The sequence below is a fragment of the Rhinoderma darwinii genome, chromosome 11 (assembly GCF_050947455.1).
Source record: "Rhinoderma darwinii isolate aRhiDar2 chromosome 11, aRhiDar2.hap1, whole genome shotgun sequence".
In the NCBI taxonomy this organism is placed as follows: Eukaryota; Metazoa; Chordata; class Amphibia; order Anura; family Rhinodermatidae; genus Rhinoderma; species Rhinoderma darwinii.
This window is the reverse complement of record NC_134697.1, coordinates 90,589,768-90,661,856: the sequence shown is the minus strand read 5'-3', so window position 1 is coordinate 90,661,856 and position 72,089 is coordinate 90,589,768. Positions and strand designations below refer to the sequence as shown.

The 72,089-nt window shown below is 46.1% G+C and overlaps 3 protein-coding genes and 1 long non-coding RNA gene across 4 annotated transcripts in view; 3 read left to right on the top strand and 1 right to left on the bottom strand.

Annotated features, from left to right (window-relative positions):
* LOC142663339 (uncharacterized) overlaps positions 1-2,168 on the top strand; it is a 9,787-nt gene extending 7,619 nt beyond the window's left edge. The window contains exon 3 of the long non-coding RNA XR_012851083.1: positions 1,972-2,168. This is a non-coding gene — a long non-coding RNA (uncharacterized LOC142663339). The remainder of the gene's footprint in view (positions 1-1,971) is intronic.
* Positions 2,169-45,410: 43,242 nt separating this feature from the next.
* Positions 45,411-46,434, top strand: LOC142663321 (uncharacterized). The gene has a single exon (XM_075841929.1). It carries the CDS (start codon positions 45,468-45,470, stop codon positions 46,311-46,313), a length of 846 nt encoding a protein of 281 aa, XP_075698044.1. The 5' UTR covers positions 45,411-45,467; the 3' UTR covers positions 46,314-46,434.
* An 851-nt stretch (positions 46,435-47,285) lies between these two features.
* Positions 47,286-53,157, bottom strand: LOC142663021 (uncharacterized). Its single transcript, XM_075841315.1, has 5 exons — positions 53,013-53,157; positions 52,512-52,931; positions 52,343-52,408; positions 52,135-52,240; positions 47,286-51,634 (listed from the first exon to the last, which is right to left on the bottom strand). The coding sequence occupies exons 1-5, from the start codon at positions 53,124-53,126 to the stop codon at positions 50,922-50,924; spliced, it is 1,419 nt and encodes a 472-aa protein (XP_075697430.1). The 5' UTR covers positions 53,127-53,157; the 3' UTR covers positions 47,286-50,921.
* Positions 53,158-66,943: 13,786 nt separating this feature from the next.
* On the top strand, positions 66,944-67,336 carry LOC142663330 (histone H2A type 1-like). The gene has a single exon (XM_075841940.1). It carries the CDS (start codon positions 66,944-66,946, stop codon positions 67,334-67,336), a length of 393 nt encoding a protein of 130 aa, XP_075698055.1.
* Positions 67,337-72,089: the final 4,753 nt, after the last annotated feature.

Genomic DNA, 72,089 nt, shown 5'->3' with positions numbered 1-72,089 from the left:
TAATGAGGACAAGGCAGCTGATAGAATTATAAGAGTGGACTGGTTGCTTTAAAATGGAAAGGTGCTTGAAATCAGTCTTCTTCTGTTAGCCATGGTTACCTCCATGGAAACGCGTACAGTCATCATTGCTTTGCATCAAAAGGGCTTTACAGGTAAGGACATTGCTGCGTGTAAGATTGCCCCTAAATCAACCATTTATCGGATCAAGAAGAACTTCAAGGAGAGAGGTTCGATTGCTGTGAAGAAGGCTTAAGGGCACTCAAGAAAGTCCAGCAAGTGCCAGGACCGTCTCCTAAAGAGGATTCAGCTATGGGATCAGTTTTAACAACAGTGCAGAGCTTGCTCATGAATGGCGGCAGGCAGGCGTCAGTGCATCTGCACGCACAGGCAGGTGAAGGATTTTGGAGATTGGCCTGGTGTCAAGAAGGGCAGCAAAGAAGCCACTTATATGGGAAGTTGTCCGTGGTCAATAGAAGTGAATAGGTCTGTAATTGCGGACCGTAATTACTGTCCGCAAGTACGGATGATTTTTACGGTTGTGTGCATGGGGCCTAAACGATCGATAAACACTAAAGCAGCAAACTTTGGGAAAACCAAAATTTGTGTCAGTCTCGAAACTGTGTCATTTATAGTGACCCGGCTCCAACAAGTGTTACAGGAAGTTGGTGTAGAAGTTTTCCATTAATGAATTACTCGGCTTCTCTAGATGTTACTGACACCATTTTCTTGGATAATATTTGTGAAATATCTTTAGTAAGAATAGGAAATATAAACGACTGTACAGTGTGTGAAGAAGAACAATTAATAAGTGATGGGGGAGGGGAACTATAGGCACTTTATATGAGCTTTACTGCTTGGAGTTGTGCCTAAAATTATTATCTTGCCTCCAGTTTTTTGGCTTTCTTTCCATGTCAAAATAATAAAAATGTTCTTGTTTGATAATCGCTGCGTCAAAATTGTCTTTAAAAAGAAAAATAATATCACATCTTTGTAATTTAATGGTCTCATTTATTTTTCTACTTGATTTATATTGACTCCTGCACCCTATAAAGAAGCAGTTAAGTGCTGAGTTCAGGAACACTACAGTGCCAGCCCATGCACCTGGGTTTGAAGCTTGCTGCGTGCCGCTGGTGTTGTAGATGGCATTCTCCTTACTTATACAAGTTTCCTGGGGATAGAACCTGCATGTTCCTGACTCTTCTGTTAGCAGAGAACTTTACCAGTGCGCTACCTCTACTGTCGAGAGCCAGCTGCAAATTATTCCAAAGATGACATGTTCTTATTCCTGCTGGAAGTAATGTTTACATTTGGTCTTATGAGGACAATAAGAAAGTCCAATTATCAACCTGAGCTGGTGGCATGGTGCATGATCAGTGTCTAGCCAGTGAGTGTCTTCTGTGTGGTCTCTGGTTCAAATCCTGATGTGTGGTCTTGTCCAAAAGATACCTTGCTGGGTGGTGTTTATAGTGGTGTGGAGGCAGCACAGTGAGTATGTTGCTGCATAAGAAAGTCACTTACATGAATAATGTTACTTATACAGCTGTATTTATATAGAAGATTATAACAATATACAAATCACTCAAACAGGTATTATAATCCATCACTCCATGGGTGGCACTTTGCCCAAGGAGGCCAATGTGGGGATTAGAACCCACGTTGACACAAGCGATCCCTGCACTTAACTCAGATCACGCAAGCTGCGCTGCAGCTTCTCAACAACACGTTTATTCACTTCTTAAAAAACAGGGGTAATCGGACTTTCAACATTAGAAACTTTAGATCACATAGGGTGCATGATAGCATGGTGGCTTTGGGATTAAGTGCCTAGACCAGTTATGGAGTTAGCCCATGTGCCTGGGTTCATATCTTGTTGCATGCAGCTTGTGTGGTAGGTGGCATTCTCCTGACTTATACACGCTTGCTGCCTGTGCTTAACGGTGACAATGTTTTTCCAACAATTTTGTCAAGAAGCTTACGCTCAACAGGCAAAGAATTTCTCCTTTAAAAGAATCCCTCGCCTTGTGAACCTAAACTGGTGAAAAGCTGGAGACACAAGAAGGAGATCCTGGGGATAGAACCCATATGTGCCTGATTCTTCTAATTTATCAGCAGAGAACTTTACCAGCATGCTACATCTGCTATCAGGAGCTGTCTGCAAATTCTTCCAAAGATGACATGTTCTTATTTCTGCTCGAAGTAAAAAATGTACATTTGGTTTTATGGGAGACAATGAAAAAGCCCAGAGATCAACCTGAGCTAGTGGTGGTATGGTGTTTAAGCAGTGTCTAAGCAGAGATTGTCTTCTGTGCAGGCCCTGGTTCAATTTCTGATGTGTGGCCTAATCCAAAAAATATACTTTGCTGGGTGGTGTTTATAGTGGTGTGGAGGCAGTGCAATAAATATGTTGCTGCATAAGAAAGTTACTTATATGACGAAAGTTACTTGTGCAGCTGTTTCTTTTTCTAGAGAGCTGTATTCATATAGTAGATTATTGCAGATTTCAGCAATATACTCATCACTCAAACAGGCATCATAATCCATAGGTGACACTTTGGGGAAGGGGGAAGGTGACCAGGAGAACAACATGGGGATTAGAACCCACGTTGTATAGAAGTGATCCCTGCACTTAACTCTGACTTTATGTAGCTGCAGTGCAGCTGGCGTGGTCTATTTATCACCTCTTTAAAAATAGGGGTAATCAGATTTTCAACAAAAGAACCATTAGATCACATTGGGGTACAACAGCACAGCAGCATTAAGTGCTTTCAAGACTGGAGACACAACGAGTAGAACCAGGGTATAGAACTTGTATGTTCCTAAGTTATCAGCAGAGAACTTTACCTGTGCGCTACCTCTGCTGCCAAGAGACAGCTCCAAAGATGACATGTTCTTATTCCTGCTGGAAGTGACAAGTACATTTGGTTTTAAGGGGACAAAAAGAAAGCACCGAGATCACCCTGAGCTGGTGGTCTGGTGCGTAAGCAGTTTCTAAACAGCAAATGTCTTCTATGCAGACCCTGGTTCAAATCCTGATGTGTGGTCTTGTCCAAAAAAAGGTAAGTTGCTTAGTGGTGTGGGGGCAGTGCAACAAGTTTTTTTGTAGGATAAGAAAGTTACTTATACAGCTGTCTTCTTTTTTCTAGACAGCTGTATTTATAGAGTAGATTATTGCAGATTTCAGCAATATACTCATCACTCAAACAGGTATCATAATTCATCACTCCACATGTGGTACTTTGGGAAAGGGGGGAGCTGCCCAATGTCACCAGGAGACAATGTGGGGATTAGAACCCATGCTGTACAGAAGTGATCCCTGCACTCAACTCAGATCACCGCAGCTGCACCGCAACACATGTATCACCCCTTTAAAAAATGGGTAATCATACAAGAAAAACTCTACATCTCATTAGTGCTTTTAAGGCTGAGGACACAAGGTGGAGATCCTGGGGATAGAACCCATATGTGCCTGATTCCTCTAATTTATCAGCAGAAAACTTTACCAGTGCGCTACCTCTGATGTCAAGAGACAGTTCCAAAGATGACATGTTCTTATTCCTGCTGGAAGAGACAATTACATTTGGTCTTATGGGGACAATAAGAAAACACAGCGATCAACCTGAGCTGGTGGTCTGGTACTTAAGTAGTGTCTAACCAGTGAGTGTTTTATGTGCAGGCCCTGGTTCAAATCCTGATGTGTGTGTGACCTTGTTAGAAAGAATACCGTGGAGTTGGTATAATGAGAAGGTTCCTGCATTAGGAAGTTACTTACTTCTACAGTATATTATTGCAGATTTCAGCTATATACTCATCACTCAAACAAGTGTCACAATTCGTTACCCTGTCACCACATAAAAAGCGAGGTAATGGGGCAGATCTTGGCTCCTGAGTGGGGTGGCTGCCCAATCACCTTAATCCTGTGTACTTGCAGCTCAAAGCAGCCCTTAAAATCTAAAACCTGCCTTAAAAGAGTCTGAAAGTAGGCAGTTGGGTGAGTCAGTTTAGAAAGTGCTTATCCTGAGGCGGGATTACACTTTCATGAAGATAAACTTTAGACCACATTGGGGCATGACAGCACAGTGGCTTGGGGCTTAAGTGCTTTCAAGGCTGGATACACAAGGAGAAGATTCTGGGGATAGAACCCACATGTTCCCGACTCCTAATTTATCAGAAAATAACTTTACCAGTGCGCTACCTCTGCTGCTGAGAGCTGGCTGCAAATTCTTCCAATTATGACATGTTCTTATTCCTGCTGGAAGTGACAATTACATTTGGTCTAATGGGGACAATAAGAAAGTCCAGAGATCAATCAGAGCTGGTGGCATGGTGCATGAGCAGTGTCTAACCAGTGAGTGTCTTCTGTGTGATCTCTGGTTCAATCCTGGGGTGTGTGGCCTAGTCCAAAAAGATGCCTTCCTGGGTGGTGTTTATCGTGGTCTGGATGCCGCACAACGTGATTGTCAGTGCTTAAGAAAGTTACTTATATGAAGAATGTTACCGACACAGCAGTCTCTTCTTCGAGACGGCTGTACTTAGCGAAACTTTTCAACAATCTACTCATCACTCAAACCAGTATCATAACCCTTACTCCATAGGCAGCAACTTGGGAAGGGGGAAGCACCCCAAGGCCACCAGGAGGACAACATGGGGATTAGAACCCACATTGTTTAGCAGTGATCCCTGCACTCAACTCAGATCACACAAGCTGTAAGCCAGCTGGACTGCAGATACACAATACCACATTTATCAACTCTTTAAAAATCATGGGTAATCAGACTTTCAACAAGAGAAACTCTACACCTCATTAGCGCTTTTAAGGCTGGAGACACAAGGCAGAGATCCTGGGGATAGAACCCACACACTCCTGACTCCTCTAATTCATCGGCAGGGAACTTTACCAGTGCGCTTCCTCTGCTGTCAAGAGCCAGTCACATATTCTTCCAAAGGTGACGTTCTTATTCCTGCTGGACGTGATGATTACATTTGGTCTAATGGGAACAATAAGAAGCTCTAGAGAATAACCTGAGCTGGTGGTGTGGTACTTAAACAGTGAGAGTCTTCTATGCAGATTCCTGGTTCAATTCCTGATGTGTAGCCTTGTCTGAAAGGATACCTTACTGTGTGGAGGCAGAATAATGAGTAGGTTACTGCATAAGAAAGGTACTTATGCTGCTGAACCATCTTACTTTTCTACTACATTATTGCAGATTTCAGCAATATCCTCATCACTGAAACAAGTGTCACATTTCATCACCCCATAGATGGTGCTCTATGGGAAAGGGGGAAAGTTGAATTATGAGCACAAAAGCTGTGAGCTCGCTGCTCAGTGGCTCCACCAGAACATATTATTCATCTCATAGAAAAGCGCAGTAACCTGACATTCAACAGAACTCACTTTAGATTGATTCTATTTTTATGAAAACGTTTTTTTATTACAGATAAATAGACAAACAAATCGAGCACAAAGTCATTTGCTGACCCCGCAGGGCGGCTTAAAAAACACATGATATCTCAAAAGCCTGTGTAGCTAAGAAATCTTATGTACATATATTATAGACATATATTTTATATAGTACGGAGTACAAAATGTGCACGAGACCAGACCGCTTAATAAAACATAATGAAAAGAAATGGAAACAAAACAAAAAGACAGAGGGTGACCTCCAATCAAGGTGTCGTCTGTTATGGAAGATTATTAGAAGTAGCAGGAAGGTAAATATGTAGCAGCAATAACCATAGAATTAGAATACCCAAGCCTTTAGGCCAAAGAGATATCATTATATGTCGCTATATGAGTAGGTGGGAAGGACAGCACACAGGTTATAAAACAATCAGTCTAGATAGCGAGAGAAGGAGTATGAGAAGTCCCATCCTGTACATTTTATACTTAATCTACCTGTCCAATGTGCGGAAGATCTTTAGTCTATTACCAGATTCCCCCCAAAAAAGTTCTTGGACCTTTTCCCGCCAATGTTGGATGGAAGGAGGTTCTATTAGTTATATAGTTTCTATGTGCCCCCAGATTAGGGAAGTAAGCAGTTTAGCTGCTTGTACCAGCCAGGTGACCAAACAATGCTTGGACAGTTTGTAGTCCGGGGAGGGGACCCAGCAGAGGATCGTTTTAGGACTAAGGCTATGTTCACAAGGCAAACTAAAAACGGCTGTAAAATACGAAGCTGTTTTCAAGGGAAGACAGCCCCTGGTTTTCATCCGTCTTTAAAGCATCAAGTGTTTTTTACGGACGTTTTTGGAGCCGTTTTTCTACTTAGAACTATGAAAAACGTCTCACACACTTCTTTTAACGGGGCTTTTTTTTTTTTTTACACACATTCAGGAAAACAGCAGCACAGCCATAAAAACAAATTCAGTGGGAAAGGACAACTCTGGAGGGATATCTCTAACTTGCAAAGGATTGACAGTGACAAAGCAGGCTGGGTCTATGATATATTGAGAGGGCGCCACAGTGTCCCCCGTTTCAAACGACATGGATAGGGCATCGGCCCTCACATTATTGTCAGCGTGACGTAGTGCAACACAAATTGGAAACAGGTGAAGAACAGAGACCACCTGGCTTGACAGGGGTTTAGCTATTGAGCCGACTGGAGACAGGTGAGATTCTTGTGGTCGGTGTATATCAGGATGGGGTGAGCTGTGCTCTCCAGCAGATGTCTCCACTCCTCCAGAGCCAATTTGATGGCCAGTAACTCCCGATCCCCATTAGAGTAATTGTGCTCTGCGGAGGAGAAAAGTCTCGAGTAATAGCCACATACTACTGCCATTCCTTTGAGGCTTCTCTGGAACAGAAGTGCACCTGCACCAACAGAAGAAGCGTCCACCTCCAACGAGAACTGCCGAGTCACGTCAGGATGATGGAGGATCGAGGCTGAAGTGAAGGCATTTTTGAGGCTATTGAATGCTAATTCTGCATCTGGAGTACATACCTTGGCGTTCATACCTTTCTTGGTAAGGGTAGAGATGGGGGCCGTCAGTGAAGAGAAGTTTGGGATGAATTGCTAGTAGAAGTTTTGTATGGTGTATGGACCGCATGCCCTGAGGACGTGGCCACCCCAGAATGGACTTTACTTTCTCAGGATCCATCTTGAGACCCTGATCCGAGATGATGTAGCCCAGGAAGGGCAGAAAATTATTTTCAAAAGTGCATTTCTCCAACTTGGCATTCAGGCAATTCCCCCTTAAATCGCAGCATAGCTTGACGGACATGCCTCTGATCTGTCATCTGATTTGGGGAGAAAATCAAAATGTCATCGAGATAGACCACAACACAAACATAGAGGAGATCTCAGAAGATACAATTCACAAATTCTTGGAAGACCGCTGGAGCATTACACAGGCCAAAGGGCATAACCAGGTATTTGTAGTGCCCGTCCCGGGTGTTAAATTCCATCTTCCACTCATCACCTTGACGGATTCAGATTAAGTTGTAGGCCCCACGCAAGTCTAGTTTAGAGAAGATCTTGGCTCATATGCGATAAAATTGTTCCTAAAACAGTGGCAAAGGGTATCGGTTTCTTACCGTGATCTGGTTGAGACTACGGTAGTCAATGCAGGGTTAAAGAGATCCGTATCTTCTTATGGACACCCCTGACTTACCTACCCCCGATTAGCTTTCTAAATGGGAGTCTGACCTGGGTATCTCCTTTTCTATCACACAAAGTAAACGTATCCTAACTATGGCTCACAAGACATCGATCGGTTCACGCTATCAAGAAGCCAGCTTCAAACTTCTATCTCGCTGGTATAGGACTCCGGTCCGTATACACCGCATCTTCCCTACAGCGTCCCCCATGTGCTGGAGATGTGGACGTGAGAATGGCACCCTCATTCACATCTTTTGGTCGTGTTCTCTTCTTACCTCGTTCTGGGAGGGCGTTAAAAGGGTGATAGGTGAGGTCACAGACACCGGTATAACCATGGATGCGGCCTTTTTCCTTCTCCATCACTGCGACATTCCAGTGGATATCTACAAGCGTTCCTTGCTTCACTTTTTAGTGATGCAGCACGTCACTGCATCCCATTGAGATGGAAGGATTCCTCGCCCCCTGCTTTGTCCCTCTGGGTTTCCAGGATCAACAACCTTATGCACATGGAGGATTTGACCTCCATTATTCACATCTCACATGTCAAGTTTAGCCAAGTATGGGCTCCTTGGATTGCTTTTCAGGATTCTGACTCTTACAAAGACATTATAAGGGAGTTGAGTGTTGCTCAGCAACCTGAGTAGAGCTTTTGCTGAACTGCGGGATGTGGTGGTGGGAATCTCCGTACACTTTACCCCACTTTTCTCCCTCCTCTGCTCCTTTTCCCTTGTAACTTTTTTCTCCCTCTGTATTATTTTGCTGCCTCCTGAATCGGGCCTTCACGTAGGGGGGCATGGAATCACTTAGATTATTCTCCTGCGTGGGAATAGGTGTTTTCATAACAATGTTTTATGTTTATGTATATTCTACATTTATATTTTCTGTGCTTTTGTGTACTTCTGTACCCCACATGCTTGATAAAATGGACCTTTCTGTCATGAAAATAAAGAATTTAAAAAGAAAAAAAAGAGATCCGTATTTCTTCTTTACAAAGAAGAACCCGGCACCGGCCGGGGAGGAGGATTTCCATATAAAACCCCTCTCCAGATTCTCCTTGATAAAGGCTGACATGGACTGAGTTTCTGGCAAGGAGAGGGGTTAAACCCGTCCACAGGGCGGTGAAGCATTAGGAACCAGTTCAATCGGGCAGTTGTACGCCCGTTGATGGGGAAGCATCTCAGCCTCCTTCCTGCAAAAGACGGCCGCAAACTGTTCAAAATGAGTGGGTAATCCTGTCAATGACTCAGACATAGGAGGCAGGACCGGCTGAATCTGTGACAGGCAGTGGTGGAGACATTTGAAGCCCCATTGGAGAACTTCCCCCGGAATTCCAGTCCAGAACCGGGGCATGAAGCCAGAGCCAAGGCAGGCCCAGCAACACCGGATTGATGGCTTTGGGCAAGATGAGGAAAGTAATCTGCTCAGTATGAAGAGCTCCCACTTGGAGCTTCAGTGGCTTGGTCTCAGACATGATGGGGTCGGGCAGTGGAAGTCCATTCACCGAGGCAACCGCCAGAGTTGTCTCCAAGGGAACAGTCGGCAACTGGAGCTGATCCACTAGGTCATGTTGGATGAAGTTTGCCACGGACCCGGAGTCCAGGTAGGCAGAGACCTGGTGCGTCTGCTCACCAGACGCTCATCATTGATATCAGAGGATAAACCCTGCCAGAAGGTAGCCACAAAGGCAGCGTTGTTCCAGGATAGCTCTGGCGCCTGGGTATGGAACTGAATGGCGTACTCGCCCACAGAGGTGTCTCCTTGGTGAAGGGTCAGCAGGGATGCAGCTGCTGAAGTGACTTACCCAGGTTCCTCAAATACAGTGCGGAAAGTCTGTAGAAAACACTGTTCCCAGATGGGGTTGTCCCATGCCAGGGCCTTGCCAGTAAGAAGAGAGACTATGAATGCGATCTTTGTGCCAAGGAAATGCTCTGGCATGTGGATCTGACTCTGGTTCAGAAATCCCCTGCAGATCCTCGCGTCTCTGTCGTAGCGAGGAGGCAGTGGCAGAGAGAATCGGGAATCGGTGCTGCCAGGAGTTGTAATTGGAGGAACAGCAGTAGCAATAGGAGCAGGTGCCGTGGCTGCAGCTTGCATTTCCAGCCGATGTGCAATTATGTTCACTCCCTGGAGGAGTTGGTCCTGTCGTGACCGGAGGTCTAGCATATCCGCCCGCATTACTTCTGATGTCATGGTCTTGGTTTGACCAGCGGAGTCCATGGCCTGAGCGTACTGTCACGATCTGTGGACCCACTAGGCTGCATCGCCGTTAAAGGGTAGCAGTTGGCCAAACAACAGAGTACCAAGTCAATATAAGGTCCGAGCACAAGGGTACCTGTAATAGTCCAGACAGTAGCAACGGCACAGATGGGACCTAGGCGACAGGAGATGAAAAACGTAGCAACTGACACCAGATGTGGTGTAAGTCAGCAGTCACAAGACGACTACAACACTACAGATGGCAGAGGAACAAACACAGTTACAGTTGTTAACGTTATTTTGTGGGACAATATAATTACGGTGAAACCAAATTTATGTATATTTTTTTTAATGTATTACTACTTTTGCACAAAAAAAAGAGGTAGCAGGGCACGGGAACAGGATACGGCTAAGGGACTATTTGCAAGACGAACAGAGAAATACAAACAACGCTCAGGCAAGGAGTGAAAGGGCAGGACATTTTTTATAGTCCAGGGTGATTTTGGAGTAATTAGTTAATTATTAACGTGCACACGCTGGCCCTTTAAGGCCGGGAATGAGCGTGCGCACACACCCTTGTGGTCACTGCAGAACAGGACGGCCGCATGTGCTGGCATCTCCGGGGATGAAGACGTCGGCAGGATGAAAGGGGTCTGCGGTTAGCGCCCACCATTACACACTTAACGCGGTCCATTGAATGGCTATGTGAATGACCCCACTGAAATACATGCGTCCGTGTGACGGCCGTAGTTTTAACGGCCGTCACATGGACTTATTCTACGTTAGTCTGAATAAGGCAGGATGATTTTAAGTTCAAACTATGTGAATAGCTCATTCTCCCATTCTCTTACATCGCCCGGTTTTGGGCCAGAGTTCTGTAAAAGAAATAGCGAGTAAATATGGGACATAGAAATTTGAATTGGTTGGAGAAACTCCTTGATGATACTGCACCTCAAGCCAAATCTAAGTGGAGAAGGTATAAAATGCAGTTTGTCTACAAGATAAACCATGCAAAAACGTTAGTTCCATATTGTCACTTCCAGGTAACAAAGAAGAGATGTCTATAAGAGAACCTCGGAAACAAATGTCTTTAATATGGGACCTGAGAAGTTCAGACCAGGGAGCCGTGATGTCCACGAATTCATCCGATTATTCCAATCTGCATCAAAGGGACATATCACTCGTGCTTAAAGATTTTGTCAGGTCTAAGTTGACCTTAATCGGGCCCCAGTAATAGCACAGAGTACATCCCGTTTCTGGTGAATTAATTTGGACTTCCACAGACAGGGGATGGCTCGCGATCCTAAGAGCTCTCTATATTCCCAAGTATGGGAACAGGAGATGGAGAGACCAAATCCAGCCAACGGGAAGTAAGATTGGCCTTATAATACATATAAATATCAGGGATTGTGTCCCTTTTTCTATGTTGGGAGGGAGTAAGCTGGTCTGGGACGTCTGCTGTTCCATAGGAAGGAGGAAAATAAACGTTGAAGATGGGTAAAGAGGGATTTAGGAAGTTCAGTCGCTACAGTTTGCAGTATGTAGAGAATTTTGGGCAGGATAAAGGTTTTCAATATATTCTACTGACCCATCTAGGAAGTATAAGAAAGTATGAAATTTGTGATTTAAAATTAGATAGCAACGAAATATAGTCAAGAGGATATAAAAGGTCGGGCTTAGCTGGAATCTGTACACCCAAAACCTTAATAGACTTATGAGGCCACATGAAGGGAGTGATGGGTGTCAATGATCTAGTAGCAGAGGAGGGAGCTGACACATTTTACATTTCACATTTACCCAAGTTGACTTTAATTGTTAGTGACCGCCAATACACCTTTTCACGTCGCGGCATCGGAATAAGTAAACAGAGCAGGGAGCCGTTAAATCTCCCTGCTCTCAGCTGCCAGAGGTAGCTGAGGGCTGGGGGCGTCCCTGCTCGAACGGGTGAGATCGATATCAACATCGATCTCAGCCGTTTAACTCCTAAGATGCGGCGCTCATTAGCGAGCGCCGCATCTGAGTGGTTTTGGAGAGAGGGAGGGAGGGAGGGAGCTCCCTCTCATCCCACCGGCACCCGGCGATAAGATCACCGAGTGAATGTGTCGTGTATGGCAGCCAGGGGCCTAATAAAGGCCCCAGGTCTGCCTGTAGTGTATGCCTGCTGGGTCATGTCAGAAGCATGTCCTAGCAGATGCCTGTCTGTTTTAAACGGACAGGCAGTAATACACTGCAATACAGAAGTATTGCAGTGTATTATAAAAGCGATCAAGGGATCGCATATTAAAGTCCCCTAGTGGAACTAGTAAAAAGGTAAAAAAAAACTTTAATAAAGTTAACAAAAAAAAGTGAAAAAAAATAAATTAAAAACCCACTTTTTCCCCTTACAAAATGCTTTATTATTAAAAAAAACTAAATAAAGTAAAAAAGTTACACATATTTGGTATTGCCGCGTCCTTAACGACCCCAACTATAAAGCTATTACATTATTTAACTCGCACGGTGAACGCCGTATAAAATAAAATAAAAAACAATGGAAAAATTGCTGTTTTCTGTGAATCTTGCCGTAAAAATAATGTGATAGAAAGTGATCAAAAAGTCGCATCTACTCCAAAATGGTACCAATAAAAACTATACCTAAATGGAGGACACCAAAAGGGCTCCCTAGAAGATGCGTGGAGTATAACCTTTAAATAAGGAATGTGTGGACTCTCCAGGGAGCCGGGCCACAGGCCCGTGGAAGGACATGGTTATAACGTGCACCCGCTGAATGAACAATACAACCTATAAATTGGAGTCTAGCACAAGAACATTGAGTAAAACAATGAAAGTTTAATGGATCAATTAAAATGAACAGACATAAATGACAACATAGAGATGATTACCACATGAAAAAAAGGGACAACCAGAAATAAATGAGTAGAAAGCGGCACTGTGTACATAGGCTAAGGCACAGCTATGATACTATGTATTGATAATGATCAATGTACAAACAGCCAAATATCAAACACTGAAAAACCGCTGGGTAATGTATACAGTAGTGAGGAGTATGCTGAGAAATGTCTCAATGTAAGTAGCTGGGGAAAAAAACCAGAAGTAATGCAATTCCGAGACTACAGCTCCATACAGTATCATAATAAGACAATAAATGCATATCTCTTACCCATAATAGCGTGACTGGTGTCCTCCCCGACGCGCGTTTCGGCCCGGAAGCCTTCGTCTGGGGGTGGTGTCATGATGTGACCTACGGCCTTATAAATAACCCCCCACCAATCACCAAAGGGGAAAGACATACAATTGCCAAGCGACTGTGCACTCAATCTCACGGACCGGCACAAAAGCATCCGGGTCACAGACCCGGAAGCCGACAGCACGGAAGCCACGTGTCAGGCGTCCGGGTCAGGAACAGGAGGCCCGGGGCCGAAAGTCGGAGTGCGACATCGCGCATGCGCACAGAAGGGCTAGTTGTAAGCCAGAAGATACTGACACCAACATAAAGCGCCCACTAGGTGGCGCACAATGAGGGCCGAACCCGAGATTTAAGGCATAAGACACACAGATGATAATTAAAAAGGAGAATAGCTGTCCCTATCCTTTCCCTAACTAGTAGAATCCAAGAGGGGAAGGTCATGAAAGAATTCATCCACCTGTACCGAGGATAGTATTAAGGAGTCAAAAAATATATATATATATATATATATGAACAAATAAATAAAATAAAGAAGAGAATATGCATAGTGTAGAGATAAGTCATAATGCAATTAAATACTATATAGGAAGGCTAAAAAGCCATGATATTGAGTATTACGCATCACTACTGTATGCATGACCCATGCCAACGACCAAATTACACACGCTGCGGTGCCAGATGCGTTCCAGCATCCGCTGCCAGATGGCACATATTTTATATAAATATATCAATGTGCCCATAATGCAGCATACTGTAATGGCCGTATGGTAAAGATATACACGTGTTGTTGATAAACAATTATACAAAGTGTATTTATCTATATGTTTAAAATATACAGTCAAATACATAAGTAAAATGAGTATAAAACATGTGAAAAAACCGCATCGATATCAATATTGAGCCAATATATATATATATATAAATCACCTTAGTGCTAATGCATATACGTGTGTATGTGTTACATAGCTTGCCATATCATGGCTAGTAATTGATGACAGCACTATAGACGGGCTGCAAAAGCAGCCCGTATGTTGTAATAAACTAATGAATGTGAGGCATGTGCGTGTGCGAGAAACAAACAACGGCCAGGGGATTTAACAAACTAAGACCATGATCACTAAACACTGAACAAGTGACATACCAGACTAGGTGACTAAAATAATGCAAATATGGGTGTGAACTATTAAGAGTGAAATATAAGTACATATTAGTGAGTAATGCGATACAAATATCAGGACCAATGATAATAAGTGATAAGTACCCATGAATATAAAACAATAATAATACTGTGCAGTGACCAATGCTTTAATAGAAAACATGACAAAATGTGACAAAAAAAGTGAAATATATAATATTCCATAGATGTACAAAACATCATCAAGGATGAAGTTGCCATCGATGCAACAAACGTAGGTGATATAATTAGTGCAAATTTTATCTATCACAGATTATTACATCCATACAAAAACTAGCACTTGATGGATTAACATCACTAAATATAACAAAAATTGTGGAACATGTTAAAATACCAATTAATAAAGTTGGTGAGGTTAATATATCATAGAATGTCTGTCAGACAAAAGAAGATCACAATAACAACTGTATAATGTATACCCACGTAGGGGGAAATAGCATAATGTTATCTACTTAAACCAAAAAATGAGAAGCTAAGTAAAATGAAAAAGCATACAGGCTGGAACAGATACAGAGTGGGTATATTCCAAGTGTTGGGCCAGAATGAACATCCATGCTGCCAGGATGCATCGTCCACAGAGCATACATCGGCCTGTTACACACCCATTGGATGGAGGAGGAAGAGAGGTCGTCAAAGGCGCAGAAGGTCAGTAGAATGTCATATCGCAACACGTGCACCATATACAAATGGCAATCTAGGACAACTAAAAGCAATCCTATGTTAAAAAATGGCTATTAATGTACACATAACACATTAGTTAAAAACAAAACGACACCGTGAGAGATCCCCACACCCCTATAGGAAAGCTGCAAACCCAAGGGTTTCATTCAAACCCTTTGGTTGTAGTGTTTTGAGTTTCCAAATCCACTTGGATTCTACTCGCAATAATTTTTGCATTAACGAACCACCTCTCAAGTTAAGCTCCACATGGTCAATGCCTTTGATTTTCAGGTCCTTGGATGCACAGTTGTGATACAGGAAGAAATGTTGTGGCAACGTTTTCAGAAGGTCAATATTGTCAGGAGATGTCCCCCTGGCTGCCTCAATGCTATTGACATGTTCCCTCGTTCTTAATTTGAGTTCTCTTGTTGTGAGGCCTATATAAATTTTTGGACAGGGGCAGCATGCATAATAAATTACTCCCTTTGTGTTGCAGTTGATGGGCCAGGTGATCTTATATGTTTTATCACCCAAAGAGTCCACAAAATCATCTCCACTAACAATGTTTGGACACGCTATGCATCGACCACATGGGCGACAACCCCATCTTGGTTTTGATGCCCCAAAAATTGGTTTGGGCAATTGTGGTTGATGGTGACTGTGAACTAGTGTGTCCCGGAGATTTCTTGCTCTCCTTGCTGCTACTGCAGGTCTCGGGGGCAAAATTTCTGATAGGATGCCGTCCGTTTGTAGGACAGACCAGTGTTTGGACAAACACTTACGCATCTCCCCCCATCTATCGTGGTATGTAGTTACATACCTGATTTGAAGATCATCTGATTTCTTAGTAGCAGGGTACCAATAAAAACGACAAGTCGTCCTGCGAAAAAAAGCCCTCATACAGCTGCATCAGCGGAAAAATAAAAAAGTTATTGCTCCTCAAATATAGAGACACAAAAACAAATAATTTTGAAAAAAAAAGTGCTTTCACTGTGTAAAAGTAGTAAAACATACAAAATCTATACAAATTGGTATTGTTGCAATCGTAACAACCCGCTGAATAAAGTTATTGTGTTATTTATACCACACGGTAAACGGCGTAGATTTAGAATGAAAAAACAGTGGCAAAATTTGTTTATTTCCTATTCCCAACGAAAAAAACGTTAATAAAAGTTAATCAATAAATTATATGTACCCAAAAATAGTGCTATTAAAAAATACAACTTGTCCCGCAAAAAGACCTTATACAGCGATGTCGACAGAAAAATAAAAAAGTTATAGCTCGTGGAATGCGGCGATGGAAAAACGTAAACAATAGCTTGGTCATTTAGGTTTAAAATAGGCTGGTCACTAAGGGGTTAAAGTTAGAAACTTTGCAAATAGAACAAACCATTGTAGGATGGAGGTAAACCAATGTGACAGGGTCAGTAATGAAAACAACGGGATCATTCATGGAGGCTGCAGTGGTATATGGGTGTAATTACCGGCTGTCAGACCCTGTATATCAGGGGTTTTACCTAATCTTCTGGAGGAGCGTTTAAAAAATCAGGATGAAAAGTGCTGGGGAGAGGGGGCATCCCTGCCGAGTAACATTTTTAATATGAAATCGATCAGAAAGTGTACCATTAACCCTAAACTGTTGCTGGCGCAGAGTATGAGCAAAACACGGTTGAGATTAAACTAGATGGGAAACGAAACTTCGTAAGGGTAGCGCGCATAAAATCACAGTTGACACGGTCAACAAGTCTTTTCGGCGAGAAGAATGAATGGGACCCACTGGAATAAAACCCATGTGTTCAGGACCGATCAGCTCTTTCAAGAACTCTGATGTCCCGGCTGCCAAAAGCTTAGACCACCTTTTTACATCAGTATTAAGAGAAATCTCAGTAGGCCAGAAAGCACCGACCATGAGGGAGTTACAAATCTTTATAGATCTGGGAACCAGGATGTCAGAGGATCTTTTGTAATAAGCGGTCAGAAACCCATCTGGACCCAGTGGGATAGTAAAAAATAGGTTATGCCGTCCTGTCCAGACAGGGATCCCGGCCATCAGGAGTCGTGTTGATATTATCAAGGTATTGGTAGTAGAAATTGAATTCTTTAGCAATACTGTCCGTGTGCCAATCAGCGTCATACACTTCTCTCCATTCATTTACACAGCACATAGCGATATACCTATATCGCTATATGCAGCCACATAAACACACTATAACATTACTGCAGTGTCCTGACAGTGAATAAACATTACCTCCAGGCAGGACGTGATGTCTTTTTTTTTTTTTTTTTTTTTTAATCAGTTCAATTTTATTCAAAAAAACTCCACATTATTACAGGTCATTGTACGTTCTCATACAGTGTATAAGCAAATTTCAGCAGACCCAATTATTTACATCCAACCAAACATTCCCTTCCCCCCAACTCCCCCTTGTATCCCCCCAGCCGGTCTTCTCAGTACCACTTTTCCAATCCTCTCTCCTTCTCTTCCCCTTTTCCCTTCCCCATCTTACTCCTGCTCTCCGTATGTACCCCCCCGTCAGTGTCCCTATACCTGAACTTGTTGCCTTAGTGTCATTAGCTCCGCAGAAGCATACCCAGATTGATCAATCCACCTAGCCCATTGTTTTTCAAACTTGACCTTGGACCCCCTCTTGGAGTATATCCTATATTCCATCAGAACCTGTGAGTTAAGTGCCCCTATGATTTCTTGTTTTGAGGGTGGCTCCGCATCCAGCCAGTGCTTTGCTATTCCTTTCCTCACTTGATACAGTATTTTAGCAATTGCCAACCCTGACATCCTATCCCCCCCCAAATCTCCAACATACCCTAGCAGCATTACCACAGGATCCCATGGAATCTGTACCTCAAACACTCTCCCCACTAGCTCCGATATTTCCGTCCACAGACTCCCCAACCTCCCGCATGTCCAGAACATATGAAGGATGTCTGCTTTTTCCTCCGGGCACCTAGGGCACTTGGCATCCGCTCTTAATCCCATTTGTTTCAGCACCCACGGGGTCCTATACACCCTATGTATCAGAAACAACTGCGATCTTCGTTGTGCTACATTAATGGACAAGGTACATGTTGCTGCCAATACCGCCTCCCAGTGGTCTGTTGTAATAGGACCCACATCCCTCTCCCATACAGCTTTCACTGGTGCCATAGGGTCCCCCAGATGTTCCACCAATAACCTGCGATAAACCAATGATATTAATCCTTTTGATGTACCTGCTTTTGCAATATGCTCCAACACCCCCGCGGCGTGCATCGTCAGGTCCACGCTGACCGCTTGTGTCTGCACAGCGTGCCGAATCTGCAGGTACTGATAGAACATGCGGGAGTCCAGTTGAAACTCCTCCCTCATTTGCTGAAAAGATTTAAGTATGTCTCCCTCGTACAACTGACTCAATCGTATTATGCCTCGCTGCTCCCACCCCTGCATCCCTTCCAATTTACCCAATTCCCCCAGATAAGCATTCCTCCAGAGTGGTGTATATTTAGTGCACTCTCCTATCCCCAGCAATTGCTTGCACTGCCACCACACCTTGTGTATGAGCAGCAGAGTGGGTCTGGTACTCGCCATCTGTTTATAGCTGTGCGCTTCCAGTCCTGCCAACGGGTTCTCCCCCCCCCCTGATAGGATAGGATGCGCGCACTGGACCCCCATGTCTCTTCCTGCTCCCACCCCCAAAAATGTTGACATTGGGCAGCTAAATAATACACCCAAGCATTGGGCACAGCCAGGCCCCCCTCCTCCTTTGGCAGCTGTAATTTCTCCAGTTTAATCCTAGGTACCCCCTTCTTCCATACTAGGTCCCTAAAAAGGTTATGCAATCTCCTGAACCAATATTTGGGAATCCATACCGGGGAGTTATGTAGGACATACAGCACCTGGGGCATAAGGATCATTTTAATCAGATTCGTCCTACCCAGAGCCGATAGCGGTAACTTATTCCACGCCTCTACTTTGGCTTTTATCTTTGTTAACAGTGGCATTACATTAAGGGACATATAATCCTGTGCTTTCGCCGTCACCCTAACCCCCAAATACTTAAACTCCGTGACCACAGGTACCTCCACCTCCTCTTCCCCATTCTGGATAACCCCCGGGTCCATGAGCATTAAAGCCGATTTTGACCAATTAATGAGTAGTCCTGAATATTTCCCAAACCGCTTAATTAGGGCCATCACTAACGGTAGTGTGCGCTCGGTGTCCGCCATGAATAACAGCATATCATCTGCGTATAGTGCAATTCTTTCCTCCACCCCCCCATATCTCAACCCCTGAATATGTTCATGTTGTCTCACTGCACACGCCAAGGGTTCCACCGCCAACGCGAACAACAATGGAGATAATGGACATCCCTGACGCGTTCCCCGCTCCAGCGCAAACCGATCCGATAGCACCCCATTCACCCTTATCTTTGCTGTCGGGGCTACATACAACAACTTTACCCATTTTATATAATTAGGGCCAAATCCCATTTTCTCCAGAACTGACCACAAATATTTCCACTCCACGCAATCGAATGCTTTAGCCGCATCTAAAGACAGAATGGCTCTCCCCCCACGATTATCCGGCAGAACTTGTAAATTTAAGAACAGCCGTCTCAGATTCACCGCCGTCGATTTGGATGGCATAAAGCCGGCCTGATCTCCATGTACCACCCCAGCCACTACTTTAGCTAGTCTAAGCGCCAATACTTTCGCCATGATTTTAATATCCGCCGTTAGCAGGGAAACTGGTCTATAAGAGCCCGGGAGCTGGGGATCCTTCCCCTCTTTAGGCAGAACTACTATGGTCGCTTCATACATTGTTTCCGGAAGCCTCCCCCTATCAAAGCTATCTAAAAGAGTGGCCAATAACTGCGGTGCGAGCTCCTCCCCATATTCCTTAAAAACTTCCACCGGAAGACCATCCGGCCCCGGCGCCTTTTCACTGGCCAGTATCCCTATAGCCGCCTGGAGTTCCTCCAGAGATATGGGCTCCTCCAATTTCCCTCTCTCCTCCCCTCCCAACCTAGGAAGTTCTGTCTCCCCTATATACTCTTCCAGCTGCTGAGGTGTGTGCTCTGCCCTAGAGGCATACAAATTCGAGTAAAACTGCTGAAACACTTTCAAAATCTGTCCTGTATCCGTCTCCAACTTCCCCCCCTCCCCCTTAATAGTGTGTATGTAGTTATTCTCCCTCTGAGCCTGCGCCATCCTTGCCAACAACCGTCCAGTAGTTTCCCCCTCCTCATAATATTGGCGTTTTAAAAACATCCTTTTGTTATCTGCCCTCTCCAACTGATGCTGTTTTAACAACCGCTGCGCCTCCACCCAATGCTTCAGTGTGTCTGGTGTGTTATCTACTATATGTAGCCTTTCTGTCTCTGTTACCCTTTCCAACAGCGCTTCTCCTAATTGTCTAGACCGTGTTTTCACTGCTGAAATGTGCTGGATGAACACCCCTCTCAGCCACGCCTTCATCGCGTCCCACAGTATCGCTTGCGGTACCGTTCCCGAGTTGAACTGAAAGTATTCCTTTATGAGGTCTAAAATTTGTTCATTATCTATCAGCTTCAGCCAAAAGGCATTGAGTTTCCAGCACCCTTGCCCCCGCCCTGTCCTCCCCTCCGCCTCTACCTTCATTAACAAAGGAGAATGATCTGATAACGCTCTTTGCAAGTATTCTATCTGGGCTACAAATGGCACCGCTGCCGGAGAGCACAAGATTAGGTCTATCCTGGATAAAGACTGATATGTGGAAGACGCACAAGAATACTGGTAGCTATTTGGATGTTTATCCCTCCATATGTCCCGCCAACCCATTTCAGCAACAAGATGGCCAAACGCTGTTAAACCTCCCCCTGTCATGCCAAATTTATCCATATTGGTATTCAATACTGCGTTAAAATCCCCCATCACTAGTAACGGCACCTCCGGGTATCTAGCCAGTTCCTCCACCACTTTCTTGATACATCCGCTAGAAAATGGAGGGGGAACATACAACACCACCAACACACAAGTCCAATGATACATCGTACAGTGCACCCCCACATACCGCCCCTCCCCATCCTGGAAGGAGTCGTGACATATAAATGGCACTGCCCTATGTATGAGAAGACTCACCCCCCTTGAATATGTAGTATGGTAAGAATGAAAACTATGGCCTACCCAGGCCCTATGCAACATGGAAACTGAATCCCTAGTCATATGCGTCTCCTGCAATCCTATCACCCTCGACTCCTGTTTCCTAATAAAATCAAATACCGCCTGTCTTTTCCTGGCTTCCCGCAGGCCCCGTACATTCCAGGACAAACAATTAAGTGATCCCATCATCCCTCAACATATCCCAACACATCCTTTCCTGTTCTTGTAATTGTACATATCTGACCGGCTGGGTCTTCTTTCCCTCCCTCCCCTCCCCCCCCTGCAACCTCCCCCGTAAACCTACCCCTTTCCAAGGGTTGGGGCGACAGAACGTATCTGCCATTACCCATAACAAGCGTCGGCAAGTCAACTCCGCCCACCGTACATTCAACAATACCATAACTCGTTATGCACTTTTCCCGCTTAACTGACCATCCCTCCCGCTGCCATTTTCTTGCAAATAAACTACCATCCCTTCAACATATCGGTACCCCTCAATGTCCATAAACACATTCCTCCTCTTCCGGTCTTCCGCGTTCACCGCAACTATGCCCTCCTTCTCCAAGTCCAAACATGACCAGGAACCCTCAATGCCATATCTTGCAACTTTTTACGACACCTGGTTCAGTCCTGCAACCCCAGCCTCCTTTTGTCAGCCGGTCTGTTCCGGATCAACGCCGTCCCTCTGCCGGTCTCAGCTGACTTTCATGGGTATCCAACCATCTAACCGCTTCCCTCGGTGTCTCGAAAAAGGAAGTTGTGCCCAGCGCCACCACTCTCAGACGGGCAGGATACATCATGGAATATTGCACTTGTAACGCCCTTAGGCGTCTCTTTATATCCATAAACTGTGATCTTTTCCGTTGTACTTCCATAGAGAAATCCGGGAAGAAGGACACTTTCACCCCATTAAAGGAGATGTCTTGACGTTCTCTAGCTTTCCTCAGGATCTTGTCTCTATCTTTATAATGTAGAATCTTTATCAGCACCGGTCTCGGCGGCCTTCCCGGAGGGCCAGGTCTGGTCGGCACCCTGTGCGCTCTCTCCACCGCAAATAAAGGGGTCAATTCCTCTCTGCCAAATGTGTCTATCAGCCACTTTTCAAAGAAGTCATCCGGATTCGTTCCCTCCACTCTCTCCGGAACCCCCACAAGGCGCACGTTATTCCGTCTCAGCCGATTTTCCATATCGTCTGTCTTAGCCAGCAATGTCGCCACTGCCTGCGAGTGTGCCTGCACATCCTGCTTTATATGAGGAATCGCATCCTCCATGTCTGAGACTCTCCCTTCCACGGCAGTGGTGCGTTCCGCAACTTTCTGCAAATCATTCCTGAGCAGCAAAATGTCCTCCTTCAATCCACCCATCTGGCATGCTAAGGTATTAAGGACCATAGAATTTTGCTTCACCGCTGCCAAAATGTCCTTTAGGGAGGGTTCCTCCTTCCTCACTCCACTTTTCCCTCCTTCACCTGGCTGATCCTGCATGGCGCCACTCATCTCCTCCTCCTCCTCCTCCTCACTTCTCATGTCCCCCGCCAAAGGAGAGTACCTGGATCCATAAGATGGGCCTCCAACTGCCTGTTCTCCAGCCGACTTTCGCTGCTGTGCAGCCGCCCCCCCTGCTCTCGGCGTGCGGGCGAACCTCTCCAGCTTTTCCACAACTTCCTGCCGGAGGCCTCTATTGCGGCCTTCCTTCTCCTCGGCGCCATCTTGAGCGCGGGACCCGGGACTCGCTGGCGGCGACTTCTGCTTCTTGGAGCGCGTCATTATGGCCGGGTACTCGTGCTCCTCCACCTCCAGACTCTGGTAAGACCCTGGGGAAGCTATTTTCCCCGAATTTTACGGGATATATGGACCTTATAGGATGAGTACAGCAGGAGCTCCGGTCACACACGTCCTCTCACATTCACCGCTAGGCCACGCCCCCCCAGGACGTGATGTCTATTCAGAATCCTGTCACTTCTGTAGCGTCTCTGTGATATTTACAGCAATGCAAGCGTAATTTCGTTTGAAATTACAGGTTACATGATAATCTCGCGAGATTACGCTTGCCTTGCTGTAAATATCACAGAGACGCTACAGAAGTGTCAGGATTCTGAATAAACATCCCGTCCTGGCTGCAGGTAATGTATATTCATTGTCAGGACGCTGTAGTAACGTTATAGTGTGTGTATGTCCTGTTGTAGGATGAAATTGGCTCCAATCCAGCGCTGTCCACAGGGTATGGCGTTGCAAAATGGAGTGATAGCCTTCCTTATTCAAAATCCCCTTTACCTTGTACAAATCTCCCACTTTACCAGCACCAAAGCAACCCCAGACCATGACATTACCTCCACCATGCTTGACAGATGGCGTCAGGCACTCTTCCAGCATCTTTTCACTTGTTCTGCGTCTCACAAATGTTCTTCTGTGTGATCCAAACACCTCAAACTTCGATTCGTCTGTCCATAACACTTTTTTCCAATCTTCCTCTGTCCAATGTCTGTGTGCTTTTGCCCATATTAATCTTTTCCTTTTATTAGCCAGTCTCAGATATGGCTTTTTCTTTGCCACTCTGCCCTGAAGGCCAGCATCCCGGAGTCGCCTCTTCACTGTAGACGTTGACACTGGCGTTTTGCGGGTACTATTTAATGAAGCTGCCAGTTGAGGACCTGTGAGGCGTCTATTTCTCAAACTAGAGACTCTAATGTAATTGTCTTGTTGCTCAGTTGTGCAGCGGGGCCTCCCACTTCTCTTTCTACTCTGGTTAGAGCCTGTGTGTGCTTTCCTCTCAAGGGAGTAGTACACACCGTTGTAGGAAATCTTCTGTTTCTTGGCAATTTCTCGCATGGAATAGCCTTCATTTCTAAGAACAAGAATAGACTGTCGAGTTTCACATGAAAGCTCTCTTTTTGTAGCCATTTTGAGAGTTTAATCGAACCCACAAATGTAATGCTCCAGATTCTCAACTAGCTCAAAGGAAGGTCAGTTTTATAGCTCCTCTAAACAGCAAAACTGTTTACAGTGGTGCTAACATAATTGCACAAGGGTTTTCAAGTGTTTTCTAATCATCCATTAGCCTTCTAATACAGTTAGCAAACACAATGTACCATTAGAACACTGGAGTGATGGTTGCTGGAAATGGGCCTCTATACACCTATGTAGATATTGCATTAAAAACCAGACGTTTGCCGCTAGAATAGTCATTTAGCACATTAACAATGTATAGAGTGTATTTCTGATTAATTTAATGTTATCTTCATTGAAAAAAACAGTGCTTTTCTTTCAAAAATAAGGAAATTTCTAAGTGAACCTAAACTTTTGAACGGTAGTGTATGTAAACTGGGCAGAGTGCATCAGGGTATATGTAATCTGTGAGGAGTACATCAGGGTATATGTAATCTGTGAGGAGTACATCAGGGTATATGTAATATGTGAGGAGTGCATCAGGGTATATGTAAGCTGTGAGGAGTACATCAGGGTATATGTAATATGTGAGGAGTACATCAGGGTATATGTAATCTGTGAGGAGTACATCAGGGTATATGTAATCTGAGAGGAGTACATCAGGATATATGTAATATGTGAGGCGTACATCAGGGTATATGTAATCTGTGAGGAGTACATCAGGGTATATGTAATATGTGCGGAGTACATCAGGGTATATGTAATATGTGAGGAGTACATCAGGGTATATGTAATATGTGAGGAGTACATCAGGGTATATGTAATATGTGAGGAGTACATCAGGGTATATGTAATATGTGAGGAGTACATCAGGGTATATATAATAATTGAGGAGTGCATCAGGGTATATGTAATATGTGAGGAGTACATCAGGGTATATGTAATATGTGAGGAGTACATCAGGGTATATGTAAACTGGGCAGAGTGCATCAGGGTATATGTAATATGTGAGGAGTACATCAGGGTATATGTAATATGTGAGAAGTACATCAGGGTATATGTAATATGTGAGGAGTACATCAGGGTATATGTAATATGTGAGGAGTACATCAGGGTATATGTAATATATGAGGAGTACATCAGGGTATATGTAATATGTGAGGAGTACATCAGGGTATATATAATATGTGAGGAGTACATCAGGGTATATGTAATCTGTGAGGAGTACATCAGGGTATATGTAATATGTGAGGAGTACATCAGGGTATATGTAATATGTGAGGAGCACATCAGGGTATATGTAAGCTGGGCGGAGTACATCAGGGTATATGTAATATGTGAGAAGTACATCAGGGTATATGTAATATGTGCGGAGTACATCAGGGTATATGTAAACTGGGCAGAGTGCATCAGGGTATATGTAATATGTGAGGAGTACATCAGGGTATATGTAAGCTGTGAGGAGTACATCAGGGTATATGTAATATGTGAGGAGTACATCAGGGTATATGTAATATGTGAGGAGTACATCAGGGTATATGTAATCTGTGAGGAGTACATCAGGGTATATGTAAGCTGGGCGGAGTACATCAGGGTATATGTAATATGTGAGAAGTACATCAGGGTATATGTAATATGTGAGGAGTACATCAGGGTATATGTAAGCTGTGAGGAGTACATCAGGGTATATGTAATATGTGAGGAGTACATCAGGGTATATGTAATATGTGAGGAGCACATCAGGGTATATGTAAGCTGTGAGGAGCACATCAGGGTATATGTAAGCTGTGAGGAGTACATCAGGGTATATGTAATATGTGAGGAGCACATCAGGGTATATGTAATATGTGAGGAGCACATCAGGGTATATGTAAGCTGTGCGGAGTACATCAGGGTATATGTAATATGTGAGAAGTACATCAGGGTATATGTAATATGTGAGGAGCACATCAGGGTATATGTAAGCTGGGCGGAGTACATCAGGGTATATGTAATATGTGAGAAGTACATCAGGGTATATGTAATATGTGAGGAGTACATCAGGGTATATGTAATATGTGAGGAGTACATCAGGGTATATGTAATATGTGAGGAGTACATCAGGGTATATGTAAGCTGTGAGGAGTACATCAGGGTATATGTAATATGTGAGGAGTACATCAGGGTATATGTAATATGTGAGGAGTACATCAGGGTATATGTAAGCTGTGAGGAGTACATCAGGGTATATGTAATATGTGAGGAGTACATCAGGGTATATGTAATCTGTGAGGAGTACATCAGGGTATATGTAATCTGTGAGGAGTACATCAGGGTATATGTAATCTGAGAGGAGTACATCAGGATATATGTAATATGTGAGGAGTACATCAGGGTATATGTAATCTGTGAGGAGTACATCAGGGTATATGTAATATGTGCGGAGTACATCAGGGTATATGTAATATGTGAGGAGTACATCAGGGTATATGTAATATGTGCGGAGTACATCAGGGTATATGTAATATGTGAGGAGTACATCAGGGTATATATAATAATTGAGGAGTGCATCAGGGTATATGTAATATGTGAGGAGTACATCAGGGTATATGTAAACTGGGCAGAGTGCATCAGGGTATATGTAATATGTGAGGAGTACATCAGGGTATATGTAATATGTGAGAAGTACATCAGGGTATATGTAATATGTGAGGAGTACATCAGGGTATATGTAATATGTGAGGAGTACATCAGGGTATATGTAATATATGAGGAGTACATCAGGGTATATGTAATATGTGAGGAGTACATCAGGGTATATATAATATGTGAGGAGTACATCAGGGTATATGTAATCTGTGAGGAGTACATCAGGGTATATGTAATATGTGAGGAGTACATCAGGGTATATGTAATATGTGAGGAGCACATCAGGGTATATGTAAGCTGGGCGGAGTACATCAGGGTATATGTAATATGTGAGAAGTACATCAGGGTATATGTAATATGTGCGGAGTACATCAGGGTATATGTAAACTGGGCAGAGTGCATCAGGGTATATGTAATATGTGAGGAGTACATCAGGGTATATGTAAGCTGTGAGGAGTACATCAGGGTATATGTAATATGTGAGGAGTACATCAGGGTATATGTAATATGTGAGGAGTACATCAGGGTATATGTAATCTGTGAGGAGTACATCAGGGTATATGTAAGCTGGGCGGAGTACATCAGGGTATATGTAATATGTGAGAAGTACATCAGGGTATATGTAATATGTGAGGAGTACATCAGGGTATATGTAAGCTGTGAGGAGTACATCAGGGTATATGTAAGCTGTGAGGAGTACATCAGGGTATATGTAAGCTGTGAGGAGTACATCAGGGTATATGTAATATGTGAGGAGTACATCAGGGTATATGTAATATGTGAGGAGCACATCAGGGTATATGTAAGCTGTGCGGAGTACATCAGGGTATATGTAATATGTGAGAAGTACATCAGGGTATATGTAATATGTGAGGAGCACATCAGGGTATATGTAAGCTGGGCGGAGTACATCAGGGTATATGTAATATGTGAGAAGTACATCAGGGTATATGTAATATGTGAGGAGTACATCAGGGTATATGTAATATGTGAGGAGTACATCAGGGTATATGTAATATGTGAGGAGTACATCAGGGTATATGTAATCTGTGAGGAGTACATCAGGGTATATGTAAGCTGGGCGGAGTACATCAGGGTATATGTAATATGTGAGAAGTACATCAGGGTATATGTAATATGTGAGGAGTACATCAGGGTATATGTAAGCTGTGAGGAGTACATCAGGGTATATGTAATATGTGAGGAGTACATCAGGGTATATGTAATATGTGAGGAGTACATCAGGGTATATGTAATATGTGCGGAGTACATCAGGGTATATGTAAACTGGGCAGAGTGCATCAGGGTATATGTAATATGTGAGGAGTACATCAGGGTATATGTAAGCTGTGAGGAGTACATCAGGGTATATGTAATATGTGAGGAGTACATCATGGTATATGTAATCTGTGAGGAGTACATCAGGGTATATGTAAGCTGGGCGGAGTACATCAGGGTATATGTAATATGTGAGAAGTACATCAGGGTATATGTAATATGTGAGGAGTACATCAGGGTATATGTAAGCTGTGAGGAGTACATCAGGGTATATGTAAGCTGTGAGGAGTACATCAGGGTATATGTAAGCTGTGAGGAGTACATCAGGGTATATGTAATATGTGAGGAGTACATCAGGGTATATGTAATATGTGAGGAGCACATCAGGGTATATGTAAGCTGTGCGGAGTACATCAGGGTATATGTAATATGTGAGAAGTACATCAGGGTATATGTAATATGTGAGGAGCACATCAGGGTATATGTAAGCTGGGCGGAGTACATCAGGGTATATGTAATATGTGAGAAGTACATCAGGGTCTATGTAATATGTGAGGAGTACATCAGGGTATATGTAATATGTGAGGAGTACATCAGGGTATATGTAATATGTGAGGAGTACATCAGGGTATATGTAATCTGTGAGGAGTACATCAGGGTATATGTAAGCTGGGCGGAGTACATCAGGGTATATGTAATATGTGAGAAGTACATCAGGGTATATGTAATATGTGAGGAGTACATCAGGGTATATGTAAGCTGTGAGGAGTACATCAGGGTATATGTAAGCTGTGAGGAGTACATCAGGGTATATGTAATATGTGAGGAGTACATCAGGGTATATGTAATCTGAGAGGAGTACATCAGGGTATATGTAAGCTGGGCGGAGTACATCAGGGTATATGTAAACTGTGAGGAGTACATCGGGGTATATGTAAGCTGGGCGGAGTACATCAGGGTATATGTAATCTGTGAGGAGTACATCAGGGTATATGTAATATGTGAGGAGTACATCAGGGTATATGTAATATGTGAGGAGTACATCAGGGTATATGTAATATGTGAGGAGTACATCAGGGTATATGTAATATGTGAGGAGTACATCAGGGTATATGTAATATGTGAGGAGTACATCAGGGTATATGTAATATGTGAGGAGTACATCAGGGTATATGTAAGATGTGAGGAGTACATCAGGGTATATGTAAGCTGTGCGGAGTACATCAGGGTCTATGTAAGCTGGGCGGAGTACATCAGGGTATATGTAATCTGTGAGGAGTACATCAGGGTATATGTAATATGTGAGGAGTACATCAGGGTATATGTAATATGTGAGGAGTACATCAGGGTATATGTAATATGTGAGGAGTACATCAGGGTATATGTAATATGTGAGGAGTACATCAGGGTATATGTAATATGTGAGGAGTACATCAGGGTATATGTAAGCTGTGAGGAGTACATCAGGGTATATGTAATATGTGAGGAGTACATCAGGGTATATGTAATATGTGAGGAGTACATCAGGGTATATGTAATATGTGCGGAGTACATCAGGGTATATGTAAACTGGGCAGAGTGCATCAGGGTATATGTAATATGTGAGGAGTACATCAGGGTATATGTAAGCTGTGAGGAGTACATCAGGGTATATGTAATATGTGAGGAGTACATCATGGTATATGTAATCTGTGAGGAGTACATCAGGGTATATGTAAGCTGGGCGGAGTACATCAGGGTATATGTAATATGTGAGAAGTACATCAGGGTATATGTAATATGTGAGGAGTACATCAGGGTATATGTAAGCTGTGAGGAGTACATCAGGGTATATGTAAGCTGTGAGGAGTACATCAGGGTATATGTAAGCTGTGAGGAGTACATCAGGGTATATGTAATATGTGAGGAGTACATCAGGGTATATGTAATATGTGAGGAGCACATCAGGGTATATGTAAGCTGTGCGGAGTACATCAGGGTATATGTAATATGTGAGAAGTACATCAGGGTATATGTAATATGTGAGGAGCACATCAGGGTATATGTAAGCTGGGCGGAGTACATCAGGGTATATGTAATATGTGAGAAGTACATCAGGGTCTATGTAATATGTGAGGAGTACATCAGGGTATATGTAATATGTGAGGAGTACATCAGGGTATATGTAATATGTGAGGAGTACATCAGGGTATATGTAATCTGTGAGGAGTACATCAGGGTATATGTAAGCTGGGCGGAGTACATCAGGGTATATGTAATATGTGAGAAGTACATCAGGGTATATGTAATATGTGAGGAGTACATCAGGGTATATGTAAGCTGTGAGGAGTACATCAGGGTATATGTAAGCTGTGAGGAGTACATCAGGGTATATGTAATATGTGAGGAGTACATCAGGGTATATGTAATCTGAGAGGAGTACATCAGGGTATATGTAAGCTGGGCGGAGTACATCAGGGTATATGTAAACTGTGAGGAGTACATCGGGGTATATGTAAGCTGGGCGGAGTACATCAGGGTATATGTAATCTGTGAGGAGTACATCAGGGTATATGTAATATGTGAGGAGTACATCAGGGTATATGTAATATGTGAGGAGTACATCAGGGTATATGTAATATGTGAGGAGTACATCAGGGTATATGTAATATGTGAGGAGTACATCAGGGTATATGTAATATGTGAGGAGTACATCAGGGTATATGTAATATGTGAGGAGTACATCAGGGTATATGTAAGATGTGAGGAGTACATCAGGGTATATGTAAGCTGTGCGGAGTACATCAGGGTCTATGTAAGCTGGGCGGAGTACATCAGGGTATATGTAATATGTGAGGAGTACATCAGGGTATATGTAAACTGTGAGGAGTACATCAGGGTATATGTAAACTGTGAGGAGTACATCAGGGCATATGTAATATGTGAGGAGTGCATCAGGGTATATGTAATATGTGAGGAGTACATCAGGGTATATGTAATATGTGAGGAGTGCATCAGGGTATATGTAATCTGTGAGGAGTACATCAGGGTATATGTAATATGTGAGGAGTACATCAGGGTATATGTAATCTGAGAGGAGTACATCAGGGTATATGTAAACTGGGCGGAGTACATCAGGGTATATGTAAACTGTGAGGAGTACATCGGGGTATATGTAAGCTGGGCGGAGTACATCAGGGTATATGTAATCTGTGAGGAGTACATCAGGGTATGTGTAATATGTGAGGAGTACATCATGGTATATGTAATATTTGAGGAGTACATCAGAGTATATGTAAGCTGTGAGGAGTACATCAGGGTATATGTAATATGTGAGGAGTACATCAGGGTATATGTAATATGTGAGGAGTACATCAGGGTATATGTAATATGTGAGGAGTACATCAGGGTATATGTAATCTGTGCGGAGTACATCAGGGTATATGTAAGATGGGCGGAGTACATCAGGGTATATGTAAGCTGTGCGGAGTACATCAGGGTATATGTATGATGGGCGGAGTACATCAGGGTATAATAGGATGATGTAATATGTGAGGAGTACATCAGGGTATATGTATGAGGGGCGGAGTACATCGGGGTATATGTATGATGGGCGGAGTACATCAGGGTATATGTAAGTTGTGAGGAGTACATCAGGGTATATGTAATATGTGAGGAGTACATCAGGGTATATGTAAGCTGGGCGGAGTACATCAGGGTATATGTATACTGGGTGGAGTACATCAGGGTATAATAGGATGATGGGCGGAGTACATCAGGGTATATGTAAGCTGGGCGGAGTACATCAGGGTATAATAGGATGATGGGCGGAGTACATCGGGGTATAATAGGATGATGGGCGGAGTACATCGGGGTATATGTATGATGGGCGGAGTACATCAGGGTATATGTAAGCTGGGCGGAGTACATCAGAGTATAATAGGATGATGTAATAATGGGGTGAATGAATAATCCATGGATTGGTGTGGCTTTGAACCAATCCTTCATGCACAGGCCGGGATTATTGGGGATTATACAGAATATCTGAGCTCCGGTGTTGCCTAATCTTTGACTTCTTCACTAGCCCTATAAGCCGCACAAGGCCCTAAAGTTTCCTCATCTCGGCTGCATCTACGGCGTCCACCTGTGGGGTCCAGCAGATGACAATGTGGGGTATTTAGTGAAATTCTAGTCTGGGCCGTCATTTTGCATCATTGCGTTTTGAGAGTCATAACGTGTTATTTCTCCGGTGACGGAGCCGTGTGAGGCGCGTTTTTTGTGTCTCGAGCTGTAATTTTTATTGGTTCCATTTTGGGGTACCAGCGATTTTTTTTTATCACTATTTTTTTAATTTTTTGGGAGACGAGGAAACCAAAAAACAGCCATTCCAGCCCGGTTTTTATTTTTTACAGCGTTCACCGTGCGGTATAACAACGTGGTAACTTTATTCTGCGGGCGTTACGATTACAGCGACACCAAATTGATATCGTTTTTTTACGTTTCGCTGCGTTCCCACAATAATACTCTTTTCTAAAAAAATCATGTCTTAGTGTCGCCATTTTCTGACAGCCATAACTTTTTTATTTTTCCGTTGATATCGCTGCGGGACGGCTTGTTTTATGCGTTACGAACTGTCGTTTCTATTGGTGCTATTTTGCGTTACTTGCAACTTTTTGATCACATTTTATTAAAATAATCTTACGGTGTTCACCGAGCGGTAAAAACAATGTGATATTTTTATAGATCAGGCCGTTGCGATCCGGCGATACCTATTATTATGTATAGTTTTATTTTCATGTTTTCATTTTTTTCTAATAATAAAGGCGTTGATCAGGGAAACGGCGATTATTGTTTTTATTAGTTAAACTTTTTATTTATTGATTTTTCTTTCACATTTTTTTTTAAACTTTTGTCACTTTTTCTTTTACACTGACCTGGGACTTGGAGATCTGATCTTCTGATCCCCGGGACAATACACTGCACTACTTCTGTATGTACTTGTGTAGTGCAGTGTATTGTAACGTCACTCATCATCTGACAGTTACCTATTACGTCATGCCTCGGGCAGGACCTGATAGGCTGCCGCACCTGGGCAACCAGGAAGCCTAGCAACAGTTGCCTGGTTGCCATAGCAACCATCGCCATCCGCGATCCATCGCGTGGGGGCCTGGGGGGGGGGCACAGAGGGAGCTCCCTCCCTCTGTCAACCACTTCAAAGTGGCGGACACCATTGACCTCCGCATTGAAGGGGTTAAATGGCTGAGATCGGCGGTAACTGCCATTGCAGCGGGATGTCAGCTGTGTATGACAGCCGCTGAAGGTGAAGCGCGCAGCTCCTGTGCCGGCTTCATCTACAGGGCGTGACTGTGCGCCCGTGTGCGGGAAAGCACCTTGAATTTGGACGTACAGTCACGCCTAAAAGCGGGAAGGAGTTAAATTCCCCTCAAATCCAGCGCAACTGCTCAGGTGATCAGACACCGTTTTGTTTTTTACAGGCTGCCAGCAGTGACGTGGCGGTGTGTGACCGCTTCAGCCAATCATTGCCGGCAGCCCATAATCAAAGACCATCAAAGTCCTGTAATCCATCCGACATCCTCCTGAAGGCTTTATTCACATTGTAGTGTTTGTATCCACCGAACACATGACCCGGACGTATGAAACGGCTATACATGGCGGGAGGGCTGGGCAATTATGGCCTAAATCAAAATCACGATTAATTAACGGTTTACGCCATGCCCTTATTGCAGGTCACACCATTGAATTAATCTAGATCCCCTGAAACTACTGTATAGAATATACCCCGACACTGCCCCTATAGCTGCACCTCACAGAGTATTATGCCCCTATAGCTGCCCCTCACACAGTATTATGACCCTATAGCTGCCCCTCACACAGTATTATGCCCCTATAGCTGCCCCTCACACAGTATTATGCCCCTATAGCTGCCCCTCACACAGTATTATGACCCTATAGCTGCCCCTCACACAGTATTATGCCCCTATAGCTGCCCCTCACACAGTATTATGCCCCTATAGCTGCCCCTCACACAGTATTATGCCCCTATAGCTGCCCCTCACACAGTATTATGTCCCTATAGCTGCCCCTCACACAGTATTATGACCCTATAGCTGCCCCTCACACAGTATTATGCCCCTATAGCTGCCCCTCACACAGTATTATGCCCCTATAGCTGCCCCTCACAGTATTATGCCCCTATAGCTGCCCCTCACACAGTATTATGTCCCTATAGCTGCCCCTCACAGTATTATACCCCTATAGCTGCTCCTCACAGTATTATGCCCCTATAGCTGCCCCTCACACAGTATTATGTCCCTATAGCTGCCCCTCACAGTATTATACCCCTATAGCTGCCCCTCACAATATTATGCCCCTATAGCTGCCCTCCACACAGTATTATGCCCCTATAGCTGCCCCTCAGACAGTATTATGCCCCTATAGCTACCCCTCACACAGTATTATGTCCCTATAGCTGCCCCTCACAGTATTATGCCCCTATAGCTGCCCCTCCACACAATATTATGCCCCTATAGCTGCCCCTCACACAGTATTATGCTCCTATAGCTGCCCCTCACACAGTATTATGGCCCTATAGCTGGCCCTCACACAGTATTATGCCCTTATAGCTGCCCCTCAAACAATATTATGCCCCTATAGCTGCCCCTCACACATTATGCCCCTGTAGCTGCCCCTCACACAGTATTATGCCCCTATAGCGGCCCCTCACACAGTATTATGCCCCTATAGCTGCCCCTCACACAGTATTATGCCCCTATAGCGGCCCCTCACACAGTATTATGCCCCTATAGCTGCCCCTCACACAGTATTATGCCCCTATAGCGGCCCCTCACACAGTATTATGCCCCTATAGCGGCCCCTCACACAGTATTATGCCCCTATAGCTGCCCCTCACACAGTATTATGCCCCATTAGCTGCTCCTCACACAGTATTATGCCCCTCACACAGTATTATGCCCCTATAGCTGCCCCTCACACAGTATTATGCCCCTATAGCTGCCCCTCACACAGTATTATGCCCCTATAGCGGCCCCTCACACAGTATTATGCCCCTATAGCTGCCCCTCACACAGTATTATGCCCCTATAGCTGCCCCTCACACAGTATTATGACCCTATAGCTGCCCCTCACACAGTGAAATATATCTATATTTTCTTCCAGTATCACGGCCTTCAGCTCCCCCATTTTGCTTGCTAGACTTCTGGCATTTGTGAACATTCACATTAACTTGCCTTTCAGTTTTTCACTTTTATTATCAGAAATTTGATTATTGGACATTATTTGGGCATTTTTATTTTCACTGCTGTTTTGTAACAAAAGGATCTTCTTATCCAGTTGTCTAGTCCTCTCCCCACCGTCTGTTTCTCCCCCCACCAATATAGTCTGACCCCCCTCTAACCTGACTACCCCTTTATTTCCTACATTGACCTCCCTCCTCAACCATAGTTTATATACTCCGCCACCCCAGCTAGAAGTCTCTCCCCCAGCACAGCGGACCAGTTGTAGAGAACAAGCCCAAAGCTCCTGAACCTGGAAAAATACAGAATTCTTTATTGTTGTGTAATACATGAGGTCCGGCTCTTACATAAGGTACAAGGTTGGTGGGTTCCTGTGTAATGAATAACATCCCGCATACACAATCAGAGCCCGCACATGTGAACACAGGACCCCGAAGAGCCCCCACAGGACCCCGAAGAGCCCACACAGGACCCCGAAGAGCCCCCACAGGACCCCAAAGAGCCCGCACATGCCCACACAGAACCCCGAAGAGCCCACACAGGACCCCGAAGAGCCCCCGCATGCATACAGAGGACCCCTGAAGAGCTTGCGCACGCCCACACAGGACCCCCAGAAGAGCCCGCGCATGCCCACACAGGACCCCGAAGAGCCCGCACAGGACCCCGAAGAGCCCGCACAGGACCCCGAAGAGCCCCCGCATGCATACACAGGACCCCTGAAGAGCTTGCGCACGCCCACACAGGACCCCCAGAAGAGCCCGCGCATGCCCACACAGAACCCTGAAGAGCCCACACAGGACCCCGAAAAGCCCCCGCAAGCACACACTGGACCCCAAAGAGCCCCCGCACGCACAGACAGGACCCTGAAGTGCCCCCGCACGCACACACAGGACCCTGAAGTGCCCTAGCACGCACAGACAGGACCCTGAAGTGCCCCCGCACGCACAGACAGGACCCTGAAGTGCCCCCGCAAGCACACACAGGACCCTGAAGTGCCCCCGCACGCACACACAGGACCCTGAAGTGCCCCGGCACGCACACACAGCACCCTGAAGTGCCCCCGCACGCACACGTCCCTGAAGTGCCCCCGCACGCACACACACGACCCTGAAGTGCCCCCGCACGCACACACACGACCCTGAAGTGCCCCCTCACTCACATAGACTGCTCCTTATAGTTCCCCCCTCTACTACACAAGCTGTTCCCCATGGTTTAGACCCCAGACAAGACCCTCCCCTTAGTACAGACCAGACACTCCACCACAGAACCTAGAGCAGACCCCCTCCCATAACAGACCCCAGAGCACCCCTCAACAAAGACCAAACTCTCTTTACCACTATCAACACAGACTCCCCCTTAAGACTGACCCCGCTCAGTACAGACCCCAGGCCGGCTATTCACAGCGTCTCCCCTGCTCGCTCTGGAAGATTGATCGCGCTCATGTTGGAGAACAGACACAAGACACGGACCTGGGAACGTCCCACCCTCCATATATGGCGTCTCCATGACTACAACCAAACGACAGAAAAGACGTGTGCGGGGGCGTGGCCTGTACCGTGAGCGACTTCCGGGTGAGAGGGTAAGAGGAGGCGGGGCAGTGAGGAGACATTGCTGTGACTGTATCATAGGCTGTTATTAAGGTCTGCGGCTCCATGACGGCTTGTGCATACATTCTATTAGATCTAGTGCCATTTTTCTTGTTTTGTTCTGTATTTTGGAGCAGCATGTTTGTATGTCCTTATTAGTATGTATATCATATAGAAGTATATAGCAGATATATAGAGATGCTGCCCTATAGCATGTACATACCAGGTATCATATACCCCCCACAGCTCCCCATAACTGTAATAGCTGCGGTGTCCCCATAACTGTAATAGCTGCAGTGCCCCCATAACTGTAATAGCTGCGGTGTCCCCATAACTGTAATAGCTGCGGTGCCCCATAACTGTAATAGCTGCGGTGCCCACATAACTGTAATAGCTGCAGTGTCCCCATAACTATAATAGCTGTGGTGCCCCCAAAACTGTAATAGCTGCGGTGCCCCCATAACTGTAATAGCTGTGGTGCCCCCAAAACTGTAATAGCTGCGGTGCCCCCATAACTGTAATAGCTGTGATGCTCGCATAACTGTAATAGCTGTGGTGTCCCCATAACTATAATAGCTGCGGTGCCCCCATAACTGTAATAGCTGCGGTGCCCCCATAACTGTAAAAGCTGTGGTGCCCCCATAGCTATAATAGCTGCGGTGCCCGCATAACTGTAATAGCTGCGGTGCCCCCAAAACTGTAATAGCTGCGGTGCCCCCATAACTGTAATAGCTGCGGTGCCCCCAAAACTGTAATAGCTGCGGTGCCCACATAACTGTAATAGCTGCGGTGTCCCCATAACTATAATAGCTGCGGTGCCCCCAAAACTGTAATAGCTGTGGTGCCCCCATAACTGTAATAGCTGTGGTGCACCCACAACTAATAGCTGCGGTGCCCCCATAACCGAAATAGCTGTGGTGCCCCCATAACCGAAATAAAAGTGACAGTGTCCCCATAATAGTGACACACAGTGCCTACTTGAAAGTGACAACAACAGTTCTCCCATAACAGTAACAACTACCTGCCAAAGTGTCCCCATAACAGTGATAGTCATAGTGTCCCAGTAACATTCCCAATGCCCCCATTACAGTCACATTCAAATGCATAATAATAACAGCCACATCACCGCCGTGACAGTAATAGCCATGGTACAGCCACAGAGCCCCCATAACAATGACAGTAATAGCCATGGTACAGCCACAGAGCCCCAATAACAATGACAGTAATAGCCATGGTACAGCCACAGAGCCCCCATAACAATGACAGTAATAGCCATGGTACAGCCACAGAGCCCCCATAACAATGACCGTAATAGCCATGGTACAGCCACAGAGCCCCCATAACAATGACAGTAATAGCCATGGTACAGCCACAGAACCCCCATAACAATGACAGTAATAGCCATGGTACAGCCACAGAGCCCCCATAACAATTACAGTAATAGCCATGGTACAGCCACAGAGCCCCAATAACAATGACAGTAATAGCCATGGTACAGCCACAGAGCCCCCATAACAATGACAGTAATAGCCATGGTACAGCCACAGAGCCCCCATAACAATGACCGTAATAGCCATGATACAGCCACAGAGCCCCCATAACAATGACAGTAATAGCCATGGTACAGCCACAGAGCCCCCATAACAATGACAGTAATAGCCATGGTACAGCCACAGAGCCCCCATAACAATGACAGTAATAGCCATGGTACAGCCACAGAGCCCCCATAACAATGACAGTAATAGCCATGGTACAGCCACAGAGCCCCCATAACAATGACAGTAATAGCCATGGTACAGCCACAGAGCCCCCATAACAATGACAGTAATAGCCATGATACAGCCACAGAGCCCCCATAACAATGACAGTAATAGCCATGGTACAGCCACAGAGCCCCCATAACAATGACCGTAATAGCCATGGTACAGCCACAGAGCCCCCATAACAATGACAGTAATAGCCATGGTACAGCCACAGAACCCCCATAACAATGACAGTAATAGCCATGGTACAGCCACAGAGCCCCCATAACAATGACAGTAATAGCCATGGTACAGCCACAGAGCCCCCATAACAATGACAGTAATAGCCATGGTACAGCCACAGAGCCCCCATAACAATGACAGTAATAGCCATGATACAGCCACAGAGCCCCCATAACAATGACAGTAATAGCCATGGTACAGCCACAGAGCCCCCATAACAATGACAGTAATAGCCATGATACAGCCACAGAGCCCCCATAACAATGACAGTAATAGCCATGGTACAGCCACAGAGCCCCCATAACAATGACAGTAATAGCCATGGTACAGCCACAGAGCCCCCATAACAATGACAGTAATAGCCATGGTACAGCCACAGAGCCCCCATAACAATGACCGTAATAGCCATGATACAGCCACAGAGCCCCCATAACAATGACAGTAATAGCCATGGTACAGCCACAGAGCCCCCATAACAATGACAGTAATAGCCATGGTACAGCCACAGAGCCCCCATAACAATGACAGTAATAGCCATGGTACAGCCACAGAGCCCCCATAACAATGACAGTAATAGCCATGGTACAGCCACAGAGCCCCCATAACAATGACAGTAATAGCCATGGTACAGCCACAGAGCCCCCATAACAATGACAGTAATAGCCATGATACAGCCACAGAGCCCCCATAACAATGACAGTAATAGCCATGGTACAGCCACAGAGCCCCCATAACAATGACAGTAATAGCCATGATACAGCCACAGAGCCCCCATAACAATGACAGTAATAGCCATGGTACAGCCACAGAGCCCCCATAACAATGACAGTAATAGCCATGGTACAGCCACAGAGCCCCCATAACAATGACAGTAATAGCCATGGTACAGCCACAGAGCCCCTATAACAGTGACAGTAATAGCCATGGTACAGCCACAGAACCCCCATAACAATGACAGTAATAGCCATGGTACAGCCACAGAGCCCCCATAACAATGACAGTAATAGCCATGGTACAGCCACAGAGCCCCCATAACAATGACAGTAATAGCCATGGTGCAGCCACAGAGCCCCCATAACAATGACAGTAATAGCCATGGTACAGCCACAGAGCCCCCATAACAATGACAGTAATAGCCATGGTACGGCCACAGAGCCCCCATAACAATGACAGTAATAGCCATGGTACGGCCACAGAGCCCCCATAACAATGACAGTAATAGCCATGGTACGGCCACAGAGCCCCCATAACAATGACAGTAATAGCCATGGTACGGCCACAGAGCCCCCATAACAATGACAGTAATAGCCATGGTACAGCCACAGAGCCCCCATAACAATGACAGTAATAGCCATGGTACAGCCACAGAGCCCCCATAACAATGACAGTAATAGCCATGGTACAGCCACAGAGCACCAATAACAATGACCGTAATAGCCATGGTACAGCCACAGAGCCCCCATAACAATGACAGTAATAGCCATGGTACAGCCACAGAGCCCCCATAACAATGACAGTAATAGCCATGGTACAGCCACAGAGCCCCCATAACAATGACAGTAATAGCCATGGTACAGCCACAGAGCCCCCATAACAATGACAGTAATAGCCATGGTACAGCCACAGAGCCCCCATAACAATGACAGTAATAGCCATGGTACAGCCACAGAGCTCCCATAACAATGACAGTAATAGCCATGGTACAGCCACAGAGCCCCCATAACAATGACAGTAATAGCCATGGTACAGCCACAGAGCCCCCATCACAATGACAGTAATAGCCATGGTACAGCCACAGAGCCCCCATAACAATGACAGTAATAGCCATGGTACAGCCACAGAGCCCCCATAACAATGACAGTAATAGCCATGGTACGGCCACAGAGCCCCCATAACAATGACAGTAATAGCCATGGTACGGCCACAGAGCCCCCATAACAATGACAGTAATAGCCATGGTACGGCCACAGAGCCCCCATAACAATGACAGTAATAGCCATGGTACGGCCACAGAGCCCCCATAACAATGACAGTAATAGCCATGGTACAGCCACAGAGCCCCCATAACAATGACAGTAATAGCCATGGTACAGCCACAGAGCCCCCATAACAATGACAGTAATAGCCATGGTACAGCCACAGAGCCCCCATAACAATGACAGTAATAGCCATGGTACAGCCACAGAGCCCCCATAACAATGACAGTAAAGGTGTCCTCACATAAGTAATGTACAGAGTGCTCCCATATCAGACACAGTGCCCCATAATAGTAATAGCTCAGTGACATCCACAGTTCCCCCATAACAGTGACAGCCATATTTTCCCTACTATTGTGACAGCCACAGTGCCCTCGTAACCGGGACAACCACAGTGTTTCCTCTAGAAGGAAGTATCGGGCCTAAAATCCAGGATGCTTGGGAGCCACGCGCTTGTTAGAGAATTGGGGTCAGTTCACATGTAGCGTCAATACTGCGGAGAGACCGCGGCGAATTACATTAGCAGCAAAGTGGATGAGAAAGAACAAATCCACCGAAAACCCTTCATAGACTGACCGGCGGTGCGTTTTTAAGCCGTAGTTTGCCAATTTATGCTGCAGAATCGCTGCTTTTCTGGTGCAGGTTTTCCCCATTGAATTTAAAGGGAAGATGAGCCATGCGTTGCTGCGGAAACCCTGCGATTCCACCGCAAATATCGCAAATGAGAAAAAAGGTTTTTGAGTTAAAATGAAGAAAACAGTTTATACTTACCCTCCGGCGTTGTCATGGAGACACGTCTCCGTCTTCTGAGCGTAGCCCGGCCTCCTGGGATAACGTTTCAACCCGTGTGGCTGCAGCAGCCAATCAAAGGATGCAGCGGTCACATGGACTACAGCGTCATCCCAGGAGGCCGGGCTACGCATAGAAGAGGGAGACGTGTCGCCATGACAACGCCGGAGGGTAAGTATAAACTGTTTGTTTTTTTTTTAGATTTTCTGCAGCGGACATTTTTGCCTGATAACCCTGCACCACAATTTGGTGTGTTTTTTTCGGGTGGTGGGATTCCCTGCGGCTTCCAGAACTAATACTTTGTGTACTTTCCTGTGTGTTCGCAGGACAAATCCCATTCTCTGGCGACCTGGTTCCGCTCCCTGCACTTTATACACTCAGCAGCTGGGGGCCCCAATCTGGTCCCGGGGCTGAAGTTGATCACAGACCGCTCCTGCGGGGCCGAGTGCACGCAGCGGAGGGGTATGCATCGTGGCTGTGACTACTGAGAAGATGAGCTGGAGGGAGTGGGGGGCCTGCTGTGACTATTGGGAGGGTGGAGGGAGTGGGGGGCCTGCTGTGACTATTGGGAGGGTGGAGGGAGTGGGGGCCTGCTGTGACTATTGGGAGGGTGGAGGGAGTGGAGGCCTGCTGTGACTATTGGGAGGGTGGAGGGAGTGGGGGGCCTGCTGTGACTATTGGGAGGGTGGGGGGGCCTGCTGTGACTATTGGGAGGGTGGGGGGCCTGCTGTGACTATTGGGAGGGTGGAGGGAGTGGGGGGCCTGCTGTGACTATTGGGAGGGTGGAGGGAGTGGGGGGCCTGCTGTGACTATTGGGAGGGTGGAGGGAGTGGGGGCCTGCTGTGATTATTGGGAGGGTGGAGGGAGTGGGGGCCTGCTGTGACTATTGGGAGGGAGTGGGGGGCCTGCTGTGACTATTGGGAGGGTGGAGGGAGTGGGGGGCCTGCTGTGACTATTGGGAGGGTGGAGGTAGTGGGGGGGCCTGCTGTGACTATTGGGAGGGTGGAGGGAGTGGGGGGCCTGCTGTGACTATTGGGAGGGTGGAGGGAGTGGGGGGCCTGCTGTGACTATTGGGAGGGTGGAGGGAGTGGGGGGGCCTGCTGTGACTATTGGGAGGGTGGAGGGAGTGGGGGGGCCTGCTGTGACTATTGGGAGGGTGGAGGGAGTGGGGGGCCTGCTGTGACTATTGGGAGGGTGGAGGGAGTGGGGGGCCTGCTGTGACTATTGGGAGGGTGGAGGGAGTGGGGGGCCTGCTGTGACTATTGGGAGGGTGGAGGGAGTGGGGGGCCTGCTGTGACTATTGGGAGGGTGGAGGGAGTGGGGGGCCTGCTGTGACTATTGGGAGGGTGGGGGGCCTTTTGTGACTATTGGGAGGGTGGAGGGAGTGGGGGGCCTGCTGTGACTATTGGGAGGGTGGAGGGGTGCTTCTGTAACTACTGGGGAAACGGCAGACAGCCAAGCTGGACACAAGCTTTAGGGTATCTTCACTGCATCATGGCATATTGGCATGGAATTAAATGCAGATTTTGTGGCACTCATGGCAAAACTGCACAAAAAATACTGCCCGGTGTGAATGTGCGCTTACTACTAGAGGGGGGAGCAGATAGAAAATTGTTGGTTCAGGCTTGAAATGACTTTTTTCTCTTTCTGTAGATGGTTGCCCGATTGTGTTTATATTAGGTCCATTAATTGTGTCATCATGATGGGTAAAGGAATGCGTCATAAGAATGAGAGAATACTAAACCCCACTCTGGAGATCATCTACCTGCTAACGGGAGAGGTGAGGGATTCTGGGAGTTATGTCACATGACGTCTCTCTAATCTATATTAATATACTACGAGTATGAGGGATTGAAAGAATGTGTATCGGGACATGTATCAGTGTCTCCCCATACACAGGACTACGCTGTCCTGAAGAAAACATCTGATGAGGGTGTGACCTCCGGCGGCCGTTCCCGTGTGTCAGGAGGAGGGAGCAGGACCCACAGCCCCATCACAGGACCTCTACCTCACTCACTGATACATGAGCAGAAGATCCTAGACCTCACCAACAAGATCATTCATCTGCTGACCGGAGAGGTGAGGACCACCGGGAATGCTGGGACATTATATAGTAACGCTATGAAGGTGTCGGGATGATGACTGTCTCATTGTGTGTCAGGTTCCTATAAGGTGTCAGGATGTCACCGTCTATTTCTCCATGGAAGAGTGGGAGTATATAGAAGGACACAAGGATCTGTACAAGGACGTCATGGCGGAGGACCACCAGCCCCTCACATCACCGGGTAAGAGGGATCTGTGCAGGGACGTCATGATGGAGGACCACCAGACCCCATCACCGGGTAAGAGGGATCTGTACAAGGACGTCATGATGGAGGAGCACCGGAACCACACATCACCGGGTAAGAGGGATCTGTACAAGGACGTCATGATGGAGGACCACCGGAACCACACATCACCGGGTAAGAGGAGACTTCCATTATAGGGGTTATGCGGGGTCAAAAAATGATTATCCCTGCAGTATGTGAGTACATTCACTAATATACATTCCGGTCCCCTTCTTTGATGACGATTCTTTGTCATGTGACTGAGCCCGTTGTACTCTATGTAATCGCTGTTCTATTTCTCCTGCTTGTACATAGAGTAAAGCGGGGCCGGTCACATGACGAAGAGTCATATCGTCATCAAAGAAGACTGTGCAACTAGACTTCCGGTCCCCCGGCAGCGCTATAAAAATCTATTAAATCTCATAATCCGCGCCACCGGGGACCGGAATGTATATTAGCGAGTGTACTCACATGCTGCACAGACTACACCGCTAATACATTTTGGTCCCCGCATAACCCCTTAAGAAGAGAACAGTTTTGAGGGTCACCTATCTGTCACCCCACCATCTTTTCATCAAATATACACTATGTATTCAGTCACTGTCCACGTGTTCCCTATAGATGGATCCAGTAGGAAATGGCCAGCAGGGAGATGTGCCAGTCCAGTGAACCCCAAGGATAGACCAGAGAAAAATCACAATGTCCGACAGAGTCATCAGGTATATAGCAAATATCTTAGAAACGACACTGTGACCTGTGGAACCTCTACACATATTGAACGTTATTATGTTTGATTTGTACGTTTAGATTTTTTGTCTTTCTTGATTTATTTCTTTTTTTAGGCTGAAGAACTGGTTATTATTAAAGTTGAAGAGGTGGAAGGGCTAGAGGAAGAAGGAGAGACATTTATCTGGCATGATTGGCAGAATACAGAGGAGGACATTCTCACAGATACCAGTCTAGGTGACTACTAACCACTAAATACAGAAAAGAGGAACATATTGCCCATGTCTAACCCCTGCGTCAGTCTCGTATTCTGCCATCTTCTCTGCCAATGTAAACTAGTGAGGAAAATGCATTTGCCAAATGAGAGGTGGGAAGGAGGAGCCTTCAGTGACATGCACACGCTGCGTATTACGTACGGAGTTGCCGTGCAGGTTTTCCTGCAGCAAATCCGCAGCGTAATACAGTACCTGCAAAGGCAAATCAGGTTTCAACTAATCTCATCTACACAAAGCAGAATTTTTCCTGCACATAAATTGCCCTGCGGTGCGTATTTTATAATCTACAGCATGTCAATTTATCTTGTGTTTCTGCCTCACAATTGTATCTGACAAAATTGGAAAAAAAACGCAGCAAAATGTAAAAATCGACCTAAAAACGCATAAAAGAACGGTGCGGATTTTACCTGCCTGTCTTTACCTACCGTTTTGATTCAGATTTTCTGCATCAAATTACGCAATAGCCTAGGCAATTGCTTCCGGCAAAACTACGGGTCCGATGCACAACAGAGAAAATCGGAAACCATGGGCACCGGATCCGTCACCATTGAAATCAATGGCGATGGAAACGGAAACCTCTGGTTTCCGTCAGTTTGTGTCTGTTCCTGTTCCCGTTCTGATGGAAACCTCCGACGGAACGTCATAACGGGACCCCAACGCAGATGTGAACGAGGCCTTAGCCTTGATCCTTTCAATAATAGTGATTTATAAATATTTGCTTGTTATTGTAAGATGTTTCTGTAGTAAACTTTAATGTTTAAAGATTTTATTTTTCTCGTGCAGATGGATCCATGATCAAGAATACACTGGAGAAATGTCTCATGTTGTCTTCTGATTGTAACATAGACAATGACAAGCCCGCACACAATTCTCCAGGACATTACCCCATTTCTCACAATATAACAGACTCCCATAATGGTAGAATAGCCCATGGAAGTGGTAACAAGTATCAGTGCTCTGAATGCGGGAAATGTTTTACCCAAAACGGGTCTCTTAACGTCCATAAAAGAATCCACACAGGGGAGAAACCCTTCTCTTGTTCAGAATGCGGAAAATTGTTTATGCGTAAATCTGACCTGGTTAGACATTACCGAGTTCACACTGGAGAAAAGCCCTTTGTATGTTCAGTGTGTGGGAAGTGTTTCAGTCAAAAGTCAAAGCTGGTAAGTCATCAACGTACCCACACTGGTGAAATTCTCTTCCCATGTCCCGAGTGTGGAAGATGTTTTACAAATCGAGCTATACTTGCAACACATCTGAAATTTCACTCAGGAGAGAACCCATTTCAGTGTTCCGATTGTGGGACGTGTTTTCAGTACAAATCGTATCTTGTTAAACATCAAATAATTCACACGAAGACAAAACCCTTTTCTTGTTCGGAGTGTGGAAAATATTTGACCAACAAGGGCGCCCTCATCTATCACTTGAGGACACACACAGGGGAGAAACCTTTCTCCTGTTCTGAATGTGGGCGATGTTTTACAAGTAAAGGACACCTTGTCACTCATAAGCGGACCCACACAGGGGAGAAGCCATTTTCATGTGCAAAATGTGGGAAACTTTTTGCCCGTAAGGCAGACATGCCGATACATCAAATGATGCACTCAATCGAGGAGCCGTTTTCATGCTCCAACTGATGAGGAATATTACAGAAATGTCAATCAGAAAATGACTCCTAAGGCATCAATTCTATTTTCGGAACCTGTAATGCATAAAAAAAACTAAATAAAACTCATCTTAATTTATTACACACATGTGGATGTGAATCCATTTTTATCTTGCAACTAATAGTGTTTTTCTTCTCCAAATTTAAAGAGGACCCGTCACTTGGTCATATAAGTTGAGCCAGTCTACTGACCTGATTAGCGCTGTCTCCGATTCCAGCGCTGTTTTTCTTTTTTTCCTGGACCCCCACATTCCAGAGATATGGCCACTGTTGTGTTGGCTCCCCATATGCAGTAGTTAGCCAACAAGGAGTGAACTACCCTCAAGCTGCCTCACGCTGGTTGGTCAGTATCAGAGGCAGGGAAGCTAGCCCCACCCCCTTGGCTAACTACAGCAAATTAGCATATAGGGAGCCAACACAACAGTGGGTCATATCTCTATATCAGGAAAAAAAGAAAAACAGCGCTGGAATCAGGGAGATAGCGCTATTCAGGTCAGTAGACCAGTTCACATTATATGACCAGTGACAGGTCCTCTTTAAAGCATCAGCGTGTTAGTATTACAGACCATTTTTGAAAAAAATCTTTTCTATCTTTATGGTCACCGATAGGGTCCTGATCCACGATCATAATTTAGTCATTCAGAAACACCAAACTCGGTAAGTTGCAAAGTGAATACTTCCTTCACCTAGATAGGAGCTTTGTTTTTCTCCAGTTTGTGAAGAAGCTGCGTGACAATGCCCAAAGGAGTGCAACAATGGCTGCCCATAGTAGTTTTTAGTCCTTTGGAAAAACTTCTTTGCATTGGTTAATAGAGGTCTGCACACATTCGGTAAGATTTATGAAAAGTAGTACAAAAGAAAAGTACAGTAGTCGCCCAGAGCCACCAATCAGATTTTAGGTTTCCAAAGATCCTCTGGAATAGGAGAGATGGAATCTGATTGGTTACTGAAGGAAACGACTCCACTTTTCCTCTGCACTACTTTTCATAAACCTCCCCAATTGAATTTGAAGCTTCCAACTTTGATCAATTTTAATGTCCATTTTTTTTCCAAAGGATATTCCGTGGCGAGATTTATTAAGACTGGCGTTTTATACGCCAGCCTTAATAAAGAGTTTACAGGATGTGACACACTTATTAGGAGGTGAACGTCTCTTAATGAATGTTTAGCCTGATTGGAGAGGGGGAAGGTCCGGGGTCCGGTATGGGCCTCTACCTTGTTACGCCTCACAGAGTGAACTCTACGCCAGCCAGGAACTCAATGAAGCACAGCTCAAGATTTACGAGCGTCTCAGACGGCTCACAAAATGCGAGGAGGAGCTTTTACGTGTGAAACGAGGCAGCTGTTTTCTCCTGAAAACAGTCTGTCTTTTCACACGTAAATGACAGCTAGCGTGTGAACATACCCTAACGGACGTGCACGTGTAAACATACCCTCAGGGTATGTTCACACGCAGTGTTTTCAGGCGTATTTCGGGGCGTTTACGCCTCGAAAAACGCCTGAAAAAACGGAAGCTGAAGGCCTACAAACATCTGCCCATTGAAATCAATGGGAAAAACAGCATGTAGTTTTCGCCTGTTTAAAAAAACGAAGCGTAAAAAGACGCTCCATAAAAAGAAGTAGCATGTCACTTCTTGGAGCTGATTTTCCATTGAACACTATGAAAAACGCCTCAAAAAACGCCTGAAAAGAAGCCTCAAAAGAAGCTCCAAATGTCATTTTCAGCTTCAAAAACACCTGAAAATCTGAGACTGTTTTCTCTGAAATCCGCTCCGTATTTTCAGACGTTTTTTGTTAAGCGTGTGAACATCCCCTTACACATAATAGGCTTAGATACAGAGGACAGTATCACACATGATAGGCTTGGATATCAGGCCCAACTGACAGTATCACACATGATAGGCTTAGATACAGTCCATGGCCCAAGCAGACAGTATAGCACATGGTAGTAGGCTGTGTTCACACAGTGTTTTTTGCAGGAGGAAAATTCCTCCTGCATTAAATGCTCCAGACGTTTTTTGCACAGTGGTTTGACAAAAACTCGTCAAGGTGTTTTTTTTACCCTTTCTGACTGATTGAAAGATGGGTCATGTCGCTTCTTTTTACCGCGACGCGTTTTTTTTACTTGCGGTAAAAAAACGTTTACAACTCCCATTGGCATTTTCTAGAGTTTTTTGACGAGTTTTATGGAGCGGTTTCCGCGCCAAAAAACTCTGTGTGAACAGGGCCTTAGATACAGGGCCCCAGCAGGTATCTGTGAGTTTGCCACTAGCATTTGGTGACATCCACTCAAGCCATTTTGCCTGGCACAGGTCTTTACAGATGTATCTCCATATGCCGGCCTCCTGGATTCCAACCGGCCACCTGGTATATTGATGACTGTACACAGGAAGGTGTCATCACCCTCTGAACTACGGACATCTGCAGAAAGCGGCTACAACCAGTGAACTGCTCACATCTGTGACAAACAACCCCTTCTACGTAGACTCCACCAGGAGTTCCCTTATCCATTAGATGTTACTCCCACTGGCTGGTTCCAGAATACAACAGCGACTGTAGCGGCAGCATCGTTCCGCTGAGCTCCTCTGAGTTGCCTTCTTTCTTCCACATCTGGTGAGCACAGGTCCCTTGTGGCCCTCACATCCCCTTCTTTCTAACTAACCACCTCAGGAGAGTTTTACTGCGTCTCTTTTTTAGAATCGGTCACACAACGGCCTCCCAAAACCAGGGTGTAGTTTAACCTACAGGTATTTCCAAGCCAGGCCTATAGAGACTACTAGTAGGTGCGCTCCTTTAGTGGTGCTTACACCGAACATTTTGCACTAACATTATACAGTGCGTTGGAAAAACTATTTGCCCCTTACTTGAATTCTAATTTTTTGATAATTTGTCCCATGTAAATGTGTCACATCATCCAACCTATTTTAATTCCATTCCATTTAATGAGAATAATTCAAAACCTATTTTGCCCATGTGATCAAGTAATTGCCCCCCTAAAGCGAACTGGTTGCACCAGCCTTGGTGGTAACAACTGCAATCAAACGTTTGCGATAACTTGCGATGAGTCTTTTACATCTCTGTGGAGGAATTTTGGCGCGCTTGTCATTGCAGAATTGTTTTTATTTGGTTACATTGGAGGGTTTTCGAGCATGAAGTGCCAATTTAAGGTTTTGCCACAGCATCTCAATGGGATTCAAGTCAGGACTTTGACTCGGCCACCTCAAATTCTTAATTTTGTTTCTGTTGACCCATTCAGAGGTGGACTGTCTTGTGGACTTCGGATCTTTGTCCTGCCCCTTGGTGCTGCAGCTAATCTGTGCTCCTGGGGGAGAGGCTCTAAGCAAAACTATTCTCCTTCCTACTCTGGCAGCTGACAACAGTGCCTTATTTTCACAGCAGAAGGAATCTCCAAAGCTATACCGACATGGAACTGCAGAGGCTCCGCTCCTCTCCTGACAAGCAGGAATGAAAGCTATTTCTATTGGCTGATCTGCAGGTATCAGAAGATTACAATGCAGAGACAAGGTTGTGGGGAGAGTGACTGTGCATGCATGTCCACCAGCATTGAGCTCAGTAGGTGGACGTGCACATTGCTATACACTTTGAACACCCGGAGGCGCCATAAATATGTAAGGTAAATTTCATAACTCTCCACTGGATCATTTTTTTTTTAACAGTAAATGGAAAACATTATTTTTTTAATGATCTTTACAATGTATATGATATTTAATAATGGGACCACTACGTTAAGGGTCTAAAAGTAGTCATGGCGACGTGTCCCTGTATTGTCCAGCAGCCCGGACTCCTGGGATGACGTTTCATCTCATGTGACTGCTGCAGCCTGTGATTGGCGTCATGAAACGTCATCCGAGGAGGCCGGCCTGGATGGAGAAGTATATAAAACGGGTAAGTTTAAGCTTTTCTTTTGTTTCAGCTATTCCGTCGCAAAAAAACGCAACATTTGAGATTTGTCGCAAGTTTTACCTCCGCATTGAATTAAATGGGGAAAACCTGCAAGAAAAAAACAGCAATTTCACAGCATAATGCTGCGGATTCATATAAATCCGATTGTTCAAATCTCATTCCCTCTACTGCTACTGCATTAGGCCTCATGCACATGGACTTCTATTGGCCACGGGTACCTTCCCGTTTACTTACAGGAAGCTGCCCGAGCCGTTGAATAATATAGAACATGTCCTATTTCGGGCTGTAATAACAGCACGGGCAGCCCATAAAATCTGAACACGTGATTACAAGTTTTCTATAACCCCTTAACACAGAATGACGTCTATACAGCTACGTCGACGGAAAAATAAAAACGTTACGGCTCTTGGAATGCAACGATGGAAGAACCAAAAACAATGCTTGGTCCTTAAAGGGGTTGTCCGGGCATGGGGCGGTTTTTAATACGGAGGACCTATGGTCCACAGGATAGGTCCTCAGGATAGGCATGGACATCCGGTGCTCGGAATCAGCCGGAGCCGCTGATCGGTGCCGGGTCTTTATTTATAAAATCTGTTTCCATCTAAGGACGGTGATTTGTCAATTTCCCGTTTAGAGAACATAATCATTCTTTACATCAATGTTCTCCCACAATTGAACATGTCATTTTTATCTCACTTTTGTGGGATTTTTGATGTATATTAAGACTTGTTTTCTGTGCAAAACATTTTCCACAATCTGAGCAGAAAAACGGCTTCTCTCCAGTGTGCGGCGTCCTTTGATGGATGGTCAGATACGTCTTCAATGAAAAACATTTCCCACATTCGGTGCAAGAGAATGGCTTCTCACCTGTGTGGGTTTTCCCATGGTTGACGAGACTTAGTTTATGAGCAAAGAGCTTCCCGCAATCAGCACATGGATATGGTTTCTCCCCTCTGTGAACCCTCTGGTGTCTTCTAAGTTTTGATCCACTTCGAAAGCATTTTCCGCATTGTCCACATTGGAACGGCTTATCCTCGGTGTGAGTTTTCTTATGTTTATTCAGATAGGATTTTAGTGGAAAACATTTCCCACACTCAGAACATGAACACATATTATTGTCCTTACAATCTGTACTAGGTGAATTGACGCTCAATCTAATAGAAGAACATTCCTGGTGGTCAGAAGAATCGGATGATAAACCTGCATTAACAACCCTTGGAGAAGTGACGTTTTCTCCTGGAGAACCTTGAGTGACGTTGCCGTTGTCCAGTATACAGTCTGGAGATAAAAAGAGACATCCTTCCAAAATATTTTTGCTGTCCTCTCCATCTGTGGGAGCAAATGTGAAGATGTTAAATGTAAAGATCTCTTATCAAAGTGTCAGAGTAGAAAGTTATGACAATGATGATAGATGTCACAGCATTTCCAAGGATGGCAGGAGTCCAAAAGATGATGTTGGTTCCCCGTAGCCCCTACTGGACACTTCACACATACCAAGGCTACCTGCTCATGATTGTTTGTATTTGCGTCCTGCAAACAATGGATCCATTGTCCGTTTTTTTGCGGTACGACAGTGTGTCCTCCGCATGCGTCCCGTTTGTTCCATAGGTTTGACTTGAATGGGCGAGACCGAGCCACAAATACTGACAGGAACAGGACCTGCTCTGAGTTTTGTGGCCCGGTCCCACTCAAGGATCTGTGAAGAACATGGTAGTGTGCACGGAGCCATAGAAATGAAGGGGTCAGTCTGCCGTCCGTTACAATACGGATAGCACACTGATGAGAAGAACGGTCGTCTGCATGTAGCCAAGGAGAGTTCATAAAAAGAGATTGTTTTAGCCACTGAACAGTTTGTGGTTGTCGCTCACCTGGGTAGATATTGTTAGAAGTTTCTTCCTTATTGCACTTTTGATCCTCCCACACATACGCCTTGTATCCTCCGTCTACATTCTCAACTTTAATATGAATATTTCCCTAAACACTCACATAAAATATTACAAATTATTTCCTCAGTTAATGAGCTGAAATGTAACAAATTATTAGGTAATATTGGCAAAGCATGAAGTGCACATTCACCTTTATGGGATTTGACGAGACTTTGGTTCCACCTACGTGATGACCCTCTGGGACGTTGTGATATTCCTGTGGACAATGCCAGGAAAACACAGAACTGGGACATCTCTCTGATGGATTTCTCTTACTGGATATACCTGTAGGAGACACATACAGTGGAAGACATTGTTTATATGTAGTTATCAGGTGATGGGTGTATCTTGTGGACTGTCAAAAATGCTCTCCTCTTACCCGGTGATGGGGTCTGGTGGTCCTCCATCATGACATCCCTGCACAGATCCCTCTTACCCGGTGATGTGAGGGGCTGGTGGTCCTCCATCATGACGTCCCTGTACAGATCCCTCTTACCCGGTGGTGCACGGTTCCGGTGGTCCTCCATCATGACGTCCTTGTACAGATCCCTCTTACCCGGTGATGTGAGGGGCCGGTGGTCCTCCATCATGACGTCCTTGTACAGATCCCTCTTACCCGGTGATGTGAGGGGCCGGTGGTCCTCCATCATGGCGTCCCTGTACAGATCCTTGTGTTCTTCTATATACTCCCACTCCTCCATGGAGAAATAGAAGGTGACATCCTGACACCTTATAGGAACCTGACACACAATGAGACAGTCATCATCCCGACACCTTCATAGTGTTACTATATAATGTCCCAGCATTCCGGTAGTCCTCACCTCTCCAGTCAGCAGATGAATGATCTTGTTGGTGAGTTCTAGGATCTTCTGCTCGTTGTTTCTCTTAGGTATCAGTGAAGGCTCCGTGATGGTACTGGTCCATCCTCCAGACATGTAGGGACATCTTTAACCAAACAAAGAAAGGATCATGGAGTCTTTAAGTCAAAATGTATAAATATATAATCTTTTTATTGCACAACAAAATTATACAGGTAGTAAATATAAGTTTCTAAAAATGAATCACAAATAAAAGCATGGCCGCCAAACAAGAGTCAATTATTCACCAAAAGAAGTCATATTGTTATGAACTTATTGGATTACACCTCAAGACGAAAATGCATATAGCATGGTGTGAATATGGTAAGATATACTGGCTACGAAATGAGGTGTTCTACTGTTTAGGAATGGATAGGAAGGATGTTAGTACCATACATTGGAATTAAAGTTGTAACAAGACCAATGAGGAATATTGTATCCGAAATAGAGCTCATACATTAGTAAATACTAAGTGTGATTAATATATAGAGAGCAACAAGAACAGCGAGCGATGAATAACAGAGTACTAACCCATGTGGCTGAGACTCAGAGAATGGCGACCGGCCCCAACGCGTTTCGGCTTCCGCCTATCTATCAGAAGTTTAGTCCAGATGGGCCTGAGCTGTCTATACGTGTCTGCAGGAACATGATCAAAAGATGGTCTCTTGGTTATGGCCATGTCAACTTCCAGCAGATGGTGAGTAATGGTCATTACATTGTGATATGTACCCGGTAATGTAATAAGTGGTGAAATATGACACCCGGACCCCACACCGATCAGCTGTTCGGGCTGCCTCCGGGCACCGGATGTTATGCTGGGCATGCAGTGCTTCATACACTGTATAGCGGCCGTGTTGCAGAACTGCAGCTCCAGTCCCATTCACGGCCGCTATACTGTGAGCCATCTGCTTCCGGAACGGACCCCATCAATGATATACCGGTGACCTATCCTATAGAAAGGTCATCAGTATGAAAAACCGCCCCCTGCCCGGACAACCCCTTTAATTCTGGAGCACTGAACTCTCTTTAGCCGTGGGAACCTTCCAGTATTACACTTGGAGATCTCTGACCAAAAATGGAGCCAACTCAGCGTTCTGTAAACAAGTCAACTTTATGGTCCAGTCAGGTAATGTCCTTGTCAGAGGTTATAATGTTGTCGGTCATTATAATGCCTGAACTGAAGTGTCCACATCTCACCTGACCCAGCTCCTCTCCAGACACTGATACCTTCAACATGCTCAGAACTGACGCTGTACCGAGAAAATCCTGACAATCCACCAAAAACTTTCACCAAATATTTGTTATCAATGCCAGATTAGGGGCCGTTCACATATGACCGTTGCTCCTGTCAGTTTCCCTCCATCGTGTTGCAGAACAGCCGGAGTGAAACTGATGCTAGAACGGATCCCATAGCTTTCTATGTGATCTGTCCTGGCACAGAGAACATCAGTTGTGGCTCCGTACAGTGATAGACCAGTGCAGGAACCAGGATCCAAAAACGTTACCTGCAGTGTTTTTTGGTCTGGCTCCCAGGATGTCCGGCGCCGTATCCTATCTATTTTAACAGTGGCCTGATGAACACCAGGTGCTGCCGCATCCACCTACCAGCAGCACCTGGCGGAAAGGCGGCCGGGGGTATGTCCCGCTGTCAACTGTATCTGCATCCTCAGGACGCAGATAGAGTTGAACCCAATTCTGAAGAACCATCAGCTCCCTGCTTCAGAATTAGTTCAGAGCGGAGAAGCAGAGGGAGCTCCTCCGCTTGCTGAGGACTCTCTGGCCACAGCGCTACCTACGGGGAAGCCCTTGACGTCACTGTCCATATATGGACAGTGACGTCAGTGGCTACTGATTGTCCGGAATCCCCATTGCCGATGATCTTGGCTCCAAGAGGAAACCCCTGAGGTTAATGTCCACATTTGGACATTGGCCAGGGATTCCGCTCCAGGAGGAGATCCCTGACGTCAGAGTCGGCAAGGGGATTCCACTCAAGGAGTAGACACTGACGTCACTGTCCATATATAGACAGTGGCGTGGTCCTTCTTGAGGCAATCTCCGGCCACAGCATTCGTAATGCTGCGGCCGGGGATTCCGTTTAGGGAGTAACCCCTGACGCCACTGTCCATATATGCTAGAGGGAGCTTGAGTGGCACTATCTACAGGAGAAGGGGGTTAGCGCTATATGTATCTGGTGCTATCTACAGGGGGGCGCTGTGTGGCACAATCTACAGTGGGCGCTGTGTGGCGTTATCTACAGGGGGGTGTGGCATTATATACAGAGGGGGTGTGACATTTTCAGACCCCAGACAACCTTTTTGGTGGACCATTGTGGTAAAAACTGATGTTAAAAACGGATGACAACTAACGACAACTGATGGTTTTGTAGTAAAAATTGTGAAAAATTCTGATGCAACTGATACATATTTTAATCGGTTTTTGCATCAGTTGTAATCACTTGAGACAAAAAAACTGATGATGATGCAATTGATATATTCAAACAATGTAACAGTGGCCATCAGCTGTTAATCAACTGTTATGGGGGACTTTGACTGTTGCTTTTATGTGGGCACTGTGACTGTCACAGTGACAGTCACTTTCCTGGGGGAGAGTCGGTTGTCCCTGTTATGGAGGACTTTGACTGTTGCTGTTATGTGGGCACTGTAACTGTCAAAGTCCTCCATAAGAGGGACAACCAACTCTCCCCAGAACAGTGACAGCCATAGTGCTCCCATAACAGTAACAGTCAGGCTGGATTCACTCGAGCACATTACGTCCGTAATGGACGCAACGTATTTCGGCCACTAATCCCGGACCGAACACACTGCAGGGAGCCGGGCTCCTAGCATCATAGTTATGTACGACGCTAGGAGTCCCTGCCTCGCTGCGGGACAACTGTCCCGTACTGTGATCATGTTTTCAGTACGGGACAGTAGTTCCACGGAGAGGCAGGAACTCCTAGCATCGTACATAACTATGATGCTAGGAGCCCGGCTCCCTGCAGTGTGTTCGGTCCGGGATTAGCGCCCGAATTACGTTCCGTCCATTACGGACGTAATGTGCTCATGTGAATCCAGCCTCACAGTGCCCACATAACAGCAACAGTCAATGTTATGGGAGCACTATGGCTGTCACTGTTCTGGGGGCCCTTGACTGTTGCTGTCATGTGGGCACTGTGACCGTCACTGTAAGGGTATGTGCACACGACCTATTTTCAGACGTAATGGAGGCGTTATACGCCTCGAATTACGGCTGAAAAGACGGCTCCAATACGTCGGCAAACATCTGCCCATTGCCTGCAATGGGTTATACGATGTTCTGTTCCCACGAGGTGTAATTTTACGCGTCGCTATCAAAAGACGGCGCGTAAAATTATGCCCGCGTCAAAGAAGTGCAGGACACTTCTCCGAATGTATTTGGAGACGTTTTTCCGCCAATGAAGAACAGCTCCAATTACGTCCGTAAAAGACGCCGCGAAAAATGCGAGTTCATGCAAAAACGTCTGAAATTCAGAAGCTGTTTTCTTCTGAAAACAGCACCGTAATTTCATACGTATTTTGCGTTGTGGTGTGAACATACCCTTAGGGTATGTTCATACGGTCTATTTTTGGCCGTTTTTCCGGCTGTAAACGTCCGAAAAGCGTCCGGAAGATCGGAAGTAGAAACATTGATTTCAAAACGGCGTTCTGTTCCGACAGAGCGTTTTTTTACGCGTAAAATAACGGTCGCGAAAAAGAAGTGCATGTCACTTCTTGGGACGTTTTTGGAGCCGTTTTTTCATTGACTCTAGCAAAAAAAGCTTAAAAAACGTCTGAAAATCAGGAGCAGTTTTCAAGGAAAAATAGCTCGTGACTTTCAGACGTTTTTTGAGCCACTCGCGTTTTTCGCTGTGTTTTTGTGGCCGTTCTTGGAGCTGTTTTCAATAGAGTCAATGAAAAACGGCTCCAAAAACGTCCCAAGAAGTGACCTGCACTTCTTTTGACGAGCCGTCATTTTAAGCGCCGTATTTTGACAGCGACGCGTAAAATTGCTCCTTGTCTGAACAGAACATCGTAAAACCCATTGCAAGCCACGGGCAGATGTTTGTAGGCGTAATGGAGACGGTTTTTCAGGCGTAAATCGAGGCGTAAGGCTGGGTTCACACAGAGTTTTTTGCAGGCGGAATTTCTGCCTCAAAATTCCGTTTGGAAGTTTGAGGCAGATTTACCTCTCCCTGCACGCCGATTTTCGCAGCATTTTTCGCCCGCAGCCATTGAGCGCCGCGGGCATATAACGCCGCAAAATACGCTTTCTCTGCCTCCGATTGAAGTCAATGGGAGGTCAGAGGCGTAAAAGCACAAAAATAGGGCATGTTGCTTCTTTTTCCCACGAGGCGGTTTTACCGCTGGCGGGAAAAAGACGCCTCCGCCTCCCATTGAAATCAATGGGAGGCATTTTCGAGCCATTTTTGACAAGTTTTTTGGCGCGGTTTCCGGAAAAAAAACCTCTGTGTGAACATAGCCTAAAACGCCTGAATTACATCTGAATTTCATGTGAACATACCATTGTGGCTACACTGGTGTTACCACGGTTACATAGGAGAGGGGGGTGTCACAGGGGCTCTGAAAAAAGATCAAATATCTGTTTTATATCTCCAAAAAGTGTGAGGTTTGATTCTGGAACATGTAAATGGTAATAATATAATAATGCTATGTCACAGCGCCACCTGGTGGCCATAGTACAGATTGCGTTCATCATCCGCCTGATTAGCATTTTAGTAAAAATCTCACATACAAAGAAGCTGAATATGTTTATACTACGCGCATCATGCGTCACACACTGACACCTAATAAACGGACAGGAAAGATTCTGACTGTAAATACCTGAATGATTGCCTCGCTTCACCCAGAAGTCATAAACGTCACTTCCTGTTTGTGTGTTCCAGTCATTTTTCTCCGGGTACTCAGATGGCCTACCAAGACAGTTGCCATCTGTGACCACACGAGGCCGCTGTTGCTACTGCACATCTTTTGTGCTGTCTGCATCATATAAAACTAGGTCTATAAATTCCCTGCAGTATTGCTATATTATTCATTAAAATATACAATATCGGAATAATTTGAAAGTAAAAAGTTCCCCGCGGTGACCACACGATGGCGCGCTGCTGCTCCTTGTATCACTAGGCTGCCTGCATTACATTGAATTTAGTGAGCATTTCACAGCATTGACCACACGATGGCGCTGCTGCTCAGCGTGTCACTAATTCGGTCTGAATTAGGGTAAATTCACACAGCCCCGTAATTTCAGCCGTTACGGACGCTGCCGTGTGAACATACCCTTACATTTAATTGATTATGCATTTCCCAGCATTGACCACACGATGGCGCTCCTGCTCAGCGTATCACTGGGCTACCTGCATTATATTGAATTTAGTGAGCATTTCTCAGCGTGGGCCACACGATGGCGCTGCTGCTCAGCGTATCCCTAAGTCAGCCTGAATTACATTGAATATAGTGCGCATTTGCCAGCATCGACCACAAGATGGCGCTGCTGCACAGTGTATTACTAGTCTGCCTGCATTACATTCAATTTAGTGAGATTTCTCAGCATTGACCACACGATGGCGCTGCTTAGCGTATCACTAAGGGTATGTTCACACGAGGGCGTCCGTTACGGCTGAAATTACGGGGATGTTTCAGCCTGAAAACATCCCCGTAATATCAGCCGTAACGGCATGTGCAGGCGCTTGAACGCCGCGTCAATTACGGGCGTAATTGGCGCTGCTATTCATTGGAGTCAATGAATAACGGCTCAAATTACGGCCAAAGAAGTGACAGGTCACTTCTTTGACGCGGGCGTCTATTTACGCTCCGTCTTTTGACAGCGGCGCGTAAAATACGCCTCGTGTGAACAGACAAACGTCTGCCCATTGCTTTCAATGGGCAGATGTTTTTCAGCGCTATTGAGGCGCTATTTTCGGACATATTTCGGGGCAAAAACGCCCGAATTACGTCCGTAAATAGGCCGTGTGAACATACCCTAAGGCTGTCTGAATTACATTGAATTTAGTGAGCATTTCCCAGAATTGACCCCACGATGGCGCTGCTGCGCCGTATAGCCAATGCAGCCTTCCATAAGTAATAAGGTCGTAAAATATAGTCAGTAATACCAGCGATGACCACATAATGGCGCTATTACTTCATCCATGAAAGTAAACAGTTCCCCGCGGTGACCACACCGTGGCACTCGACATTATATTTTGTATGTTTTTTCCTGCAGCGCATCATCTATAGAGGCTGTTCCACTTGCATTATATAGCTAGACGAGACACTAACGTCTGCTCAGGGGCGTAACTAGGAAAGACTGGGCCCCATAGCAAACTCTTGGCCGCCCCCCCCTCGGGTGCCACAAGCAGCCCCCCCTTATAAATAGTGCCCCCTGTAGAATGTGCCATACAGCCCCCCTGTAGACAGTGTCACCCTATTTGTAGATAGCACCCCCACCTCCCCCTTGTAGATTGCCATAAACCCCCCACTGTATAGAGTGCCACACAGCCCCCTCCCTTGTATATAGTGCCACACAGCCCCCCTAAGTAGAAAGTGCAGCACAGCTTCCCCTTAGTAGATAGTGCCACATATAGAAAGTAAATAGGAGGGGACCTCCAGCTCACCTTAAGGCAGAAGAATTTCAAATGCCTGTTGCGCACGGATCCTCGTGTCGGCACACGTTGGTGAAATTGTAGCAGAGAAGTAGTTGAGATCCAGCGCAGAAATGGAGAGTTATTCAGAGATATGTTAAAATGGAATCTAGTTCCAATTTTATTGGATAAATATACATAAAAACAGGGAGTCTTATTCCCACAGCGGGTAAGGTGGATGTAGATGGAAGAAAATAGATGCGTAGCCTACGCGTTTCAGACGATAGACTCGTCCTTAGTCATGGCTGAGAATGAGGCTATCGTCTGAAACGCGTAGGCTACGCATCTATTTTCTTCCATCTACATCCACCTTACCCGCTGTGGGAATAAGACTCCCTGTTTTTATGTATATTTATCCAATAAAATTGGAACTAGATTCCATTTTAACATATCTCTGAATAACTCTCCATTTCTGCGCTGGATCTCAACTACTTCTCTGCTAGATAGTGCCACACACAGACACCTGTAGATTGTGCCACAGCCCTCCCCCTTGTAAATAGTGGCATACAGTTCCCCCATGTGTATAGTGCCACACAGCCACCCTATGTGTAAAGTGCCACACAGCCCCCCCTTGTGTATAGTGCCACACAGCCCCCCTTTGTGTATAGTGCAACACAGCTCTCCCCCATGTGTATAGTGCCACACAGCCACCCTATGTGTAAAGTGCCACACAGCTCCCCCTTGTGTATAGTGCAACACAGCCCCCTTTGTGTATAGTGCCACACAGCCCCCTTTGTGTATAGTGCCACACATCTCTCCCCCTTGTGTATAGTGCCACACAGCTCTCCCCCTTGTGTATAGTGCCACACAGCCCCCTTTGTGTATAGTGCCACACATCTCTCCCCCTTGTGTATAGTGCCACACAGCCCCCTTTGTGTATAGTGCCACACAGCCCCCCTTTGTGTATAGTACCACACAGCTCTCCCCCTTGTGTATAGTGCCACACAGCCCCCTTTGTGTATAGTGCCACACAGCTCTCCCCCTTTTGTATAGTGCCACAGATCTCTCCCCCTTGTGTATAGTGCCACACAGCTCTCCCCCTTATGTATAGTGCCAGAAGGCAATGGCACATCCGAGAAAGTTGTATCAGCCAGGGAGATGTCACTCAAACATGGAAAGGTGGGTTTGGAGGCAGGACTATGTGACTCGTGAGGATATCGGCACCGCCCCATGACCCTCTAATGAGTAATTAGCATATAGTGTGCGTCGTTTTAAAAGTGGATTTTAAGGATTTTGCTGCATCTGAAAAAAACATACAGCGGAATACTGTCAGATCATGTATTACCGCATGGTGACGGTTCAAGGGGTTAAAACTACCAGACAGGTTCCCATGAAATATACAATGAATTGAGAAAAATTCCATCTGCCCTGCAATTTTGTTATAAATATATCCTATATAATTACAGCTCCAGAACCAAGCTCTGACATATATACAGCAATAGAACCAAGCTCAGTACATATATACAGCACCAGAACCAAGCTCAGTACATATATACAGCACCAGAACCAAGCTCAGTACATATATACAGCACCAGTACCAAGCTCAATACATATATATACAGCAATAGAACCAAGCTCAGTACATATATACAGCACTAGAACAAAGCTCAGTACATATATACAGCACCAGTACCAAGCTCAGTACATATATACAGCACCAGTACCAAGCTCAGTACATATATACAGCACCAGTACCAAGCTCAGTACATCTATACAGCACCAGTACCAAGCTTAGTACATATATACAGCACCAGTACCAAGCTCAATACATATATATACAGCAATAGAACCAAGCTCAGTACATATATACAGCACTAGAACAAAGCTCAGTAGACAGTAGCCCAAATATAGACCCCCCTGTATATACTGTATATAGTGGCCCACATCTCCACATATAGACCCCCCTGTATATAGTGGCCCACATCCCCACATATAGACCCCCCTGTACAGTGAAGGAAATAAGTATTTGATCCCTTGCTGATTTTGTAAGTTTGCCCACTGTCAAAGACACGAACAGTCTAGAATTTTTAGGCTAGGTTAATTTTACCAGTGAGAGATAGATTATATAAAATAAAAAAAAACAGAAAATCACATAGTCAAAATTATATATATTTATTTGCATTGTGCACAGAGAAATAAGGATTTGATCCCCTACCAACCATTAAGAGTTCAGCCTCCTCCAGACCAGTTACACGCTCCAAATCAACTTGGTGCCTGCATTATAGACAGCTCTTACATGGTCACCTGTATAAAAGACTCCTGTCCACAGACTCAATTAATCAGTCTGACTCTAACCTCTACAACATGGGCAAGACCAAATAGCTTTCTAAGGATGTCAGGGACAAGATCATAGACCTGCACAAGGCTGGAATGGGCTGCAAAACCATAAGTAAGACGCTGGGTGAGAAGGAGACAACTGTTGGTGCAATAGTAAGAAAATGGAAGACATACAAAATGACTGTCAATCGACATCGATCTGGGGCTCCATGCAAAATCTCACCTCGTGGGGTATCCTAGATCCTGAGGAAGGTGAGAGCTCAGCCGAAAACTACACGGGGGGAACTTGTTAATGATCTCAAGGCAGCTGGGACCACAGTCACCAAGAAAACCATTGGTAACACATTACGCCGTAATGGATTAAAATCCTGCAGTGCCCGCAAGGTCCCCCTGCTCAAGAAGGCACATGTACAGGCCCGTCTGAAGTCTGCAAATGAACATCTGGATGATTCTGAGAGTGATTGGGAGAAGGTGCTGTGGTCAGATGAGACTAAAATTGAGCTCTTCACCGCATCAATGGGAGAATGGAAGGAGCCATGTACCGTCAAATCCTGAGTGACAACCTCCTTCACTCCACCAGGACATTAAAAATGGCTCGTGGCTGGGTCTTCCAGCACGACAATGACCCGAAACATACAGCCAAGGCAACAAAGGAGTGGCTCAAAAAGAAGCACATTAAGGTCATGGAGTGGCCTAGCCAGTCTCCAGACCTTAATCCCATCGAAAACTTATGGAGGGAGCTGAAGATCCGAGTTGCCAAGCGACAGCCTCGAAATCTTAATGATTTACAGATGATCTGCAAAGGGGAGTGGGCCAAAATTCCATCTAACATGTGTGCAAACCTCATCATCAACTACAAAAAACATCTGACTGCTGTGCTTGCCAACAAGGGTTTTGCCACCAAGTATTAAGTCTTGTATGCCAAAGGGATCAAATACTTATTTCTCTGTGCACAATGCAAATAAATATATATAATTTTAACAATGTGATTTTCTGTTTTTTCTTTTTATATAATCTGTCTCTCACTGGTAAAATTAACCTAGCCTAATAATTCTAGACTGTTCATGTCTTTGACAGTGGGCAAACTTACAAAATCAGCAAGGGATCAAATACTTATTTCCTTCACTGTATATAGTGGCCCACATCCCAACATATAGACCCTCCCCTGTATATAGTGCACCACATCCCCACATATAGACCACCCCTGTAGATTGTGCCCACATCCCCACAAATAGACCCCCTTTATATAGTGGCCCACATATAGACGACCCCCCTGTAGATAGAGCCCCCACTATAGATAATGCCACTCACAGTTTTATGAGAAAAAAACTTTACATGCTCACATGACCCCGTTCCCACCCTGTCCGCTGACAATGCAGACATGCTCTCTTCTGAGCGGGTCTGCAGGAGCTGAACAACGTGTCGTTCAATGACGCTGATTGGCGGGGCAGAATGACTTGCCCCGTCAATCAGCACCTTTCAAGCACGGAAGCGGTGCGATGACGTCAAAGCACCGCTAGCCAATCAGCTGAATGGTCAGGCACAAAACATGCCCGGCCATTCAGTGCTAATGCATGTATTTGGCTGTCGCTAGCACCGGGGCCCCCTCTGGTGGTAGCGACGCCTACGGGCATGAGAGGGCCTGTGTCGCCCTGCCTATACTTGTTAGAGGCTCGGAGGCGTGGGCCCCATAGTAGCAGCACTACCGCTGTACTAGCCATAATGGCTGCTAGCGGCGCTACCGAGCATATGGGGGGAGCGTGTCAGCTGGCGGCACTGTCCCCCACAAGCCGCGGGCCCCGTAGGTAGCAGCTGCTGTAGTTACGCCAAAGAGTCTGCTGCTACTCTTCTACAACAAACCAGCACAGACGAGACACCACAGTCTGCTAATCATGTGTAACAATAAGGATATGTTCACACGCAAAATACGTCTGAAATTATGGAGCTGTTTTCAGGCGAAAACAGCTCCTGAATTTCAGACGTAATTGCAAGTACTTGCGTTTTTCGCGCCGTCCTTTACAGACGTAATTGGAGCTGTTCTTCATTGGAGTCAATGAATAATGACTCCAAAAACGTCCCAAGAAGTGTCCTGCACTTGTTTGACGCGGGCGTATTTTTACGTGCCGTTTTTTGACAGCGACGTGTAAAATTACAGCTTGTCTGAACAGAACATCGTAAAACTCATTGCAAGCAACGAGCAGATGTTTGCAGACGTAATGGAGACGTCTTTTCAGGCTTAATTCGAGGCGTAAAACGCCTGAATTACGTCTGAAAATAGGTCGTGTGACACCAGAGTCTGCTCCACTTGTATTACAATACCTGGCACAGAGGAGACACCAGAGTCTGCTCCACTTGTATTACAACACCCGGCACAGACGAGACACCAGAGTCTGCTCCGCCTGTATTACAACACCCGGCACAGACGAGACACCAGAGTCTGCTCCACTTGTATTACAATACCCGGCACAGAGGAGACACCAGAGTCTGCTCCACTTGTATTACAACACCCGGCACAGACGAGACACTAGAGTCTGCTCCGCCTGTATTACAACATCCGGCACAGACGAGACACCAGAGTCTGCTCCGCCTGTATTACAATAACCAGTCAACCAGAGTTTGAGGCTACAAACAAGAACATAACTCCGGTAATATGAAGGAACAGGGACATAATGCCTGTAAGATGAGGTAGCAGGGACATAATGCCGGTAATATGAAGGAACAGGGACATAATGCCGGTAATATGAAGGAACAGGGACATAATGCCGGTAATATAAAGGAACAGGGACATAATGCCTGTAACATGAAGGAACAGGGACGTAATGCCCGTAATAAGAAGAAACAGGGAAAAAATGCCGGTAATATGAAGGAACAGGGACATAATGCCGGTAATATGAAGGAACAGGGACATAATGCCTGTAATAAGAAGAAACAGGGAAAAAATGCCGGTAATATGAAGGAACAGGGACGTAATGGCAGTAATATGAAGGAACAGGGACATAATGCCGGTAATATGAAGGAACAGGGACATAATGCCGGTAATATGAAGGAACATGGACATAATGCCGGTAATATGAGGGAACAGGGACATAATGCCTGTAATATGAATGAACAGGGACATAATGCCGGTAATAAGAAGGAACAAGGACATAATGCCTGTAATATGAAGGAACAGGGACATAATGCCGGTAATATGTTGGAACAGGGACATAATGCCTGTAATAAGAAGAAACAGGGACAAAATGCCTGTTATATGAAGGAACAGGGACATAATGCCTGTAATATGAAGGAACAGGGACATAATGCCGGTAATATGTAGGAACAGGGACATAATGCCGGTAATATGAAGGAACAGGGACATAATGCCTGTAATAAGAAGAAACAGGGAAAAAATGCCGGTAATATGAAGGAACAGGGACGTAATGGCGGTAATAGGAAGGAACAAGGACATAATGCCTGTAATATGAAGGAACATGGACATAATGCCGGTAATATGAGGGAACAGGGACATAATGCCTGTAATATGAATGAACAGGGACATAATGCCGGTAATATGTTGGAACAGGGACATAATGCCTGTAATAAGAAGAAACAGGGACAAAATGCCTGTTATATGAAGGAACAGGGACATAATGCCTGTAATATGAAGGAACAGGGACATAATGCCGGTAATATGTAGGAACAGGGACATAATGCCGGTAATATGAAGGAACAGGGACATAATGCCTGTAATAAGAAGAAACAGGGAAAAAATGCCGGTAATATGAAGGAACAGGGACGTAATGGCGGTAATAGGAAGGAACAAGGACATAATGCCTGTAATATGAAGGAACATGGACATAATGCCGGTAATATGAGGGAACAGGGACATAATGCCTGTAATATGAATGAACAGGGACATAATGCCGGTAATATGAAGGAACAAGGACATAATGCCTGTAATATGAAGGAACAGGGACATAATGCCGGTAATATGTTGGAACAGGGACATAATGCCTGTAATAAGAAGAAACAGGGACAAAATGCCGGTAATTTGAAGGAAGAGGGACATAATGCCTGTAAGATGAGGGAGCAGGGACATAATGCCGCTAATATGAAGGAACAGGGACATAATGCCGGTAATATGAGGGAACAGGGACATAAAGCCAGTAATATGAAGGAACAGGGACATAATGTCTGGAAGATGAGGGAACAGGTACATAAAGCCGGTAATATGAAGGAACAGGGACAATGTCTGGAAGATGAGGGAACAGGGACATAAAGCCGGTAATATGAAGGAACAGGGACAATGTCTGGAAGATGAGGGAACAGGGACATGTTACCGGCATTGTGTCCCTGTACCCTCCTACATAGGACATGCCGGTCACATGAGAGGACAGGGACATAATGCCGGTCACATGAGAGGACAGGGACATAATGCCGGTAATTCAGGAACGATACGGATGTAATAAAGACGTGTTACATGTATGTACGTCACCCCCTTTATACTGGAGATTGGTAGCGGACGTTGGAATTGTGCGTTTCACGGTATCGTTGGATGTAGAAGAATCAGCCCGTGCAGCCCGCAGATAACAAGCCCCTAATGCAGCAGCAGCAGCTCTGCGCTACTCTGTTGTAGACTTGGAGGGGGGCTCTTAGAAGAGCCTTTGGGTCCTTCCTGCAGGGACAGGACACATTACTTGGCGCCTAATGAGCAGAATCCGCCGCTGCTGCTTTATTCCTGCTCCATTCGAGTTCAGGCGGGAGATGTTCCTATTGGTAGAGACAGGGGAGGAGGCGTGGTGTTATCTGCGAGTCTATAGAAATATTCTACTTCCTCATTGGCTACAGTGTCTGGCGTTGAATATCAGTTTTAGATGCGGCCAATCAGAGAAGAAGCTCTCTGCTCCATCCGGGTATAAGAAGTGACGGTGGGAGCGCAGCCGTTAGATCTGATCAGATAATAGACATGTCTGGAAGAGGAAAGCAAGGAGGCAAAGTGCGGGCTAAAGCCAAGACCCGCTCATCCCGTGCAGGACTTCAGTTCCCTGTCGGTCGTGTGCACAGACTTCTCCGCAAGGGCAACTACGCTCAGAGGGTGGGTGCCGGCGCTCCGGTCTACCTGGCCGCTGTGCTGGAATATCTGACCGCTGAGATCCTGGAACTGGCAGGAAATGCCGCCCGGGACAACAAGAAGACCCGAATCATCCCCCGTCACCTGCAGCTGGCCGTGCGCAATGACGAGGAGCTCAACAAGCTGCTGGGTGGTGTGACCATCGCTCAGGGAGGCGTCCTGCCCAACATCCAGGCCGTTCTGCTGCCCAAGAAGACCGAGAGCAGCAAAAGCGCCAAGAGCAAGTGAGCGCCGCTTATCCCACATTTAACCACAAAGGCTCTTTTAAGAGCCGCCCACGTGATCCTTAGAACAGAGCTCTCACCGCTGATCTCCGATATGTAAACGTTCTGCGCCAGATAAGTGGCTCTGCTTGTACAGAGATCTACCCATATGAATTCATATACCGCGGGGATAAACATTGAAGAGGAAGCCGTAGGGTGGGTGGGTGTAGAACTGCGTTACTCATGACCTATACATTCACTACTGCCTCGTGCAGATGGTGGCGCTGTCCTCATTGGTGCACTAACTATACTGTACAGGACACATTAATAGTACAACTACTCCAGTGATTCGTGTTCATGATCTACAACCCGTCCCCGACTACATAGTATCTTATATTATATCTTCCAGTCTCACTGGATTCTTCGAATGCGTCTCAGTAAATGTTACTCTGCAGCAACTTCATGCGTTAGTGGGATGAGGTCAGTCCTAAGTATAGACAACGCACTGTGTTAGTACGAAGTAGAAATAGGTGCATTCTGTTTCCTGTCATTGTATTGCCAGCAGCGCGATTATACCAGCAGTCTGGCAAAGTGACATACAAGACAATGCAAGTCCATACTTATGTGGAACTTGGTGCTACAAATTGCTAGTTTGTTTTGAAAATCTCGTAACATTTGTAGCAATGAGAGCAGCTTGGAAAACACGGCCCCTCCAACATTGGGTTTTGCTCTTGTAAAATGCCGTATCAGCTGCATCAGTTTCTTATGAAAAGTTCGGTTCGGCAGGTTCGCCGAATTTCATGAAAAAGTTTGATTCGGACCGAACTAGTTCTGACCGAACCTGTAATACAAGAAAGCCCCTAAAAATCGTGTATAACCCTGTTTTAAAGCCCTAGAATCCCTGTATAACACTCTTAGGTCACCCATGAGTGTATCCAAGTACTTTTGAGCTGTCTTTAAGGTGTCAAAGTTACGCCAACATGTATGGCTATAGGAAAACGGATGGGACACGGAGATAACTAACAGAAACCACTGCACTTGTGCATGTTGTATGCTTAATGCATTGTTAAAAAAGGTACACAAATTAACCATTTTAGGCGGCTGATGCCTGCCGGGGTTCATACATATAAGGTGGTAAAAGAAGAAGCAATGGCTTTTGACAAGCCCTCCAAAAATTGACCCTTTTTTTTGGCAGATGCCTGCCGGGGTTCTTCCATACATGGATGTAAAAGCAACAAGCAATGGCTTTTCACAAGCCCTCCAAAAATGGACCCTTTTTCTTGGCAGATGCGGCTTGCTCTCTGAGGAGAGAGGAGGTGCTTACTTTGGGTGTGGTGTTTTTTGCATACCTTCCCAGGGACTCTGCTCTGTTATCTGCCCAGGTATAGTACATCTGCCTGGGCTAGCAGAGTGCCCCGAGGGGGGCTCCATCTGGAGATGGAGTCCCGGGCCTCCACCCTCCGGAGCAGACCGGTGGGGGGTGGAGGGACATCCCAGTCGGCTGGGAAAGCTGAGCCAGCCCCAGGGGAGAGGAGGACATCGCGGGGCTGCAGCAATGTGGCCTCACCCCCCCAGGCGGCTGGGGCATCGCAGCATGCCGCCAGGAGAGCAGAGGCAATGGAGCAAGGAGAAGCAGGACCGGAACACCATGGCTGCAGGGACCTCGTGGAGTGGGGGTCACTGAGGCCGGGAGAGGAGGCCACTACTTTTGGCTCCCGCCTGGTGGCCCACCTCGAGGAATATAAAGACCTGGGGAAGTCCCTGCAGCGGCTCCGAGGAGAAGTGACGGCGGCCCGGCAGAGAGCGGCAAAATCCTCCGGCAGCAGGCGGGCCAAATACTCGGCACAGGTCCGCTCCCTGCTGCTGGAGGTAAAGGAGGTGGAAGACAGGAGAGACGTAATTCTGGAAAGGGGAGGAGCCTTCACAGAGAAATTACGTAACGACGACAGGTTCCAGCAAATGGAAGGATTAAACCAAAATGAAAACAAAGAAAAAAAAAACTGACAGCAAGCAAGGTGACAGCAAGCAGAGGAACTGCGGACGAGGAAAACCCTGGCAAGTCAGTACCGGTTCCTGTGCAGGAGGATTCGGGTCAGTCAGTTCTGGCGAGTTCTATCTTGCCAGGTGCAGCACAGCTGCCAGATTCGGGGAGCAGCTCCGTGTCCGAGGGGGAGCACCCCTCCCCCCCGGTATGATGACCCAGATACGTGACCAGGAATCCCCAGTATCGCTGGAGGGGTTCAGCTTCGGCACGGAGCTGCCCCCGGAGGAAGGTGAGAGAAGTACAGCAGCAGAGCGGAGGAGATGGAAAAAGCTGAGGAGACAGATGGAAGAAAGAAGAGAGGTGAGACTTGTATATGTGCACGGGTCTCCCCTGCACTCCGGGCCAGAAGAGATTCTGGTCCGACGTGCAGGACCCGCAAACCCCCCAGCCCCGGCTTCTGCAGTGGAGTCTGGGCGGGAAAGCGGGGAGATAGCATCGAGGGCGGGCAAGATGGCGCCGGAAGCCGCACACTGTGAAGTGGGCGACGCTGGCTGTCAGAGCGCTGCAGGGGGCGTGGCCCTAGTCCCGGCTGATGGCGAGCCCCGGAGACCGGTGTGCGGTGTGAGCCGCATACCGGAGGAGGGGGCGGACCGGAAGTCGAGGGCACCGCTGTCCCGCGGGTCGGGTGCCTGCAACGAGGCCGGTCCGGTCGCACCGGGACCGGCCAGTGTGATAGGCCAGCGGGCTCCCGACGCCTCGGACAAGGGCGTAGCCAAAGCCTCTGCTGGAGGCGGAGCCGGCCACTCCAGAGTGGAGGAGGGGAGAGGCCTGGCTGGTAAACACGCGGAGCGGCCGCTGCTGTGCAGCCTGGCAGGTGAAAGGGGCGGAGCCGGACACTCCAGAGCGGAGGAGGGGAGTGGCCCGGCTGGCATATGCACAGAGCGGCCACTGCAAAGCAGCTCATCATGTGAAATGCTTATAGAAGCAGAAAGCAACATGATAAAGAATAGAGAAGCCAATAATACAGTGAATACAGTAAATACAGTGGAAAAAAAAATATTAATAAAAATATGAATAAAAATGCAAATATGAATAAAAATGCAAATGTGAATAAAAATGCAAATGTGAATAAAAATGTTAATGTAAATGCTAATGTAAATATAAATGAAGAAGTGCCTCTCCCTGCCCTGGCAAGTGACATGGACACCAATGATGCGGAGGGTTGCGTTGAGGTGCCGCTTATGTCCCCTCCATAGTTGCGCCTGATGATGCAGAGGTGGGGGTGGGGGTCAGGGCAGGGAAGGCTAAGGAAAAACGTAACAATGTGGAACCTGGCTTGGCCAAAAGGGTGTTAGGATCACGGGAGGATGTTTCAGCCGGAAGTGTGGGGAGACCTGGCGCTCCCCTTCCCAGCGCCCCAAGCAGGACTTATGCCGGGGTAGTGGGGGGGGGACCGCCGGCCCGCCCACCCTCGTCCTCGGGCCCTGGGGAGGGTCACTTGCAACAGCGCCTCCTGCAGGCCTTAAGGGAGGGGAAGCAGTCCCTAACCATAGAGGGTGTGCAGAGGGATCTATCCTTCTGGATAGATAGGTACGGGTTAGAGGCCTTCCGAGAGAAAAGAGGAGATCAGTGGTCGCACCCGACAACCGGGCAGGCTGTGGTCAGGAGGAATGTGGTCCGTCTCCGGTGGCGTGGCAATGAAATCTGTCCCCCCAGAAAAACGGTGGTGGAGCTGCTTCTGGGGATGGGCTTCAGGGCGCGTGACAACTTCGCCCTGATACATCCTCATGGCTCAGCTGAGTTCGACATCAGCTTTGTTCAACCGGGAGGCCTAGAGGTCTTCTGGGGGAATTATGAGCTGGTGAAGGACGAGCCCGGCTGGCGGGATTTTGCTGCACAAGCAATATCCCGTCAGAATGGTCTCAAGAAGGTGACCGTTCTCACCCGTAACGAGTCACTTTCTTGCGTTGACATCATGACCTGGCTAAGTCGGTATGGGGAAGTAGCGGAGATGCCCAGGAAGAACCTGGACGAGTTTGGCATCTGGTCAGGGGGCCTGGACGTTTATGGTGAAACTTAAACGTCTGGGGCAAACTGTGTCCCACATCCCATCCTCTGCTTTCCTTGGGAGGGATCGTATCCTGGTCTTCTACCAGGGGCAACCAAGGCTGTGTCACCGGTGCGGCGACCCCTCGCATTTGAGTGCAGCTTGCACAGTACAGAAGTGCGCTCATTGTGGGGGGATAGGTCATCTAGCTGCATCGTGTGACCAGATTAGGTGTCACCTGTGTGGTGACTTAGGTCACCCATTCAGTAGGTGTCCCCGCTCCGTGGTCAATGCCGTCGCCAAGCCTGCAGGAGGAGAGAGTGGGGTGGCTCCTGTGGGTGGGGAGGCGTGCAGAGAGGGCGGAGCAAAAGGGCAAGTGAAGACATCAAGGAAAGGGCTCCAGCCTTCCTACCATCGAAGGCTGGAGAAGAGGCAAAAGGAGAGGGAGCTGAGGGAAACCCAGGCAACTGGGCGGACCTCTGGCCTGAACCCGGAGCCTGCCCTGGAGACGGATGCCCTTGGGGACGCTGAATTGGATGAGGAGGTCAGGAGGATCCAGAGGGAGCAAGTGGCTGAGGACTCTCAATCCTCCCAATATGAAAGTGTTGGTGAGGAAGAGAGGGTACAGCCTAAAAAAACACCTGGGACACAGGGCAAGATCCTGAGCGGGCCAAAGTCATCTGGCCAAGCCCCGGCCACGGAAGGCAACATCTGCACCCCTCTGGTGCTCTCCCCCAACCGCTACCA

Excerpts from the sequence above, each read along its gene's own strand:
- LOC142663330 (XM_075841940.1), top strand. The coding sequence starts at position 66,944 with ATGTCTGGAAGAGGAAAGCAAGGAGGCAAAGTGCGGGCTAAAGCCAAG.
- LOC142663321 (XM_075841929.1), top strand. The coding sequence starts at position 45,468 with ATGATCAAGAATACACTGGAGAAATGTCTCATGTTGTCTTCTGATTGT.
- LOC142663021 (XM_075841315.1), bottom strand. The coding sequence starts at position 53,126 with ATGTCTGGAGGATGGACCAGTACCATCACGGAGCCTTCACTGATACCT. Across the intron at positions 52,409-52,511 it reads CATCACCTGATAACTACATA|GAATATCACAACGTCCCAGA; the intron begins TAAACAATGTCT and ends CATTGTCCACAG. Across the intron at positions 51,635-52,134 it reads TTCTAACAATATCTACCCAG|AGATCTTTACATTTAACATC; the intron begins GTGAGCGACAAC and ends CACTTTGATAAG.